The sequence below is a fragment of the Cannabis sativa genome, chromosome 3, assembly GCF_029168945.1.
Source record: "Cannabis sativa cultivar Pink pepper isolate KNU-18-1 chromosome 3, ASM2916894v1, whole genome shotgun sequence".
Classification (NCBI taxonomy): domain Eukaryota; kingdom Viridiplantae; phylum Streptophyta; class Magnoliopsida; order Rosales; family Cannabaceae; genus Cannabis; species Cannabis sativa.
The window spans coordinates 55,723,131-55,794,177 of record NC_083603.1 but is presented as its reverse complement, the minus strand read 5'-3'; the positions used below and the strand labels follow the sequence as shown (position 1 = coordinate 55,794,177).

General features: G+C 34.9%; 3 protein-coding genes across 3 annotated transcripts; 2 read left to right on the top strand and 1 right to left on the bottom strand.

Moving 5' to 3' along the window:
• The first annotated feature begins 47,950 nt into the window (after positions 1–47,950).
• On the top strand, positions 47,951–49,109 carry LOC133036184 (uncharacterized). The gene is made up of 2 exons (XM_061112693.1): positions 47,951–48,263; positions 49,045–49,109. Exons 1-2 carry the CDS (start codon positions 47,951–47,953, stop codon positions 49,107–49,109), a joined length of 378 nt encoding a protein of 125 aa, XP_060968676.1.
• Positions 49,110–57,507: 8,398 nt separating this feature from the next.
• Positions 57,508–59,452, bottom strand: LOC115710717 (uncharacterized). The gene is made up of 5 exons (XM_061112692.1): positions 59,448–59,452; positions 58,263–58,893; positions 58,054–58,128; positions 57,780–57,996; positions 57,508–57,521 (listed from the first exon to the last, which is right to left on the bottom strand). Exons 1-5 carry the CDS (start codon positions 59,450–59,452, stop codon positions 57,508–57,510), a joined length of 942 nt encoding a protein of 313 aa, XP_060968675.1.
• Positions 59,453–61,191: 1,739 nt separating this feature from the next.
• Positions 61,192–64,752, top strand: LOC115710716 (uncharacterized). The gene is made up of 3 exons (XM_030639071.2): positions 61,192–61,681; positions 63,794–64,573; positions 64,655–64,752. Exons 1-3 carry the CDS (start codon positions 61,192–61,194, stop codon positions 64,750–64,752), a joined length of 1,368 nt encoding a protein of 455 aa, XP_030494931.2.
• Positions 64,753–71,047: the final 6,295 nt, after the last annotated feature.

The following is a 71,047-nucleotide window of genomic DNA, read 5'->3' as shown; positions in this document are numbered from 1 at the left end:
GCAAGAGCGAAACATGCGGTCTCAAGTGAGCATTAGCGAGGGTGTGTGTGTTATCACCGGTTTGTATTAAAGGAATAATGGTTCAATGCTACGGCAACCAAAATTTCATCAAACTTTGTGATAACTACACTAAGGTAAAATTCAAGTCGAAAGACATTTTACCTAATGCACCTAAGCAAGATTTCTTTAGAAGTGTGAATTTAGTCAATCAAAGTGGGGGAATGTTATATTTTGATATAATATTTTTGATTGATTAAATAAATGTTACAAAAGTTACAAGTTTGTTACTAAAGAGATAATATTTAATATAGTGGGGGATTGTTATATTATTTATAATAATATAATATATAGATTAAATATGTGTAATAAATTAATAATATGTAACATATGACTATATTAGTTGTCATCTTTTTGTAACATTTGGGGAGTTGTTACTATGAGTAACCTCCACCATTATCACCAACATTAAGAGTGTAAAAGATGTTACACACCTTTATTTGAAATTTTTAATGCTATAGGAGTTATGGTGTGTGTAAGAGTTACATTTGAGTCCAGAACATCTATAGGGGTTATGAGTTTGAATTTCAAATGGTGATATCCTAAACACTATATAAAGAGGTCTAAGGTGCTCATTTTAGAGGAAGTTTTCTATCAAGAAAGCACTTTGCTAGAAAACCCTAAAAGGCTTGATAATTCCCAAAGCTATTTCCTAGAGAGTTCCCTTAGTGCTTAGAGATAGGGGAAATAAGCTTTTGGACAAAGGTGTAATACCTTGTTCAAGTCATGGTGATCCCCACTAATCTACACTCAAGGTTGTGAGTGAGTGTTTATATATATTATTCTCTTGTTATATATATACATATATTATATTACATGTGTTGTAATCTTCTCTTTTACCTTTCATATATATATATAATATATATAGTGTATATATATGTATTGTAACATATATTTAATCAATCTGTTACTTTAGTCCTTGTATTATTTTACAGTAGAGTTGTAATAAATCTTAATTTTCTTCCATTGTTATAAAATCTCTAACAGAGTATGCATTGGAAGGGACCGATATTGAACTTGGATTAGATATGATAAACTTACCGTAATATTTATTCAATTCAATATCACCTAGTTGATCTTAGATAAAATGATCTCAATCCTGAGATGGTTAGGTTCTAGTTCAATTGTATTATTTGTGTTCTTCAATCTGTTCGTTAAAGTCGACCAATGGATCTTCTCGTGACATATAGATTAAGGACATGGTAGTTTAATTGAGTGGGAGCGCTAATCATAGATACAGAATCTATAGCTGCTATATGGACATAGAATTGAAACGATGACTTCCTTCGAGCTTGGCTTAATAGAGATAAATGATAGAGCGCTCAATTTAGTGATTATAATAGTTCACTGAAATATCATTTATAAGTTGCTAAGTATTTTAAGGATAAAATACATTGAAGGGTATAATGGTAAATTTGTCCCTACTCAATGTAAATCATCTATAGAGGATCATTGATTATTAGGATTATAACAATGGATAACTCATAGCGTATCTATATCGTGGAACATATAGAGCATTTTATATAATTGAGAGTGCAATTCCAAATCTATAGTGGTGCAAGGAGGAACTAATAAGTTAGGAATTTACTTGGTAAATTCTAGATCTTTTTATTGAAAGCTCGGTTATATAGGCCCATGGTCCCCATACTAGTTGAGACAAACTACTTGTAAGACTCAGTTAATTGATTTTAATTAATAACTTATAATTCTAAAATTAGACTATGTCTAGTTTATGAATGTTCACTAAGTTATGGCTTGATTGTGAAGAAATAGGATTTAGAGTTTATTTGTTTACTAAGAAACTTTGTGGAGTCTAATTAATAAATATTATAAAGGGAAAAAAACAGGAAAATTCTAAAAAGGGAAAAATATTACAATATTACTATGGGCCGGCCCATTCAATATTTATATAGCCCACATTGGAAAAATTACAAAAATACCACCTGGTGTATACCTAAAGCCCCACGTCACGAACGGAGATGATGAAGAAACCTCAATCGATTCAATCTGCAACGCAACCAGAATGAAACCAGAACGAGGGTAGAACAATCATAAATTCCGGCGAAAATTGATTGGAAAAGAAGAACTCCAATGATCTAAACAGAAAATTACGAAAAAAAAACCAAAATTTTTTTGAAGAAACAGAAATTAAACATTTGATTTCGGTTTTAATCGTTCAAAATAACTCAATCCAGAATCAAAATCCAGATTCAAGCAATGTAGATCTGTATTAAACAGATATGGAGCTCCCCCTCGAATCCAAAACAAGGTATGATATGAAAATTTATTCAAAAATGAATCTACGTCATATACAGTTGCATTCTGGTTGATTCCATGGTTTACAACAGGCAATTCAGATTCTTAAAAACAAAAAACAAGATTTGATTCTAATTAAGGAACGACATTTTACGAACAAGGCTGTTTTTAATTTTTTGCGTTGCCTTACAGTTGCAATATCGTTTTAAAATGGTTTACAAATTATGAAGGAGTGTCACTTGACGTGTACCAAAAACTAGCAGATATACAAGGTACGATTTATGTAAATGGTGGCAAATTAGTTTTATAATAGTTGAAAATTGATCTCATTCAAATAAAACTGATGAAAAGGCACAATGACAACAACTATGTTATATTGAGTAAAGAGTTATGGTTTTTCAAGTTGATTTACAGTTGCATAATCATTTTATAGTAGTTTCATTCCACTTTTTGTAGGAATTTATTTTGGAAAAAAGAAAAGGAGAAACCACTTTAAGAAATGGTTAGTTTCTGAAATAATTTTTAACGTTTCTTAATAATTTTATTTTAGTTTTCTAATAGTTTATTAACAGCAAAAAAATAAAATAAAAATGGCAAAAGCAGGAATCAAGACAGGAAATACAAGACTTGAACAAAGGGAAGGAAATAGAAGTAAGTTTGTACTCTATTTCATAACAGAATCAAACCAGTTTTAATATCGTTGCCTTGTACTAATAACCATTTCAAAATCACAGGAAAAGAAAGACATTACATTCCTAGTCTTCTGCAATGGACAATTTGATGATCGAATGAATTATAAAAATTATGATGTCAGTGGACATTACATTTCAGCCAATTGTAACTATGAAGAATTACAACGGAAGCTGAAAGATGTCCTGGAATGCAACCAAGAAAACACTGTTTTGCAACTGAAATATCAAGTCAAAGAAGGATACCAACTATTAAGGATAAAGGATGATCAAAGCCTGCATTTCTACATACAACTAAAACTGAAGGACCCCGACTTCACAACATACCCATTGTGTGTGAATGTCATCAACAACCAAACAACAACCATCAATCCATCATTCTTGGAAAATGTTAATTCATTAATTACACATACAAGCGCCTTCGAACCGATCGAATACAATGCAACAACAACAGAAGACTCAACAAATCAACAACATACAATTGAAACTACAGAACCAGAAGATGGGGGAGAAAATTTTGACTTCATGGACTATGCAAAACTTGTGGCAGAGGAGATGGTTGAGCAACTGGAAAACAACAAAAATAGGGAACCCGAAATCACTGATTATGACGAACTACTAATCACAGATCCGCAACATTCTGAAACAGAAGAAGCACAAATATACAAAGACAAAGAAACACTCCAGAGTGTGCTTGGTTTCTATGCAATTAGGAACAACTTCCAATTCAGAGTGAAAAAATCATGTGCAAGAACATACAAAATTGGTTGCTTGGATCCAAAATGCAAGTGGGCACTAACGACATCTAGAAACGGGCCAACAAAGTCATTCATCATTCGAAAGTATGACAGGAAGGTGATACACACTTGTGATCTAAACACAAGATTTGCCGACAAAAGACAAGCTACAACGAAATTGATTGGAAACTACATCAAGCCACGGTTTACCAACATAAAAACAACTCAAACGCCACAAGACATCATAGGAGAAATGAAACACAAGTATGGGGTGAGAATGAACTACATGAAAGCATGGAGAAGCAAAGAGCACGCGCAAGAAGAATTACGAGGAAAAGCCAACGAATCATACAAGCTGCTGCCAAGTTTTTTGCACATGCTGCAAAAAACTAATCCAGGAACAATAGTGCACATGCAAACAGAGGAAGACAACAGCTTCAAGTACTTGTTTGTCGCACTGGATGCTTCAACAAAAGGATGGAAGAAGTGCAAACCTATAATAGTTGTTGACAGAACTTTCCTTAAATCAACGTATGGAGGTACATTGCTCTCTGCTTGTACACAAGATGGAAATAGGCACATTTTTCCACTAGCTTTTTCTGTTGTGGATTCAAAAAACAACAACTCATGGGAATGGTTTTTCACAAAAGTAAGAGAAAATATGGGATTAGAGAGGAACAGTGCTTGATCTCAGATAGACATGAGAGCATAATTAAGGCAGCTTCTCAAGTATTTCCAAAAATCACGAATGGCTATTGTGTATACCACCTGTTAAGCAACCTAAAAGCAACCTTCAAGAAGAATGCAAGCAAGCTGGATAAACCATTCTTCGCTGCAGCCAGAGCATACACAGAGAGGAAATTTGAATACCATATGAGCGAGTTGGACAGCTTGGACATCCATGGCAGACCATATTTACAACAAGTTGGATACCATAAATGGTCAAGATACCACTGCAAAAACAATAGTTATTCAACTATGACTTCAAACATTGCTGAATCTCTAAATGCAGCAAACTTAGCAGCTAGAGAGCTACCAATCACAACACTGATGGAGTCATTAAGAGCTTTGATACAACAATAGACATACACAAACAGGAAAAAGGCACAGAAAACAACAACAGTTTAACACCTACAGCAGAGAAAAGATTAGTCAACAACTTTGTGGACTCATTGACAGAAAATGTAAAATCTCTTAAAACTTTAAGTTGCATTACAGTTTCTTAATAGTTTATTTTTAGTTTCTGGAACATAATGACGATTTTATAAATTGACTTAATTCGCAGGTAAAGCCAATAAACGAGACCATGTTCGAAGTGGTAGAACTAACAAGATCATGGGTCATCAATCTCAAGGAGAAAACATGCAGTTGCAACGGATTCCAACTTGACGAATTAACGTGTGCTCATGCGCTTGCTGTTATAAAAGAGATGAATTTGAATTTTTACAACTACTGTTCAGGCTATTACACAACAAAAACATGGCTTGAAACATACAGCGGCTCAACATATCCGGTACACAATCACACAACATGGGATGTACCACAAAACGTAAAAGATATCATTGTTCTGCCACCAAACCAGAAAATAAGATCTGGAAGACCAAGGAAACGAAGATTTTTATCTGAATGGGATACAAAAAACATAACAGGTGCAGCAAATATGGTCAAAATGGCCACAACCGAAAGACATGCAACAATCAAGCAATAAAATAGATACAGATGAATTATTTGAATTGTTTAATTCTGTGTGAGAATTCACACAGGTTGATATGTTATATTCGATACACATGGGATTTTATTTTTGAAAAATTTAAAATAGTTTGGTAATAGTTGCAAAATCGTTTTATGACAGTTTTGACACTTGTTAAATATTTACTACGAAAATAACTTCTTTATTAAAGTTTTAAAAAAAGTCAGATAGGAATTTATAAAACATAATTAATAAAGGATAATGAAAAAAAAAGGAAAAATAGTGAATAAATACATTAGGCAATTAAAATTACAAGTACGCTGAACAGTGGACATTGTTTGTATATAGTTGTATAATAGTTTCTATATAGTTGTGCGACTGGATATAAAAACTAGAAAAATTAGAAAAACATAAAACTTCTACTGATACAAACATACAGAAGAAACATATTATAAGGATTAAAGTCAAATATCCTAAAAGTTTAAAACCAGATCCACAGTATAAAACCAAATATAATACTGCTGGAATTATTTTACCAGAATCTTAGATCTACTCAAAGTATGTTGATTTAACAACCTAAATATGAACTTCTAAAACGATAATAAAGTAAACACATAAAAGTATGAGAAAACTTACATTGGGTGCAGCGGAATAATATGTCTCCTCCCACTCAGATCTCTAACCCTTGATTCCTTTCTGTTGCAGAGTATAATCAAGATCTGAGCCCGAATGTCCTTCTTTGTTGACTCTGAATTCTACACAACCTTCCTCACTATTATTGAAGTATTACTTGATGTGTGTGGGCACTACTCTATCACTTAGAGGGTTTCGAAAAACAGAGAAGGAAGGGAGAGGGAGAGTGGCGGCTTCAATAGGGATTTTGAGTGAAAGAAAATAATGTAAAAGTGTGTGTAAAACCTGAAGCCTTTACCTTCTATTTATAGAAGACAACATAGGGTTATGGTTGAATTACTTGGCATTAAAAAATGAAAAATAAATGGGAAAAGGGAAGCAAAGGTGGCCGACCATAGCATTGTGGTAACAAGCCTTCCACTTTTCCAACTTTCCGTTTCCATCATTTCTAGTTTCCCATTTTCTCAAAAATTGCCAATTCTCTTATTCAACCACATAAATGTCAAATCTAATTATTTAATAATTATAATTAATTATCAAATAATATATTTTCATTTATTTTATTAATAAAACTAATCAAAGTTTCCCAATTAATAAATATGCCCTTTAAACTCTCTATTTACTGTTTTACCCTTAATAAGTGATAAATTATCAAATAGACATAGTCTAACTTTGAGAATTATAATTGATTAATTAAAATCAATTAAATGAGTCTTACAAGTAATATTGTCTCAACTAGTGTGGGGACCATGGGTCTATATATCCGAGCTTCCAATAAGCCGATCAAGAATATACAACTTATATTCACTTACTTATTAATTCTTCGTTGAATCCACGCATAGAACTTAGAATTGCACTCTCAGTTATATAGAACGCTCTATATGTTCCACTATATAGACACGTCATTAATTATTCATTGTTATAATCCTAATTTGATCAATGATCCTCTATATGGATGATTTACACTGTAAAGGGATTTAATTACCGTAACACCCTACAATGTATTTTATCCTTAAAACACTTAACCCCGTATAAATGATATTTCAGCTAAGTGAAATGAGTACTCCACCATTTATTTTCATTTGGTTAAGCTCGAAGGAAATCATCCTTTACTTTCTATTTGCCAGATAGAAGCTATAGATTCCATATTTATGTTAGCGCTCCCACTCAATTGCACTACCGTGTTCCCAAAATGTACGTATCACCCTAACCCAAAAGTAGGCTTAACTAACAAATCAAAGAACACGAATAATACTTTTGAGATTGAACCTAATCATATCAGGATTTAGATCATTTGATCTAGGATCAACTAAGTGATATTAAATTGAATAGATATTACGGTAAGTTTAATAAATCTATTTCAAAGTTCAATATCGGTCCATTCCAATGCATACTCCATGCAACCAACCCAAGCTTTACTTTAACCAATGTTCTGGAAAGAACATAGCATTTCTCCAAATGCAAGTAAACTCTGTTGTAGATTGTCATATCAGTAAAACCCAGTGTTCTGATAAATGTAGGAATCTTTATTCACATAGTCATGTTTACTTTCCACTGTGTTGACAAGACAATAAACATGATCAAGTATGTGAAAAGGGTTTGAATGAATTTATAAATCAAATAGACAAACAATTGAGAAGGTGAACCAAATCATACACAAATGAATGAAAAATACTTCTGTTATTTTATTGATATTGAATAATCTGGATTACATTGAAATAGAGTTTTATTTAGGGCATAAAACCCAACAAATACCTAGAAACATAAAATCACTAACAATTGTCTGATAATAGATTCAACCAATAACACAAAATTGTCACTAAATTAAAAGACCCTACTTTTTCAATTTAGAAGCCTTAGAAGACTTGCTTTGCTTCTCATCCTCGCTATCAATGCTTTCATCAATTTTCCTTTGGCCATATGAGAAGAAAAGGGCAGCAAGTCGAGTACGATAAACTTTGATGTCAAAATCCCCAGGAACGTCTTTTCCATGGATGAAGAACTCGGCAAATGCAGCCACAATTCTTAGAGGAGCTTTAGGGTCAGAACCTAAATCAGGAGCATGTGACCTATGTTGGAAATGATTTTACCAGGATCTTAGATCTACTCACAAGTATGTTGATTAACATCCTAAATAAGAACTTTCTAAAACGATGAAATAAACACATATAAAGTTTAGGAAACCTTACATTGGGTGCAGCGAAATAATATGACTCCTTCCGTTGAGATATCTAGCCCTTGATTCCTTTCTGTAGCAGAGCGTTATCAATATCTGAACCTGGATCTCTTTCTCTGAATCTTTGATGCTGAATCTCCTTTGCTGATGATCTTTCTTCACGATCTTCCTCACTATGATTGATGTATTGCTTGATGTGTGTGGGCACTACTCTAATCACTAAGGATTTTGAAATATTGAAGAAGAAGAGAGGGAGTGGTCAGCCAGATAGGGAGAGAGAAGGCTCAGTTTTTTCTGAATCAGAAGTGTCAGAAGAAAAGTGTAATTTTCCTGAAGCCTTCACTATCTATTTATAGCATTCCACTAGGGTTAGGTTTGAATTATTTGGCATTAAAATAATGAAAATATCAGAGGTAAATTCCTATAAAAGTGGCTGGCCCTATACTAGTGGATTTGGGCCTCACTTTTTGCAATTTTGCAGTTTTATCTTTTATGCATCTGATTTTCTCAAAAACGCCAATTTTCTAATTCAACCATTTAAATGCCAATTCTAACTATTTAATAACTATAAATAATTATTAAATAATATTGTCATTTATCATATTTATTAATTGAACCATACAAAGTATCATAATTAACAAATATGCCCCTAAAACTCTTTCTTTACAATTTCGCCCTTACTTAGTGAAAAATTCACAAATAGACATAGTCTAATTTGAGAATTATAATTGATTAATCAAAACCAATTACATGAGTCTTACAAGCAATATTATCTCAACTAGTGGGGGGACCATGGGTCTATATAACCGAGCTTCCAATAAGTAGATCAAGAATTTAGGACTAAAATTCACTGACTTATTAATTCTTCGTTGAATCCACGCATAGAACTTAGAATTGCACTCTCAGTATATAGAATGCTCTATATGTTCCACCATATAGACACATCATTAGTTATCCATTGTTATAATCCTAATGTGATCAATGATCCTCTATATGAATGATCTACACAGTAAAGGGATTAGATTACGGTAACACCCTACTATGTATTTTATCCTTAAAACACTTGACCCCGTATAAATGATATTTCAGCTTATGTGAAATGAGATCTCCACCATTTATTTTCGTTTGGTCAAGCTCCAAGGAGATCATCCTTTGCTTACTATTCGCCAGATAGAAGCTATAGATTCCATGTTTATGCTAGCGCTCCCACTCAATTTCACTACCGTGTTCCCAAAAAGTACGTATCACCCTGACCTAAAAGTAGGCTTAACTAACAATTCAAGGAACACGAATAGCCTTTCAAGATTGAGCCTAATCATAACAGGATTAAGAACATTTGATCTAGGATCAACTAGGCGATATTGACTTGAATAGATTTTACGGTAAGTTTAATTAAATCTAAGTCAAAGTTCAATATCGGTCCCTTCCGATGCATACTCCATGCATCCAACCTGGGCTTTACTTTAACCAATGTTCTGGAAAGAACATAGCATTTCTCCAAATGCAAGTAAACTCTCTTGTAGATTATCATATCAGTAAAACCCTATGTCTGATAAATCTAGGAAACTTTATTCACATAGTCATGTTTACTTTCCAATGTGTTGACGACACAATAAACAGGATCAAGTATGTGAAAAGGGTTTCAGATGAATTTATACATTATATAATCATGAAATAAATCATGTGAACCATGCAACATTAAATGTTATTTCTGATCTATATTAATAAGTAAATCTGATTATATTGAAATGAGTTTTATTTAGGGCATAAAACCCAACAACCTATTCTTCCAAAATCGAAGGAGATCAAAAAACAAAGGGAGCAACACAGAATAAGCCTTCATTACATTCCTAGCTGCAATATTCATTTTTCCAGTCCTCAAAGAATTATAAAGAAACAAAATCCCCTCATTCAAGTGAAGACGACCAAACACCCAATGACTTTCCTTCCTTAGATTTATGATGAATAACACATGATCGGCTTCATACAAAGGCTTCGAGCACGGAATTCACAAACCTCGGATGTAATGCGATATTGGGTAGGCAGCATGAATGTGCGACATCTTAGTTTTCATTGCCTTGGCTTTGTTGAACTTGTGGTACAACACTTGAATGGAATCATCAAAGAGACAATCAGTTATCGCAAAATTCAATGTAACAATAGAAGAATATTTACATTTTTTCCTAAGGTAATAGAATATAGTGTTCATATGCTAAAACAAAAACATGACAGAAACACAAATCAAAAGGTTGAACAACTTTTTAAAAACTTTAATACAGTAGCTAACTTAAAAATACTTAAAAAGCAACTGAAAATCAACTATCATAAACTATAATGGAAAATAGAAACTTTACCGAGTCATTGATAAACATGTCACAGGTAGCCAAATGATAAAACCATGTTTTATCCTCAACATAATCAACAGTACCTAATCTAAAACCCGGGGAAAATTTCTTCGCACCATCAACATAACAATTGTAATGCCTAAAAGAACAAACAAACAACAAAAAAACAATATTAAAATGAAATTTGTAATAAAAAACCAAAATAAAATTGAAAAATAGAAATACAGAAATAATAAAAATAGTCACTGTAATGCCCTGGCCAACAGGGACACCACGTGTATGCAATTTAATAAAAGTCTTATATAGATACTATATAATTATACCAAAAGTGTGGTTAATTAAATTTTGCTAATTAAAAATTTGAAATATAAACTATATGATAAAAGATAAGTGGTATTAATCATGGGGTCCCCCTGTTTTCAAAATATTCACAAACTGGTTTAATAGTGTTTTTACAACATAAACTTAGTATTTCCAAAATACTTTCAAAATAGAGCATCCTGAATACTGGGCCGATACACAGCGGCTGATATGTACAATGCTGCTACGACATCGAACTCATGGCTGCTCAACCTTTGCTTTCTCCTTACCTGCACCATAAAGCACCTGTGAGTCACAGAGACTCAGCAAGAAAAGTGAAATAGACAATAACTGAAAATGATCATCAATTTAATCTCATGTCATCGTGCTTACACATTACATAATATCATAAACATACAATCTTGGTACTTTATAAAGTACCCCTTTACCACTCGTTAACCACGAGTTGTATATGTCACTATCGTTGGCCGATGAAGCAAACCATAAGTAAGAAACCTAACCTCAGTTTCAAGACTAATTACTCGTAACGGTATTAGCCGTTTCCAACCCTAGGTCATAACCTAGGCTCAACAAATAACTAATCAAAGTCTTGATTATAATCAAGGCCATAACCATTTAACCATTAATATTTAACCACATACGGTGCTTACCACTTTTCTTACATTAGTTCAAAACTCAAGCGTACGGGCCGACTTGAGTGGAAAACAAGCTAGACGATCCTGGTCCTATATCACAACAACAAAAACTCAATAAAAACCTTAATCAAATTTCTGATAATCAACTTTAATTCTCACAATCGAACACACCGTACTTTCCCCCAGATCAAACAAGCTTAACCATCTCAAAAACACCCTGAATTCCACTCCGAAAGACACCCCAAATCAGATCGGACTTGAGGAGAAAAACCTGAATTCCCCCTTTCCTAGGAAAAACGGTCGGCCGTTTTTCTAGCTGCCTGAAAAATGGCCTGCCCTTTTTTTTCTGGCAGCCATGGTGATTTCTGGTTTTTCACCCCAAAAACCAATCAAACCTCCACCAAACCTGCTCAAACCTTCCAAAACAGTATAATATAGTAAATATGACACAACCCCACAACCAATTCATTGCAATATATGAATTTGCTCAAAATCACACTTCAAAGTGAAGAAAAACACAACTTTATCCCTATGAAGCTTAATCAATTCAACCAGCCCCTAACTCCAATCAAATTAAACTTAAACAAGTTTCAATTCAACCCTAAGAACCAACCTTAACTTCAGTTTATACTCCAGCTCAGAATTCATTAGAACTTTTACCAAAACCTAAACTAAACTCAAGAAGAAATCAAAGGAAGAGTAGGAAGATCATACCTCCACTTAGCTAGCTTCTAGGGTTAAGATTAACTCAAAAATTTGATGAAATGGAGTGAATTTTCCTTGCTTCCTAGCTGCTTATAAGGTTCAGCAAAAGGAGAAGAAAAGAAAAGCTTGAGAAAAGCTATTTTCTTATTTTCCTTGCCTTGGAAACTTTCTTTTATAATAGGATTTTCTTTCTTTTTTTCTTAAAAAAAAATAATAATAGACAACCCTAGAAAGGTAAAAAAAAAAAAAACAAAATACTAGTTTACCCCCAATGAAAAAAATAAACTTTAAAATAACCTAGGGCATTTTTGTAATTTTGCTAATTCCATTAAACCGACATTCTAAAATTCCTACCCTAGTCCAGAATATTCTCAGAATAATTCTTCCATAAATGTTGTGACATTTCTAACCAAAATTGTCGGGCCCAATATTTATTAAATAAATTCTCAATAATTATCCCAATATAATCTCCGTAATTAATAAATTACGCTATTTATTTCATTGAGTAAATTCTCAATAATTACGCTAAGTAAGATCATAATCTTACTTCATTACCAACATAATTACATATTTAATAAAATATGCCTATTTAAATATACTTTATTTTTTGGGATATTACAACTATCCCCCCTTATAGGAATTTTGTCCTTAAAATTTACCTGAAAAGCTCGGAATACAACTCCCGCATCTGTGACTCTAACTCCCAAGTCGCTTCTTCAACCTTGTTGTTCCGCCACAACACTTTAACTAGCGGAATAATCTTGTTCCGCAGCACCTTTTCTTTCCTGTTTAAAATATGCACTGGTTGTTCTTCATATGAGAAGTCGGTTTGAAGCTCAATTTCTTCATAACTTAAGACATGAGTTGTATCTGATACATATTTCCGAAGCATCGAGACATGGAATACGTTATAAACCCCATGTTGGAAATTATTTTACCAGGATCTATTTACTATCATGTATGTTGGATTAACAACCTAATATGAATTCTAAAACAATGAAAATAAACACATATAAAGTTAGAAAACCTTACAGTGGGTGCAGCGGAATAATATGACTCCTTCTGTTCAGATCTCTAGCCCTTGATTCCTTTCTATAGTAGAGCATCACCAAGATCTGAACTTGGATCTTCTTTTCTCCTTCTTTGATGCAGAATTTCCATAGTCTTACATACTATGATTGAGATACCACTTGATGTGTGTGGGCACTACTCATCACTCAAGGATTTTCGAAAATACAAAGAAGAAAAGAGAGAGAGAAGGTGGCGTGGGAGGCATTTTCTGAGGGAAACAAAGTGATCAAAGATGTGTGTCTTTTCCTCAAGCCAACACTTTCTATTTATAGAAAAACCCTCTAGGTTTAGGTTAGAATTGTATGGCATTAAAATAATGGAAAGTACAAATGTAATTTCCTATGCATAGGGCCGGCCATACAAAGGGATTGGGCCTCACTTTGCAACTTTCCCATTTTGTTATTTTCCATTCCCATTTTCTCAAAATGCAAATTTTCCAATTTAACCTTTTAAATGCCAATTCTAATTATTTAATAACTTGGAAATAATTATTAAATAATATTGTCATTTAATATATTTATTAATTTAGACATATAAAGTCTCTTAATCAATAAATAAACCTAAAATCTCTTTTCTTTACAATTTCGCCCTTGCTTAGTGAAAATTCATAAAGTAGACATAGTCTAACTTTTAGAATTATAATTGATTAATAAAAATCAATTAACTGAGTCTTACAAGCAGTATGGTCTCAACTAGTATGGGGACCATGGGTCTATATAACCGAGCTTCCAATAAGTCGAACCGAATTTACCAAGTAAATTCCCTAACTTATTAATTCCTCATTGAATCCACACTTAGAACTTAAAATTGCACTCTCAGTCATATAGAATGCTTTATATGTTCCATGATATAGACACGTCATTAGTTATCCATTGTTATAACCCTAATGTGATCAATGATCCTCTATATAGATGATCTACATTGAAAAGGCACTACTGTTACTGCTACACCTTCAATGTATTTTATCCTTAAAACACTTAACCCTGTATAAATGATATTTCAGCTAAGTGAAATGAGATCTCCACCATTTATCTTCGTTTGGTTAAGCTCGAAGGAAATCATCCTTTACTTTCTATTTGCCAAATAGAAGCTATAGATTCCATATTTATGTTAGCGCTCCCACTCAATTGCACTACCGTGTTCCCAAAATGTACGTATCACCCTGACCCAAAAGTAGGCTTAACTAACAAATCAAAGAACACGGATAACACTCTTGAGATTGAACCTAACCATATCAGGATTAAGATCATTTGATCTAGGATCAACAGGTGATATGGAATTGAATAGATATTACGGTAAGTTTTAATATATCTAATCAAAGTTCAATATCGGTCCCTTCCGATGTATACTCCATACATCCGATACTGGTAAACTTTGCCAATGTCCTGGAAAGGACATAACACTTTTCCAAGGTGTAAGAATACCTATCGCTGATTATACCATGTCAGTCTAAATCCAGTGTTCTGAAAAATCAGGGAATAAACTTTTGAACATATAATTAAGATTATATTCCACTGTGTTGACAACACTATAATCTTTAACCAACTCATATGTTCTGGACTTAAAAAGAATTCATACGTTATATACATATAATCATGAAATAAATCATGTGAATCATGCAACATAAAATATTATTTCTGGTCTTTATTAATAAGTAAATCTGATTATATTGAAATGAGTTTTATTTAGGGCATAAAACCCAACACCCCAGATAAAGCAGGAGGTAGAGCCAATCGATAAGCTACCTGACCTACTTTCTCAAGAATCTCAAACGGACCAATAAATCTGGGACTCAATTTTCCTTGCTTCCCAAACCTTCGAATTCCTTTCATTGGGGATACCCGAAGGAAAACAAAATCCCCAATCTGGAATTCGACATCTCTACGCTTTGGATCTGCGTAGCTTTTCTGTCTACTTTGTGAAGTAAGCATACTAGCTCAAATATTTTCTATAGCCTCACTCGTTCTCTGGACAACCTCAGGTCCAAGATACCTACGTTCACTAGCTTCATCCCAGTGAATAGGTGATCGACATTTCCTTCCATAAAGCATCTCATACGGAGCATGCCAATGGTACTTTGATAACTATTGCTATAAGAAAACTCAATCAGAGGTAGGTACTTGTTCCAAGAACCTTCAAAATCCATTACACGTGCCCTCAGCATATCCTCAAGTATCTGAATAGTCCTTTCAGATTGACCATCGGTTTGAGGATGAAAAGTTGTACTAAATTTTAATTTAGTACCCATTGCTTGTTGTAAGCTGTCCCAGAATTTAGATGTAAATTTTGGATCTCGATCCGAAACTATCAACTTTGGGGCACCGTGAAGCCGAACTATCTCCTTGATATATAAATCAGCATATTGATCCACTTTATACGCTGTCCTCACCGGGAGAAAGTTAGCAGACTTCGTATATAGATCCACTATCACCCAAATAGAATCATAATACCCTACTGTGCTGGGCAATCCCACTACAAAATCCATGGTGATGTCTTCCCATTTCCATTCAGGAATCTTTAGAGGTTGAAGCAAACCTACCGGCCTCTGGTGTTCTGCTTTAATTTGTTGACAGGTTAAGCATCTTGACACATATTCAACAATATCCCTCTTCATACCCAGCCACCAGTATAAAGCTTTCACATCATGATACATCTTGGTTGTTCCCGGGTGTAAGGAGTACGGTGTAGTATGAGATTCTTCAAGAGTCTCCTGTCTGATTCTATGTCAATCGGTACACAAATTCTGTTCTTGTATCGCAACAACCCATCAGATAAACACGAAAGGTCTTTTGCCAATCCGGCCTCTAACTTCTCCTTATGCCCTTGTAGCTCAAGATCACTTTGTTGAGCTACTCTAATTCTTCCCAATAAACCAGATTTTAGGGTAATATTGGCAAGTTTTCCAATTACAAATTCAATTCCCGCTCTAGTAATATCCTTAGCTAATTCTGCTGAAATTTTCTTTAGTTCACAAACTTGCCCTGGTCCTTTTTGACTTAGAGCATCCGCTACCACATTTGCTTTACCAGGGTGGTAGAGAATCTCGCAGTCATAATCTTCGACCAGTTCTAACCATCGTCGTTGCCTCATATTTAAATCCTTCTGAGTGAAAAATTACTTGAGGCTTTTGTGATCAGTATAAATCTCGCACTTCTCACCATACAGATAGTGACGCCAAACTTTCAATGCAAAAACAACTGTTGCCAATTCAATATCATGGGTAGGATACCGCTGTTCATACTCTTTCAATTGTCTGGATGCATAAGCAATCACTTTCCCTGAATGCATAAGAACACAACCTAACCCTTGCTTGGATGCATCACAGTATATCACAAACTTTTCATCACTTACCGGTAAGGTTAATACAGGAGCGATAATCAACCTTTGTTTCAGTTCCTGAAAACTACTTTCACACTTATCAGACTAAACGAACTTGCAGTTCTTTCGAGTCAACTCTGTTAAGGGCGTAGAAATCTTTGTAAAGCCCTCAACAAACCTTCTATAATACACTGCCAATCCCAGGAAACTTCTAACTTCATTTGCTGACTTAGGTCGAGGCCAATCTCGTAGCGCTTCAATCTTCACTGGATCCACTAAAATACCATCTTTACTTACCATGTTCCCCAAGAAACTCACCTGAGATAACCAAAATTCACATTTCTTAAACTTGGCATACAATTTATGCTCCCTGAGACGTTGTAACACCATCCGAAGATGTCTTTCGTGAGTCTCTTCTGAGTCTGAATAAATTAGAATATCATCAATAAAAACAATAACAAAGTCATCCTGGAAGTCCTTGAACACTCGGTTCATCAAGTCCATAAATGCTGCCAGGGCATTTATTAATCTGAAGGACATTACCAAAAATTCATATTGTCCATACTGGGTTCGAAAAGCTATTTTGTGAATATGCTCTTCTCAAATCCTCAACTGGTGATAACCAGATCGAAGATCAATCTTAGAGAAGACGGTCTTCCCCTGAAGCTGATCAAATAAGTCATCTATCCTTGGAAAAGGATACTGATTCTTCAATGACAACTTGTTTAACTCCAGGTAATCAATGCTCATTCGTAAAGTTCCATCTTTCTTTTTCACGAACAAAACTTGTGCACCCCAAGGTGAAGTACTCGGTCTAGTGAATTTTAAATCCATCATCCCCTGTAATTGCACTTTTAATTCTTTCAACTCTGCAGGCGCCATCTTATAGGGAGCTATTGATATAGGCTCTGCTCCTGGTATTAGATCAATCTCAAAATCAATTTCACGTTTTGGTGGTAACCCCTTAACTCCTCTTGAAACACATCCAAAAATTCTCGAACCACTGGGATATGCTCCGGTCCCGCTAGTGGTTCCCTGGTAATATCCACAACATTTGATAAGAAACCAAAGCACCCCTCACACAACAAATCTCTTGCCTTAAGTGTTAAAATTAAGGGAATCCGAGATCCATGCATCTTTCCAACAAAGACAAAGGGGTCCTCGCCCTAAGGCTGAAAAGTTACAATTTTTCTCTTGCAATCAATAGTGGCGTTGTATTTTGCAAGACAATCCATACCCAAAATAACATCAAAGTCCTCCAATTTTAATTCTATCAGATCAACTGATAACTCCCTTCTTTCCACAAATACTCGAAGGGATCTCACCCACCTGCTGGAGATAAGCAACTCCCCAGTAGGCAGCAAAGTCCCAAAACCTCTAGAAAGTAAATCACTAGGTCTATTCAATTTCTCAATTATTCTACTTGAAATATAAGTATGTGTCGCACCAAAATCATTTAGAACAGTCAATAAAGTACCAGCAACAAAAAGCTGACCTGTCACAGTGGAAGGACCAGCATCAGCCTCAGCTTGAGTCAGGGCAAACACACGAGTAGGAGCAGGTGTATCATTCATCTTTTGCTCTAGTCGTAGCAGTTGTGGACAATTTCTCTTCATATGGCCCACCACCCCACAGTGGAAACAGGCCCTGGCCTGACACTCACCCTGGTGGCGCCTTTTACATCTCGGACATTCAGGAAAAGTCTGCCAGTTTTCGTTCCCACCAGAACGGAAACCTTGGTTACCCTGGAACCTTTTATTTGGGCCTGTAGCTGATAATTCACTAGGTCTTTTCTTGCGGTCACCGGGATCAGTACCCCTACCAGAACCAGAACCTGATGTTTCCTTCCATGAATCCCTTCTGACAATATTTTTCTTTCGTATCTAAGCTTCTGCACCCTCAGATACTAGGGCCAATTTAACTATCTGAGCATAAGTTCGAGCAACCCCCGGTTGTTTAGAAGCAACAATCACATCTCGTGCGATATGTTCATCCAACCCTCGAATGAACTTTACTTTCCTAGCAGCTTCAGTAGCCACCTCATCTGAAGCAAACTTTGCCAGTCGGTCAAACTTAGTGGCATACTCTGTCACAATCATGTTGCCCTGAGTCAAACGTATAAACTCTTCTGCCTTTGCCGCCTGAATAGACTCCTTATAATACTTCTCATAAAATAAGGCCTGGAAGGCTTCCCAGGTCATGTGATTCAGGTTATGACCCTAAGACACAATCTCCCACCAAATACGGGCATCATCTCGCAGCATATAAGTAGCACACCTGACCCGGTCATTATCTTCAACCCGCATAAAATCAAAAATGGATGTTATCATACTCATCCATTGCTCTGCCTTGAGTGGATCAGCACCACCCTCAAACACTGGCAAGTTCTGCTTCCGGAACCGCTCATAGAATGGTTCCAAACTGTTCCCTGCATCTGGTGGCACTACCAGAGGTGCCGGAGGATCAGGATTAGGGTTTAGAGCAGGCTGAGCTCGCTGCTCTCTCAATTCTCTGATTTGCTAACCCTGCTACCGAATAGTCTCCTGCATTGCAAAATATAACTCTTCCCAGTTTTGTGGTGGTGGAGGGTTCTCGCCCTCACCAAGAGCCCCGAGCCCAGCTAGCTTACCGGTACCATTACCAGTCTGCCTCAGGTGCATATCTATACACTTGCAGTCACATTCCAGGTAATAACAATACTAATAAGTATTTTCATATATTATAGTCCTACCCACACCATTCCGATATCAACACACTTCAGATAATCAAGCAATCAAAGAATTAACAAACTATCTTTTAACTAAAAGTTTACTGAACCATGAGTCGATCAAGTACTTGCAGCCAATGTACATATCAAGCCAGTCTTCAGGATCTAAAAACCTTGGCGCTCTGATACCATGTTGTAACGCCCTGTCCAAAAGGGACGCCACGTGTGTGCAATTTAATAGAATTCTTATATAGATACTATATAAATATACCAAAAGTGTGTTTAATTAAATTTTGATAATTAAAAATTTGACATAACTATATGATAAAAGATAAGTGGTATTAATCATGGGGTCCCCCTGTTTTCAAAATATTCACAAACTGGTTTAATAGTGTTTTTACAACATAAACTTAGTATTTCCAAAATACTTTCAAAATAGAGCATCCTGATTACTGGGCGGATACACAGCGGCTGATATGTACAATGCTGCTATGACATCGAACTCATGGCTGCTCAACCTTTGCTTTCTCCTTACCTGCACCATAAAGCACCTGTGAGTCACAGAGACTCAGCAAGAAAAGTTAAATAGACAATAACTGAAAATGATCATCAATTTAATCTCATGTCATCGTGCTTGCACATTACATAATATCACAAACATACAATCTTGGTACTTTATAAAGTACCCCTTTACCACTCGTTAACCACGAGCTGTATATGTCACTATCGTTGGCCGATGAAGCAAACGATAAGTAAGAAACCTAACCTCAGTTTCAAGAGTAATTACTCATAACGGTATTAGTCGTTTCCAACCCTAGGTCATAACCTAGGCTCAACAAATAACTAATCAAAGTCTTGATTATAATCAAGGCCATAACCATTTAACCATTAATATTTAACCACATACGGTGCTTACCACTTTTCTTACCTTAGTTCAAAACTCAAGCATACGGGTCGACTTGAGTGGAAAACAAGCTAGACGATCCTGAACCTATGTCACAACAACCAAAACTCAGTAAAAACCTTAATCAAATTTCTGATAATCAACTTTAATTCTCACAATCGAACACACCCTACTTTCCCCCAGATCAAACTAGCTAAACCATATCAAAAACACCCTGAATTCCACTCTGAAAGACACCCCAAATCAGATCGGACTTGAGGAGAAAAACCTGAATTCCCTCTTTCCTGGGAAAAACGGTCGGCCATTTTTCTAGCTGCCTGAAAAATGGCCTGCCGTTTTTTCCTGGCACCCATGGTGATTTCTGGTTTTTCACCCCAAAAACCAATCAAAACTCCACCAAACCTGCTCAAACCTTCCAAAACAGTATAATATAGTAAACATGACAGAACCCCACAACCAATTCATTGCAATATATGAATTTGCTCAAAATCACACTTCAAAGTGAAGAAAAACACAATTCTATCCCTATGAAGCTTAATCAATTCAACCAGCCCCTAACTCCAATCAAATTAAACTTAAACAAGTTTCAATTCAACCCTAAGAACCAACCTTAACTTCAGTTTATACTCCAGCTCAGAATTCATTAGAACTTTTACCAAAACCTAAACTAAACTAAAGAAGAAATCAAAGGAAGAGTAGGAAGATCATACCTCCACTTAGCTAGCTTCTAGGGTTAAGATTAACTCAAAAATTTGATGAAATGGAATGAATTTTCCTTGGTTCCTAGCTGCATCTAAGGTTCGGCAAAAGGAGAAGAAAAGAAAAGTTTGAGAAAAGCTATTTTCTTATTTTCCTTGCCTTGGAAGCTTTCTTTTATAATAGACAACCCTAGAAAGGTAAAAAAAGCAAAAGACTAGTTTACCCCCAATGAAAAAAATAAACTTTAAAATAACCTAGGGCATTTTTGTAATTTTGCTAATTCCATTAAACCGACATTCTAAAATTCCTACCCTAGTTCGGAATATTCTTAAAAGAATTCTTCCATAAATGTTGTGACATTTCTAACCAAAATCGCCGGGCCTAATATTTATTAAATAAATTCTCAATAATTATCCCAATATAATCTCCATATTAATAAATTACGCTATTTATTTCATTGAGTAAATTCTCAATAATTACCCTAAGTAAGATCATAATCTTACTTCATTACCAACATAATTACATATTTAGTAAAATATGCCTATTTAAATATTATTTATTTTCGGGATATTACAGTCACCTAGGATGTTTAAGCAAGCATTGACCAATCCAAGCGTCAAACTTTGCCTCAATTTTAGGAGAGACGGGATCAGCAAATGAATCATTAAGAGCATAAAGGCTCTTCACATAAGTAACCATCTTAAAATCCCTCTCATCCCTTACTGATTGAGAACCTGAGGACATTACCTCCATTGGAGTGCTCCTCACATCAGCCGACCCGAAATCAACAAAAGGAGATTTCAATGCTGGTGCACGCTTTCTCTTATCCAACAGAGGAGTACCGGAAACAGTGTCCTTAGCTTCTTCATCAGTATGAATGGCAGCTGACTTTTCGCCAACAACATCTGCATTGGGTTGTGGGACCTAAAAAAAACAAAGTCTGAAATTAAACAGTTGCAAAACAAACATTAAACTGTTAAGCAACTAAAATAAAACATAATTTTCTTGCAAACAAATTAAGATATACTTACATGGATTTTACGAACATCCTCTAAGCCAGCCAACACAACTTGATCATCATCAATTTCAAGCTTGCTTAACCCATCGAAATAATCGTACCCCTTTAATTTGGACTCATTGGCCTTAAGCTTTGCAACATCCTTAGCCCTCTCATCACTGCCTCCAACAGCCTCAGATGGATTCACATCAGAAGCAGGAACATCATTAACAACCTTATCAGCATCATCAGCATCACCACCATCTTTAACCAACTCATCACCATCATCGGAGTCAGAATCAATATTTTCAGGATCAGGCAGTTCCTTCTCATCATCCTCGGCATCATCATCATCATCATCAGAATCTTGAGTTACTAACTCATCAGATGACTTTCCCTGTTCAAACAACACAAATGCAACTTAAATAAAACAGTAAAGAAACTAAAAACAAAGCATGTAAAAACAGAAACAATAAACTATGATTAAATACCTCATCAGAAGGACGACGATGAATGGCAATTAACCTTCTGCTGAATATCCTTAATTACAGTCATTACAGACTTGAAATTAAGATCAACAAAACACCTCAAGGATATGAAGTCTTCAGCCAATGATGCTTGATTCGAAATGACCATCTCCAACTTAGATTTCATCAAATCAATATCCTCTGAATCAGATTTCTTTGAAGATGAACCACTCTCAAATGTTTGCTTCGATATACCACGGTCGTCAATAGATTCATCAAGAAATAAACCTTCAAGTTGAAGCTTCTGCCTCTCTTCATTAGTAGGACATATGTTCTTGATCTTTAACTGAACATCATCATCAAACACAATATAAAAATGAAAAAAAAACAATTAAATAACCAAAATATTAACAAAAGCACAAAACAGGAAAAAAACAGTAAAGAAACTAAATTTTACCTTGTTCAACGGCAAATCAAAAATCTTGCCCTTCAAGTCTCTAAGAGTTGGATTTTCGGTCACAATGGTGTTGCTCCAATTCAGAATCCTTGGAATCCTAGATGAAACTCTTTTACAGAAAGTGTTTACCATGGCAGGACAACATTCATAAAACCAAACAGTAAACACCCACGGACATCCCAAAGCCCTATACCAACCATCATACTGGCCTCCCTTCTCTGCCTTCCTATTTTTTATTATAATCCCATGCTGAATTCTACCTTTGAATGAATCAATAGTCAATTCAAAGGATTCCCTACCCCAACAATACTCATCCCAACGACCGCTATCAACAACATCTAGATCAAACCTAGATACTTCTTTATCAGGAGTATTACTAAGAAGAAAACATTGAATAAAATACAACACAACCAATTTCAATCCAAGAGACTCATCCAAACCCCACCTACTACCCAAAAAAGCATCCTCAATAGTTTTGTGGTCAATGGTTTTCACACCACGGAAACAAATTTCAACCAACTGATTTGATTCTTGTGAAAACAACAACTTGTTGCAATCACCAATACAATCAATTCTAGTGATCAAATAAAACTCCTCAGCACTAAACCGTATGCAACGGCCAGCAACTTTAGCCCAAAATTCTTTAGGATTGGGCTGGTAAACTTCCCTCAACAATAGACTATGAACAACTTGGGGATGGAAAACATACTCAGGCATATCAAGAAAATGACCAAATTGAGTCTCACGGAACATAGACAGTAAATTGACAGATAAAGTTTTCTTAATATTATAAATAACAGAAAAAAGGCTAGTGCAACTACATTTAGATCTGTAATAATTAGAGGGACTAAATTTGTAATCCCAGACCTGCAAGATAACAAACATGGCAACAATAAATATAAATTGCAAATAAACAAGTACACAAACTATAATAAAACTATAAAAAAACTAAAAACAAACTCACAAACAGTTACAACTATACGAATATAAACTGGAAACATCTGAAATCGTATTGATACCTAAAAACTAACAACAAACAACTATACCTAATAAAAATCCCAAAACACATCAAACATAAACAGATTAAACTATGAACAAACTAAGAGGAAACTACAATCCACTGATTAGACACACTAAACCAAAAACAGAAGTTTCAAAATATCTAACAATAAATTACAAACACATATAGAACCTAAAACACAAACAAAAACTGTAACGAAAGTAATAACAATCAAATTAAAATGCCAAACCCACAAAAGAACAAAATAAAATTGATCAAACAAAATTAAAGACCTAAAAAATTAAAGAATATTAAATGAAATTTTAAAATCGAAACCCTAAACTTTAACAAACTAGAAGAAACAAAAACGCTAAAACTGGAAATACAATAAAATGTTCAAAAAAGGGGGAAACGAAAATGAAACCATGAACAAACCTCAGTTCGAACATCGGCAGCAACACTAGCTTTTTTCCCAGAAACTTCATCAACCATTTTCTCTTCCACACTGAGCTTTGATTTCTTCTTAGGATGTGGCCTCCCACGCTTGGTTAAAGGAGGAGCAAAATTAGAATCCTCCTCTTCAATAATTGGACGTTTACCCTTAGCTTTATTAGCTAGAGATTTCAATCCCATTTTGGAATTTTTTTTCTGAACAGGGGAAGGAGATGAGGATGAACGAGCCACAACCATTTTAAATAGAGATTGGAAACAAAAGGAAAGAGGGAAACGGTTATGGGATTGCTTTAGTGGGAGTTGAAAAATTTTGGAAGAACAAAAATGAGAGGGAAAAAAATGTTGAGGAACCGTGGGAAGTTATGCTTCAACAATGGAGGTTACTTGATCTTTCAAAAAAAAACTGAAAAAGAAATAAAAAATCAAATGAAAACAGAAGGAAAAAAGAGAGGGAAGTGATTGAAAGTTGATTGATGGTCGATAGGGAAGCCACACGTGTCTGTGTATCGAATTGATGTGCAAGTGGTATATGTGTAATAAAAGAAAGAGGAAAGGTAAAAATGATGATGTAACCGTGTGTAGGTTTTTTTGTAATAAAGTATGTAAATTGTATTTTTTTGTGTAAAAATTTCTTTTTAATGACAATTTTATTTGATAATTATTTTAATTATTGAATAAATAGTTTTGGCAATTATAGTATTAAAATTGCAAAAAGTGGTATTTGTGAAAAATAGATAAATGGTGATGGACCCACTAAGGGTCGACCACTTAGTCCATTTTTTGCCATTATTTTATCATTTTTTATTCCAAATAAATCAATCATAATCCTAAGTGAATTAGTATAAAAAGAAAAGAAAGGTCTCATTATCCAACTAATGCTACGAATGACTCTTGACCTAGTTTTATTCTTGTCAAACTACTAGAGATTTTGAGACTTCTTCTTCTTCTTCTTTTCTCTAATTCGAAATCCTTATTGTTCTTCATAAAATAATTTCAAGCCTTTAGTGATTGAGTGCATGCCCACCCATAGCAAGTTAGTGATAAATCATAGTGTGTAAGACTGTGAGGAATCCAAACAACTGAAGGAGTTTCGGGCTCAGATCTTAGTGATACTCGTGACAGAAAGGATACAAGGGTTAGAGATCTGAGCAAAGGGAGTCATTTAATTATGCTGCAACCAATGTAAGGTTTCTCATACTTTTTATTTGTTTATTTTCGTCGTTTTAGAAGCTCATATTTAGGATGTTAAAAACATACTTGTTAGTAAATCTAGGTCCTAGTAAAATATATTCCAATAACTGGCCTCAAAGTCATGGTAATTGATTTGCTTTCAAGAAGTATGGATTTTAGACGATGTATGTGTGATTTGGATGCGATTCATGTTGATCTATGTGTTTATTGATGATTGATTGATGTTTGCGAATTTTTTACATAAAATAATTATAATCGTTCTGAAATGATTTTTCTTGGATAGTATGGAAAAAATTAAGTAATTTACTTTTTTACAGAACTTAATTTCGATTTTATTTGAATTAGTTATGATTTTTTTTTAAAATTGGAAAAAATTAGGAGGTGTGACACCTCCATGCGCGCACAGATGCCCGTGAAACACGGGCGCACACGGATTTGGACAAGCCTTATGTCTGAGTTTTCTCGGTCAGGTGGGCAAGTTTTGTCTGAAGGCTCCCAATCCGCGCGCGGGGATGCTACTTGCAGCCTCCCCTGTGCGGCAAAATTTGGTCAACTTTTAAATTTTTGTTATTTTATTTAAATTAAAGTATAAAATCAAATAAATGATATTTATCGATCATTTTATTTTATTAGATATTTAATTTTATTTTCTTTTAAAAATAGCATAAATTTTGAAAAGTTTGTTGGCAGTTTTGAATAGATATTTAGGTGTGTTAAAAACCTAATTTTTCAATATATAGTTTTAATTTTAAAATTAATTATTTAATTTCATTTTATTATTTTTGAAAATAATAATTGATTATTTAGATTTTTCGATAATCATTTAATTATTAAATTAATTTTAAATTAAATAAATCTTTTTTCCAACTATCTAGTTTGTTGCATGTGTGTGTTTTATATATATTGTTTATTATTAAAACTTATTTTTTTTTTTATAAAACCTATTAATGTTTGATCTAAATTGTCATGGTTAACTTGTTGACAAATTCAAGGATCTGATTTTAACCAATGGTTCAATTGTCAATATGTCAAATAAATAATTTGTTAAAGGTAAATTGTGTAATCTTCTTTTATCTGTGTATGAACCTAGTAACATGATAGGATCCATCCAAATCAGTGTGTGCATGTGTTGAGAATATCTTACCAGGATCTAGATTTACTAACAAGTATGTTGAATTAACATCCTAAATATGAATTCTTTAAAACAATAAAAATAAACACATATGGGTTTAAGAAAACCTATTGCAGCAGAATATAATGACTCCTTCCGTTCAAGATCTCTAGCCCTTGATTCCTTTCTGTAGTAGAGTATTATCAAGATCTGAACTTGGATCTCTTTCTCAACTTCAGATTTTGTTACCACCGTCTTACTCACTATGATTGAGTACTTCGCTTGCTATGTGTGGGCACGACACTCATTTACTCAAGGTTTGAATATGGTGAAAAACAATGAAGGAGGCTGAAATCACTAAGGAACTCTCTCATCTAGGTTGAAGGCAATAGTTAAATTGACAAGAGGATGAAATGAGAGTATCATGTTCCTTTTATAATATTTCAACTAGGGCTTAGGGCTGAATTATATGGATTAAAAAAGAATAAAATATTGGGCAAAAAATACTTCTAGGCCGTACATATTAAAGAACCAATTTCTAGATAGATTTTTACCACTTTATTTCAACCACTTATTCTTCTTTCAATAATATCATATTTTGTAATTAAATTCTATAAATGTCAAAACTATTTATTTAATAATTATAATTAATTACTAAATAAAATTGTCATTCATGTAATTTATTAATTAGACCATACAAAGTCTCTTACTAACAAATTGAGCCCAAAACCTCTTTTCTTCACAATTAAGCCATTTCTTAGTGAAAAATTATAAATAAGACATAGTCTAATTTTAGAATTATAATTGATTAATTAAAATCAATTAGCTGAGTCTACAAGCAGTATTATCTCACCTAGTGAGGGGACCATGGGCCTATATAACCGAGCTTTCAATAAGTAGATCTAGAAATCACCAAGTAAATTCTCTAACTTATTAATTCCGCCTTGCGCCACTATAGATTTGAAATTGAATAGCACTCTCAGTTATATAGAACGCTCCATATGTACCATGATATAGATACGTTATGATTATCTATTGTTACAATCCTAATAGTCAAAGAACCTCTATATATTATCTACACTGAATGGGGACAAATTTACCGTTCTACCCTTCAATGTATTTTATCCTTAAAATACTTAACAACTTATAAATGATTTTTCAGTTTACTAATATAATTACTGAAATGAGATCTCAATCATTTATCACTATTCAGCGAAGCTCGAAGGAAATCATCGTTTCACTTCTAAATACTTATAGAAGCTATGTATTCCATATCTATGATTGATAACTCTATGAAAATAGAGTTATTTATATCTTTTTGGGCATTAAATTAGCTTTGTTCTCAAGTATTTTTAGTTTATTTTAGTGACTTTTATTTGGTTTTATTTAGTTTTGCATAAATATTAATTTTAGTATCTTTAAATTAAATTGTAATTAATTTTGTTATATTTTATCAATTTGATTTAGTTTTCCATTTTATAAGTGTAATCTCAATGTTGTGTATTTTTGTAAAAAGATTAAATGTACATTTTGGACTTATTATTCAAATTGAGAGAAATGATGTTAAAGTCCATAAACTCACTAAAGCCCAAGTATTCTACACTTAATTCACTAATGGATGTTATGTTTATTGGGCCTTACTTTAATAGTTGAAAAGTCAAAAAAAAAAAAAAAAAAGAGGAATAGACAAATGAAAATAATGGGCTGATCATTATTTTTCTTTTGCAAGGGTTTGGCATTGGATATAGATATGTATATATGTGAAAGGAAGGAGGAAGCTAAAAAGAATTAAGAAGCAGGAGGCGGCTGACACTGAAGAAAAGAAGAAAAAGAAGAAAAAGAAGAAAAAAAAAAAAGAAAAGAGAGAGAGAGTTTTAATTAGGGTTTTAATTTAGCATTTTTAATTTTGAGATTGGCAAAAATCAAAAGGAAGAAGAAGAGCAATTTGGAGAAGAAACTTAGAGTCTTGTGACAAGCTCTAAATGGGTTTTTATTTCTATCTTTCTTTTCTTTTAAATTTTGTAATTTTTGCACAATCTATTATGAGTTAATTTTTATTTTGCTAGAATTATTTTTTTGACTTAAATTATGATTTGATATTTTATTGCTATGTTTAGTAAATTGGTTTTGTTCATTCAAGAGTGTTTATTGTGCAATTGCTTACTTTTGCTTGATCACCATTAGTAAGTAGTAGCTAATCTTGATTTTGGAAAAAATAGGGTTAGTGGAATTGCTTGAATGATGCATGAATATCAACTTGAAAAAGTGTGATTTGTAAATAGCATAAGAATGTGTTATTTACCTTGTATGACTTGAAGGAATTGTGCTTAAATTGGTATTCTTAAAATCAATTGGGCATAGGAATATGTTAATTAATTAGAGAATCAAACCATAAACACTTTGGAAAAAGGATTATGACATTTTAAATTCCTAGTTGACATTATCAATTTACAACTATACTCATTAGCACCATTATATCAACTTTGCATTTTTAGGCCAATTTAATAATTCTAGCTTGTTTTTTTTTCATAGTTTGTGTTTGTTAATTTTTTACATATTCTCATCACTTTATGTTATTTTTGTTGAAACCAATTTGTGAGTAATTAGTTTTATAAATTAATTTCTAATTTTCAATCCCTGTGGAGACGATACTCGATTTATCACTTTATTACTTGTTACGATTGCGTATACTTGCGTACACAATTTTCACAACAAGTTTTTGGTGCCATCGCCGGGGATTGATTTAGTGAAATTTTGTTTGTGGACCTTAATTACTATCAATTTAGTTTTTTTTAGTTTTTCATTTTTTTCGTTTTATTTTCCTTGTTCTATTTTACGCTATGTTTGTTTGTCTTGGTTCCTTTTTCAAGGTACTTGGGATGTCTCATCGACAAGTCCTTATGAATTTTGTTCAACATGACTTGGAGTTCTTGTATGAAGCATGGTGGAGATACAAGACACTTCTAATGAGGTTTCCATATCATGGGTTGTCCAAAGAGTGTCAACTAGAAATCTTCCTAAATGGGTTGAATCCAAGCACACGAAAATGGGTAGAAAGAGGAAATGGTACCGCCAATTTCTACCAACTATCAATCGATGAAGCCTATTGGATGTTGGAAGACATGGCGGAGTACAATGAGTGGTGTTGTAATTGTCCAAACAATGACCATGTTTGGGAGGACAATTATAACAATTTGGATCCAAATTTTGACACTTACACTCAAGGACCAAATGATGAGATTTTAGAAGATTTACAAGAGTTCAACATAGAAGAAAATCTTCATCAAATGGCTCAACCAAGCTCACTTGAGGTGTTGATGATGGAGTTCATCGCTAAAAATGATGCCTTAATTCAAGGCCAAGCTTCATCCTTGAGGAAATTGGAGAACCAATTTGAGCTTTTGGTCAATGAGTTGTGTGATAAACACCATGAAACTTTGGGCATTGATATGGAAAATTCAAGGGAGAAAGAAGAAAATGAAAATGTCATTTTGAGGAGTGGTGATGAGTTGGAGATACTTGGGGAAAATTTTGAGCAATTACAAGAGTTCACTTCAATCCAAAGTAGTGAAATAAAAGATAAGGAAGCAAGCATTCCAAGTTGGTCAACATTTATTGCTGCTCATAATGTTGTAGCATTATCACAGCAAAACTGCCCAGTTTTTGAAAAAATTCAGCAAGAGCATTTTTGCATTCCTCAAGTCAAAGAGCCCATGGTAATGGAATACTATGTTTACGAGGATCCTTTTTGGCCATTACCTCCTCCTCCACCATTGGCATGGTACCTTGGCATCCATCATGTGTATTCATCGAATTCAAGAAAAGTTGAACATTTGCGCTCATCAATTCAATATCTCGCCAAGCTTGAGGGCGTTCATGACAAAGACCCATTTGTGAGGGCATATGCCACTCTCTATGGGCGGAAGCCGCTCTTTGATGAGTGCTTCTCAAAAAGTCAAGCCGACGACTTTAAATCAAGCGCTTCTTGGGAGGCAACCCGAGCTTTCTAAACTTTGTCTTTATTTTGTTTTAAATTCAATAAACATGCAATATTAAATGGCTTTGACAATTGCATTGTAGTTTTTTTTTTCTCTCTTTCTTTTCTTTTTCTCTCTTTTAGGTGCGAGCATAAAGTCAAGTGGAATTGGGCGCACTTATGGAGGTTGACACTAGAGAGTTTGCACATCATTGAAAGGGAGTTCCTCTTTAACTCTTCTTTATTAATTTTAAACTTGCTCACACATATTTGAGAATTTTGTGCATACAATGGTTTGAAAAACTAAATATTTTTTTTTTCTTCTTTTCTTTTATTTTGCTTGTTTGAAAAAAAAAATTGAGGCATATGTGCTTTGGTTTGGTGATTTTTTCACATTCTAATACATGATTGATAGTGTGCATAGCTTGTTGAAAAATGTAAATATTGTTTGAGCTTGTGACTAATTCTTGTGCTAGTTTCATTTTGATTGAGATATGGCTAATTTTGAGCACGAATGCCTTGATCATTTTATTGTGTGTGATTTGGTGAAAGTTTGTGTAAATATATGATTTTGTGATCTCACAAGTCTTAGAATTTTGTTTGATTCTCTCTTGAGGCGAAATCCTAGACAATGCTTAACCAAAGACATGATTTAGGCCATTTTTGGACCGTTTGAGCCTTTCGAGCCAACGATAGTATTATTTCATCCCTAGTCACCCCCTTTGAGCATAATTGATCCCTTTATTTTTTTTTTACCATATGTAAGCCTAGCTAAATACAAATCTTCTCACCATATACCCTTTGAGCACCTTATTATTCCAAGATTTTGTTTGTTGTGTCATGAAGGGGATGGGAGTGGTGCAATTTTTGTAGCGTGGTAATTGGGTGAGTGTTTTCATTGTGGTACTTTATTATTCTCACCATTGGGGACAATGTTGAATTTTAAGTTGGGGGAGAATTACCATATTTTGTGTATATTTCCATTATTATATTTGTATTGTTAGTTATTAAAAAAAATGTTTAAAATTAAGTTTGGGGTGTGCCACCCCTTGAAAAAAAGAAAAGTGTGTTTAAAATTAAGTTTGGGGTGTGCCACCCCTTGCAAAAAAAAAAAAAAAAAAAAAAAAAAAAAAAAGAGCAAGATTTTTTTATTTAGAAGCTTGAAGTCCCAGGTGTTATAGCATTGCTTCAGCATTCTGGAGCAGAGACACAGAAAAAAAATGCTATGCTAAAGCATTGCTATAACTCCTGGGAGCACATTATTTTGGAAAATTTTGGGGCAATAAATAATGGCAATATTAATACTCAAATTTTTTGTGGGATATTCTTTGAGGAAGTACGTGTGAGGTCTCATTTTGGTCTTAGGAAAATTAAGGTGCTTTTAGGTGATTTGAGCCAAAAATGACTTCTCTTAACCACCTTCACCTAAGCCTTACATTACAAGCTTAAAAAAAAAGTCCTTTTGATCTTTGATTTTGTGTTTGTCTACATTAGTGGAGAGAGAGATGAAAAACAAACCTATGAGAATTTGTTACTTTAGAGATTTTGTGCTTATTTCATATTTGCATAAATTGATTTAAATTGCAAGTAATATTTTGATAAAAGGCATTTCACACACACACTTGGAGTAATCAAAATTGGAATGAAACTTGTGCTTGAATTTTTCACAATCATTGGACAATCTTTTTATTTTTCTCTAAGTTATGTTCATTAATCAACCTTAAGCTTTAAGGAAATGTGGAGATCACCAATTTTAGTGTCATATTGCCTCGTGTTTTATTTTCTTTATTTTTCTTTTTTTGCTTGAGGACAAGCAAAGTTTTAAGTTTGGGGTGTGATAACTCTATGAAAATAGAGTTATTTATATCTTTTTGGGCATTAAATTAGCTTTGTTCTCAAGTATTTTTAGTTTATTTTAGTGACTTTTATTTGGTTTTATTTAGTTTTGCATAAATATTAATTTTAGTATCTTTAAATTAAATTGTAATTAATTTTGTTATATTTTATCAATTTGATTTAGTTTTCCATTTTATAAGTGTAATCTCAATGTTGTGTATTTTTGTAAAAAGATTAAATGTAAAGATTAAAGATTAAGTGTAATCATCGTTTCACTTCTAAATACTTATAGAAGCTATGTATTCTATATCTATGATCAACTCTCCAACTCAATTGAACTACCATGTCCTTAATCTGTATGTCACGAGAAGATCCAATTGGTCAACTTTAACGATCAAATTGAAGAACATAAATAATACAACTGAGTTGAACCTAACCATATCAGGATTAAGATCCATAGACCTAAGATCAACTATTGATATTTACATAGAAAGATATAACAGTAAGTTTATGATATCTTATCTAAGATCGATATCGGCCCCTTCCAATATATACTCTATACATCAGATACTGGTAAACTTTGTCAATGCCCTGGAAAGGACATAAAACTTATCCAAGGTGTAAGTATACCTTATCGCTCATTATCATGCCAGTCTAAATCTAGTGAACTGACAAATCATGGGAATTAAACCTTTTGAACATATAATCATGATTATATTCCACTGTGCTGACGACACTATAATCATGAACAAATATATACATCTTTACATATGTTCTGGACTTAATAGAATTTATACATTAAACATAACCATGAAATAAATCAAGTGAACCATGTAACATAAAATGATTTCTAATCTTTATTAATTAGTAAATTTGAGTATATATTGAAATAGGTTTTATTTAGGGCACAAAACCCATCAAACTCCCACTTGCACTAATATAAAACAAAAAGTGCATTTCAACTAATCTCAACACCTTTATATCCAGATCAAGTGTAGTATGTAGTATTCTCTCCGTAATAGGATCTGATAGGTTGTATTCAATACAACCATTTGTCCACCATTACATTTCCTCAATCACAAAATCCTTAATATTGTGAAATTCCTCTCTATATGTCTACTCCTATAGGGAAACTGGATTCTTTACTTTTTGGTAACTACTTTTGTGTTAGTGAGGAAGTAACACTAGTAGTTAATAAATTGATGATACTATGCCAAAAATGTAAAGAACTTTCGATAGACTGAATAAGTATCTTTCCTACAACTTTAACATTCAGTCTCACTGGTAGAGTTAGAGATTTTAAATAGGTTTGTACACTTCTCCAAAATCACTACTCCACGCCCAGAGTAATCACCATCTCATCAGTAGACTTTCTTGTTGGGCTTTGTGCCCTAAATAAAACTCTATTTCAACGAAATCTTTTCTATTCAATTATCAATAAAGAAACAAATTTAATTTTATTACTTGTTTAATGTGTTATTTGGTTCATGTGATCATTTATTTATTTATTTAATTTATAAATTCATCCAAATCCTTATCACACTGATATTCTTATTTATTGTGTTGTCAACATAGTGAAAAATAATCAAGATTGTGTGATTAAATGTACTCCTATGATTTATCAGTATACAAGGTTTAACTGATAAGATAATCAACAACGTAGTTTACTTGCATCTTGGATAAGTGCTATGTCCTTTCTAGGGCATTGGTTAAAGTAAGCTTGGGTTGGATGCATGGATTATGCATCGGAAGAGACTGATATTGAACTTGAATTAGATATGATAAATTTATCGTAATATCTATTCAATTAAATATCACCTAGTTGAACTTAGATTAAATGATCTCAATCCTGAGATGTTAGGTTCTAGTTCAATTGTATTATTTGTGTTCTTCAATATATTCGTTAAAGTCGACCAATGGATCTTCTCTTGACATATAGATAAAGGATATGGTAGTTCAATTGAGTGTGAGCGCTAATCATAGATACGGAATCTATAGATGAAAATTAGAAAAATGGCAAAATTGCAAAGTGGGGGCCACTATCCATGGCCGACCACTAGGGAAGCAATTTTCCACTTTATTTTTTCATTATTTTAATGCTAATTAAATCTAACCTAACCCTAAGTTGTTTTTAATAAATAGGTAGTGATGGCTTCAAAGGAAAAAGATGATGCAACTCATTCCTTCAGTAAAATTTTGAGCCACCTTCACCCTCCTATTCGAAACCTTCTCTCTCTCTTTCTCTCTTCAAAACTGAAACCATATAGTGAAAAGAGTGAGTGCCCACACACATCAAGTGGTACTCAATCATAGTGTGTAAGGCTGTGAAGAACCCAGTTTCAAGAGAAGGAGATTTGGGCTCAGATCTTGGTGATACCCTGCTACAGAAAAGATACAAGGGTTAGAGATTTGAGTGGAAGGAGACATTATATTCCGTTGCCACCACTGTAAGGTTTCTGAAACTTTATATGTGTTTATTTCATATCGTTTTAGAAGTTCATGTTTAAGATGTTAATAACATACTTGTTAGTAAATCTAGATCCTGGTAAAATAATTCCAATAACTGGCCTCAGAGGCAAGGTAATTGATTTACTTTCAAGAAATTTGGACTTAAAACGATACATGTGTGATTTGGATGTGATTCATGTGGATCTATGTGTTTTTTATGATTGTTTGATGAAAAAAAATTGGAATTTTTTTTTTGGAATTATTTTTTTGGATAGTTTGGAAAAAATTAAGCAATTCACTTTTTTACAGAACTCAATTTCGATTTTATTTGAATTCGTTATGATCTTTTGAAGTTTTGAAAAAAGATAGGGGTGGTGTCACCCCATACGCGAGCGGATCCGAGTGATTACTCGGTCATGTGCACCTTGGACATGGGCTTGTTCGAGTTTTCTCGGTCTGAAGCCCCGTTTTTTTCTAAAGGGTGGGCCTCCAAGCTTGGACGAGGCTGCTTGCAGCCCCGAGGTTTCTCGGCTGCTGGCAGCCTCTTCATTTTTTCATGTTTTTTCATGGAATTAATTTCAAATTTTTTGTGTAATTTTGTATTTAGATTTTTATTTTTCATATTTCAAATCTAATTATCAGAATTAAATTAATTAGTATTTTTTAAATTAATTTAAGATATTAGTGAAATTTGAAGCTTGAAAATAGGTAAAAATCTATTATTTTTTGCTTAATTAATTATCTTATTTTTAAAATTTGATTTTTTAATCTTATTTTTAAATTTAAGGTCAGATATTTAATAATTTAAATTATATAATTTTTTTTTTAGTAAAATGACCATATTTGAAATTTAAAATAAGATTATTTTAATCATAAAATTTTAAGTTGAAGTAAACTATTTTGTTAACTTTTAAATTTTGTTATTTTATTTAAAAATGATATTTATTTATCATTTTATTTTATTGAATATTTAATTTTAATTTAATAACATGAAATTTGAAAAGTTGTTAGCATTTTTTTTAAATAGATATTAGGTTAGTTGAAACCTAATTTTTCAAATTTATAGGTTTAATTTTAAATTAGCTTCTTTTTTAATTCATTTATTTTAATTTTATTACTGAAAAAAAAAATATTTTTTTTTCGAAATTGATAAATTAATTAATTTATTTAAATTTAAATAAATCCTATATCCAACTATCCAACTAGTTACATGTTTGTGTGTTTTATATATTGTTTAATTATTAAACTTTTTATAAAACCTGTTATTGTTTGATCTAAATTGCCATGATTAACTTGTTGACAGAAACAATAATCTGATTTTAACCCATAGTTCAATTGTCAATAGGTCAAACAAATAATTTGTAACATGTAAGTTTTGCATTCTTCTTTCTTCTGTGTGTAAACCTAGTAACATGATAGGATCCATCCAAATCAGTGTGTCTGTGTGAGCCTATATGTTTGTTTTTGGCTTAGATGCATATAGGTATCCCATTTAATTTTGTAATTAAAATGGACTAGGTTGCTAAATAAAATGCCATATCTTCATAGATTTTATTTAGGCCAAATTAGTATTTGAGCCTATTCAATTAATAATAGTTGTTCATTATTTTAAGGTTAAATTCCTCTCTTTTAGGTCTTGTGTGAGAGTTAGGGGGCCATAACAGTGGGTACGACATACTGAACCCAGCCCTCCCTCACATGAACAACCCCAACTATGAAGGCCCATTTGCATGATTTGAATAGTTGTACTACGTTAATTAAATTAGTTTAACCTAATAAAATTTATTAGAACCATATTTAATTTCGAAATATATGAAATTAATTTTTCATTTGAATATTTTGAAATTAATTTAAGAAAAACACACTTAGTTTAATGAAACATATTCAAGATAAACTATATGTATTTTTCTTGTATTTAATTAAATATAGAATTATAACTAATTAGATTCTTCTGATGCTTAATTATTTAATATTTCAATAAATATTTTTATTTAAGTTGTAAATTAGTTATTTATAACTAATTTTTGAATCAACTTGAATTTGAATATTTTTTAAATTCAAAATTAAGTTGAGGAATTCTACGAATTAGTTATTGAAAGATTCTTAGAATATTGCTTTAAGTTGAAAGTTTGTTAATTTTGGATCAACTTAAAATGAAATATTTTCTCAAATTACGTGGTTAGTAACTTAATTTATTATTTAATTAAATTTTGTTTGAAAATAATTCAACTTGAAAACTTAGTTATTTTAGAACAACTTCAATTAGATAATTTTCAAATTTTATTTTATTATATTTTAATTTATTTATTTATTTTTTGAATTTTATATATAATTTTTGAAAATTAAATTAAAGTTGGAAAATAATTTTCAATTAATTTTGGACCAACTTTAAATTTATAATTTTCATTATTATAATATAATTAAAATAAATGATTAAATAAAAATACATTTTTTTAAATAATGAGCTTTAATCAAGACACATTTGATCTCCATTGTTGGTCTTACAAAAGTTCAATGTTTTCAATATAACCTCGAGACGCTAGACTTCGTCCCCCTTATGGATGGTTATTCGTCAAAAGCATTTAACATCGTAAGATCTCATATCATAAGTATTTTGTAAGTTTTCGTCTCTATTAGACTCTCCCCTACGGTGACTACTTAGAGATAAACTTACTAAATATGAAACAATGGTGGAAGCTCATACAATGAGGATAACCTTGACTCTCGCCTACCTGGACAACGTTGGATTCTCATTTTGATCGAATAAAAGGTTACTAAAATAGTGTCCATTTTAGATGAGTTGACTACTCTATTCAACTAATGTTATCTTTGACTCTCGCCTACCGAGACACTGTATTTCATTATGTTGAAAATCTTGGAAAATAATAAATATGTTTAGTTTTTGGTATTTTTGCAAGCATATTTGCTATACTTGTTATTTTCTGAATTAGTGTATGAATTTATTGAACCAAATGATTTATTTCTGTTTATTGATTTTTGTAGTGTCAAAAATATCCAACCCACACCCCAATCCTCATCTAGAATATGCCTTTAGGAATGAACTTCAAAGTGTTAAGATGACTCCTGGTCAGAGTATTACTTCACACTTGCTCATGATGAACATGAAATTCCAGAAAGCAGCTAAGTTGGGAATTGTTTTATCTGAAGAGCATAAAATTCATTGCTCCGACAATCCTACTGCTTCAAGCTCAGTTGAGAAGAATTGGGAAAGTGATTCCACTTCCTCAGATTATCCTTCACAACAGATTGAACCAGCAATAAGAACAATCCAAAAACGGTAAAGCAATGATGCTTTAGTTTTTGAATCATGTGTTTTAAAGAATGATAAATCCATCTAGATTCTTGATTCTGGATCTACAAACCATGTCAGTTGTTCATTGCAACTGCTTGAAAACTAGAATTATTTGAAATCCGGAGAGTTGAAACTTAAAGTTGGTAATGGCGAAATGGTATCGGTTAGAGCTAGAGGAAAAGCCAAAATCAAGATTCAGAACAGAATTTTGAAATTAGACAATGTCTTATTCATTACAAATTTCAGTAGAAACTTTATTTCTGTTTCATGCTTACAGTTGCAACAATACATATTAGATTTTTCGAGTTCTGGTTCAACCATTTCTCGAAATGATATTCAAATTTTTGTTGTATCTATATTGGAACAAGGGCTTTATGTTCTAAGACCAGAATAACCATTTGCGCTTAATAACGAACTGTTTAAAGTAGCTAATCCTAGAAACCACAAAAAGAAAAAGATCAATAATGAAGATGAAACATATCTATGGCACTTACGTCTTAGTCATCTAGGCTATGATAGACTTCACTGGTTAACCAAAGATGGTCCATTGAAAAATGTCACCTTAGGTGAATTATCAGTTTGTGAATCTTGCCTAGAAGGCAAAATGACAAAACGTTCTTTCTCTGCTAAGGGAGAGCGTGCCAAGGAACCACTAGGTATAGTACATTCAGATTTTGTGGACCACTGAATGTCAAAGCTAGAGGTGGTTATGAGTACTTTGTCACTTTCATTGACGATTACTCTAGATATGGTCATACTTACCTTATGCATAAGAAATCTGAAATGTTTGAAAAGTTTCAGGAATTTCTAGCACTGGCTCGAAACAAATTGGGTAAAACTTTAAAGATCTTGCAAACTGATAGGGGTGGAGAATATATGGATATGCAGTTCAAAGATGATTTAATTGAACTTGGCATTGAATCCCAATTGACTGCCCCTAGCACTCCACAGCAAAATGGAGTTCCAGAAAGAAGAAATTGCACGCTTTTGGAAATGGTTAGGTCCATGCTTAGCTACTCAACTCTACCTACGTCCTTCTAGGGATATGCAATTCAGATGGAAACTAACATTTTAAATGTTGTTCCATCTAAATCAGTCCCTAAGACACCTTTAGAATTGTGGAATGGTTGTATACCTAGTTTACGCCATTACAGAATCTGGGGGTGCCCTGCTCATGTCTTAAGAAAGAAAGATGGCAAACTAGAAAAGCGAACTGAGGTTTGCATGTTTGTTGGAAATTCTAAGGAGAGTAGGGGTGGATTATTTTATAGTCGCAAGGATGATAAAGTGTTCGTTTCCACAAATGCCACTTTCCTTGAAGATGACTATATTAAGGATTTCAAGCCACAAAGCAAAGTAGTATTGGAGGAAATGCTTTCAAATATAATTCCTTCTAATGTTCCATCATCTTCTACTCAAGTAGAGGATAATCCCACTTCCTCGGTTGAACCTTTGCAAGTTGATACAACCGAGGAATCTACCACTAAAGTTCATGTTCAGAAGATCACGGCTCCTCGTCGTAGTGGGAGGGTTTCTACCAAACCATCTCGTTATGGCTTGGATGGTGAAATCAATATGGTCATTGGTGACGGTATTGATGACGACCCGTTAACCTACAAACACGCAATGGCGAGTATTGAACAGAAATAAAGGTCAGCCGACATGGATTCAGAAATGGATTCCATGAAATAGAACAAAGTCTCGGAATATGTAGACGCACCCGATGACTATCGTCCAATTGGATGTAAGTGGGTCTACAAGAAGAAAAGAGGCGCTGGAGGCAAAGTCGAAACTTTTAAAGCTAAACTGGTCCCCAAGGGTTACACCCAAGAGAAGGCGTGGACTATGAGGAAACTTTTACTCCGGTCGCCATGCTCAAATCCATCCGTATTCTTCTCTCTATAGCAGCCGCTTTCGATTATGAAATCTGGCAAATCAATGTCAAGACAGCCTTCCTTAACAGAATTCTTGAAGAAACCATCTATATGGAGCAACCAGAAGGCTATGTTCTTCCAGGGCAGGAAAAGAAAGTTTGCAAACTCAATAGGTCCATTTATGGACTTAAGCAAGCTTCTCGCTCCTGGAACAAAAGGTTTGATGAAATCATCAAGACCAACGACTTTCTTAAGAATGAAGATGAACCTTGTGTTTACCAACTCAAGGAAAACCAAGTGGTAGTCTTCTTGGTCCTTTATGTTGATGACATTTTGATTATTGACAACGATATCAAGAAAATGACTGACATAAAGGAATGGCTTGACACTCAATTCGAAATGAAGGATTTGGGTGAAGCTGCATATGTTCTCGGTATTCAGACTATTAGAAACCAAAAGAACAGATCCCTTGATCTCTCTCAAACAACTTACATATATAAAGTTTTAGAGAGATTCTCAATGACAAACACAAAAGGGGCAACAATGCCTTCTAGATTTGGTGTCCGTCTGTCTAAGGAATAGTGTCCCACTGATCCTCAAGAGATAGAGGACATGAGAAGGGTTCGTTATGCTTCAGTAGTTGGAAGTCTAATGTATGCAATGTTATGCACTAGACCTGACATCTATTATGCAGTAGAAATTGTGAGCAGGAACCAGACAAATCCAGGACAGGAACATTGGAAAGTTGTTAAGCATATCCTGAAGTACTTGAAAAGTACAAGGCAATTCGTGTTAGTCTACAGGGGTGGTGCCTTGAATCCCGTAGGCTATACCGATTCAGATTTTCAGGGATGTCTTGATGATAGGAAATCTACATCTGGGATGGTGTTTACTCTTGGGGGTGGAGCAGTGATTTGGAGAAGTGCTAAACAAACTGCAATTTCAGACTCTACCATGGAGGCAGAATACATAGCTACCGCGGAGGCTGCTAAGGAACTTGTCTGGCTTACAAAGCTCTTCACAAGACTCGGTGTTGTTCCTGGAATGGAAAAACAACTGGTTTTGCTTTGTCATAACACTGGAGCCATAGCCAACAGTAAAGAGACTCGAAGCCACAAGAGAAGCAAACACATAGAAATGAAATATCACATCATCAGAGAGTATGTGGCAAGAGGGGATGTGCTGGTGGAGAAAGTGGACACTGAGGACAACCTAGCTGATCCATTCACCAAAGTTTTGGCAGGAACTGCATTCGAAAAGTTTTAGGATTAATTGAATTGTACTGATTGTTTTACATTAGTGCAAGTGGGAGTTTGTTGGGCTTTGTGCCCTAAATAAAACTTCATTTCAATATAATCTTTATCATTTAATTATCAATAAAGAGACAGAAGTACTTTCATCACTTATTAAGTGTGTCATTTGGTTCATGTTATCATTTATATGTTTATTTGATTTATAAATTCATCCAAACCCTTATCAAATTGATATTCTTCTTTATTGTGTCCTCAGCACAGTGGAAAGTAATCAAGATTCTCTGATTAAATATATATTCATAAATTTATCAGTACACAGGGTTTCACTGATATGATAACCTACAACATAGTTTACTTGCACCTTGGATAAGTGCTATGTCCTTTTCAGGGCATAGGTTAAAGTAAAGCTTGGGTTGGATGCATGGAGTATGCATTGGAAGGAACCGATATTGAACTTGGATTAGATATGATAAATTTACCGTAATATCTATTCAATTCAATACCACCTAGTTGATCCTAGATCAAATGATCTTAATCCTGACATGGTTAGGTTCGATCTCAAGAGTGTTAATCCTGACATAGGTTAAGCCTACTTTTTGGTCAGGGTGATACGTACATTTCGGGAACATCGTAGTGCAATTAAGTGGGAGTGCTAATCATAGATATGGATTCTATAGCTTGTATCTGGACATAGAAATGAAATGATGATTTCCTTTGACCTTGGCTAAATAGAGATAAATGGTTGAGTACTCATTTTAGTGATTATGTTAGTTCACTGAAATATCATTTATAGGTGGCAATATTATTTAATAATTAATTTTAATTATTAAATAATTATATTTGGCCTTTAAGTGGTTAATTTGGAAAAATGGCATCATGGAGAAAATAAGATGAAAAATTAGAAAAATGGCAAAATTGCAAAATGGGAGCCCACTATCCATGACCGTCCACTAGGGAAGCAATTTTCCACTTTATTTTTTTTTTTTATTTTAATACTAATTAAATCTAACCTAACCCTTAGTGGTTTTCTATAAATAGGTAGTGATGGCTTCAAAGGAAAAAGATGATGCAACTCATTCCTTTAGTAAAATTTTGAGCCACCTTCACCCTCCTATTCGAAACCTTCTCTCTCTCTTCCTCTCTGCAAAACCGAACCCATATAGTGAAAAGAGTGAGTGCCCACACACATCAAGTGGTACTCAATCATGGTGTGTAAGGCTGTGAAGAATCCAGTTTCAAGAGAAGGAGATTCGGGCTCAGATCTAGGTGATACCCTGCTACAAAAAAGATACAAGGGTTAGAGATCTGAGTGGAAGGAGACATTATATTCTGCTGCAACCACTGCAAGGTTTCTGAAACTTTATATGTGTTTATTTCATATTGTTTTAGAAGTTCATGTTTAGGATGTTAATAACATACTTGTTAGTAAATCTAGATCCTAGTAAAATAATTCCAGCAAGTTCACTACGAGCCAGCGAATTTAGCTGTTACCCACCTGTGCGTCTTACAAGCGAGATCTTTGAGGGGGCCATTGGCGAGACTAGTACAAGTGGCTCGACTGGTATAGGCGCTTGGAGCCTTGAGCATATTAGGGCAGGGGCAATAATCTCCCTTTGTGATTATTTCAAAGACTTTGTCAACCACCTCGGGCTTGCCCCATTTCAACTGAATCCCGTCTCCTATAGAATCTTCGCAATTTTGAGGGTTTTGTACAAAATTTTAAATTGGGAGTGCCCCACTCCCGTGGAAATAGAGTACCTTTACTCTGTCAAAGCCGTTCTAGCAAGGAAGAATTCCGTAGGAGGCTTTCATTAACTCCGGCGAGCCCAAAATCATTGTGGATTTTCCAAACAAAACATCCTTCAAGGATAACATCTTCTAGACAACTGGCCTCTCCCCAATTGGCACAACCACTTTCTGTATAATTCGTAAGTGATTGCTCGCATTAGACTTGGTAAAATTAATCTGTGTCTTTTTATTCTAATTTATCTGACTAAAATTTTGTTTTTTTTTTCCAGCTGCCTCAAAAAGACCTGTCCCCACTCCTGAGATGGACAAGCGACACAGGCTTTTGTTAACTCTTCCCTACGGTCTTAGGTCATGCGATTTTCTTCTAAGCGAAGTCAATCTAAGGCCTGTGGACCTCCTGCATGACAAGGAGTTTACTTGTGATTACAAGTGTCCCAAGTATTCTTCTTTGCAGTAGGTTCCTGTCCCTGACGAGGAGAAAGTTCAGGATCGCGTGGCTCGGGCACTGTATCTTCAGAACACCGCCCCTCAAGAAGCTAGTGAAGGAGCATCCCAAGGTAATCAATGTGGTTGGTCACCCACACTGCTTAGGGCTGAGTGTACCACTCTAGTTACATTGTGAGATAACCGCTTTAATTTTTATATTTGGAACCCTCTCCTCGTAGATTGCATAACCCATAGGTTTGAGAACTGGTACCCTAGATTCCATGTCCAGATTAAATGTAATGAGTCATACTACGGTATAGCCAAGCAATATGGTACCATGATGGATAGGGCAAGTCACCTAGACGCGAGCTTGGATTTAGAACTAGTTGATTCCTTTGATATATTCAAGATCAAATGTTGCAGGGATTTTAGTTGATATTATGGTCCTTCTACCCCATCTTCTAGTCATACCTCTTCTTTTAGTGACTATGGTAAATTCCTTAGGCGGAAAATTATACCCTAAACCCCCTTTTACTTATTTATAATTAATGCTAACAATTTTATCTTGTTTCGCAGACATGGACTTCGAGGATGTATGCAGAGGAAAGGGAAGAAGAGAACGACCAATTCAAGAGCTCCTTCAGATGTCGAGGTGGAGCCTCTTAAAAGTCAAAGGAAAACCACCGCTCATAAAAAGAAGAAAGCCTCTCAGCCTGTTAACCTCGAGGTCCCTGAGATTGAGACACAGAATCAAACTCCTCTTCCAGTCATCACAAGTACCGACGAGCCTCCCCCCAACACAACTCACATCCCCGCCTCCTCGAGCCAGGCCATTGAAACATTATATGCTGAGGTAGGAAAGACTGGCTCAGAGTTCGCTCAAGAGTTTGGAGCCGCTTGCTGGCGCCAACTCAAGGCTCTCCTCCCCATGATTGGGATTTAATCAATCATGGGGATTTGGAAGGAATGCTTACGAGAGGCTTGTCTCATACCCTCTTGGTAAGTTTCTTTGCCCTAATATGCTTACGTCATTATTAATTTTCTTCTTCCCCCTTGTTTTTTATACATCCTTGTTTGTGAATCTCTAGGCTTCTTTCATCTCTTTTGCCTCCCAGCAACGAGAAAGAGAAAAGATAAAATACTTAGAGAGTGATGTCCAAAACTCACTTAGCCAATGTGAGGTCGTAGTCAAGAAATGGAACGATGCTCAACAGGAAATTAATCGCCTCACCAAAGAAGCCGAGAGGATGAAGAAGAGTATTGAAGATGTTGAGAAAGCAACAAAGGCCAAAACTGATGAATGCGAGAAGCTCAAAGGGGTACTCGAGGGGAAAGAGGCTGAAACCAAATATCGATGCAACAAGGTTGGAATTTTTACCATTTATCGAGCCTTGATGGCGAATCCGGACATGGACACAAGCTTCTTGAAGGAAGATGAGGAGGAAATTCTCACTGCGAGAAGACTAGGAAGGAAGAGGAAGAGGTCGAGACGGTAGAAGAAAAATATCCATCCAAGTCTCCTACAATGTAGGATTGGTTTTTATTTATCTTTTATTTTATGTAAGAAAATGGCCCTAGGGCCGAGACAATGGTTTTTCCCTTGTGGCACTTTTACTTTTGTGTAAAGACAAATTTGCTAGGTTGGATGGCCAACTTGGTTTCAATCTTTATTTAATGCCTCGTACTTTTATGTTTGTACTACATAATTTTTTGATTGTATTTTATTCACAATTTAAACAATCATATTTTGATCACATACAAAGTACTTTAAGGAAATTTCCACTGCTTGTACATTCCTTTAATGTTAAGTAGTTAATAGTCTACCATACGCACGAGTAGTTTATTATCTGCCATGCTTTTAATTTACGAGCAGTTATCAATTCTTCCTCGCAATAACAGTTATAATCAATTTCAAGCAAACTTGAATATACTTTTAATGATCTTATCACTTTGTATATTTTTGATTGCTTACATGAATAGTTAGATTATCTATTCATACACTAAGTTTAAGTACTTTTATCAAGACACCTTGACGTCTCATTTAATACTTTCCTATACAGTGCGAGTCATTAATATTCAACTTCACATGCGAGTTATGAGTTATATCTCATTTATAACTTTTGATTTTCCTTTCTTGTCAAACAGGTTTTTGATCAAAAAGTTATAATAGTTTGATCCCTTTCTCGTCAGAAAGATTTGATCAAAAAACTTTAAAAAAAAAATTAAAAAATTTTTGAAGTTGTGGGTTTGCACTATATCATGTATTTCTAGATAAATTCCGGTTAATCATACACATATGCCCCTCAGGTAATTTTAAAGAGTAACACTTTGTAATTATTTGAAAATGAAATGATTAACTTTATTCATAACTGATGTTCAAAATATTACATTAGAAATGTGAGTTACAATCATTAATTTACTGGTAGTAGGGTCACAAATGTTCCACGTTCCAATAGTTCTTTATCAGCGAGCCGTTCAGCCGAGCCAATTTGTAAACCTCGGTTCCTACTATTGCTTCAATCACATAAGGACCCTCCTAGTTCGGGTCGAATACTCCTACAGATGCATCCCTCGTATTTGCAAATACTTGCCTTGGCACCAAGTCTCCAACATTGAATAGCCTCTTTTTGACACTTTTGTTGAAGTATCTTATTACTCGGTGTTGATACGCTGTATTAGTAACTTGCGACTCAGTACATTTTTCATCAAGTAGATCCAAGGACAGTTTTAAGCGTTCTTGGTTCTTAATTATTTTATTCCTCTCACAGAACTCAGTGAACAAGTCACCATCGAACTGAGTTCCGTTATCAGATACTATCTTCATTGGAATTCCAAACCTACAGACAATGTTTTTGACAACAAAGTCAAGGACTTTCTTGCAGATTATGAAGACAAGAGGTTCAGCCTCGGTCCATTTAGTGAAGAACTCAACTGCTACTACTGCGTACTTGGCTCCCCCTCGCCCTATGGGAAGTGCCCCAATCAGATTAATCCCCCATATAGCGAATGGGTAGGGCGACATCATCATCCTCAATTTCGTTGGTGGTACGCGAGGTATATGTGAAAATCTCTGACACTTATCACATTTTTTGACAAACTCATGGGTGTCCTTGTTGATTGTTGGCGAGTAATATCCTTGTCTAATGATCTTTTTTGATAGACTCTGTCAACCTGCATGATCCTTACAAAAGCCTTCATGAATTTCTCTGATGATCTCGTTTGCTTCTGTAGGAATAACACACCGAAGTAGAGGCATTGAATAACCACTTATGTATAGTTTGACTTCAACTATTGTGTAGCGAGGCACTGAATACAAAAGTTTTCGTGCCTCGTTTTTGTCAGCTGAAAGTTGTCCATCGAATAGATAGTTGATTATAGGAGTCATCCATGTAGGTGAGCTATCTATCATCTCGATATCTTCCTTTTCACATATACTTGGCTCGTTTATCATTTCCACTGGAACCAAGTTTAGTTCATCCAAATCATTCTACGAGGCCAGCTTTGCTAATGCATCAGCGTTAGAGTTTTGTTCTCTTGGGATTTGCTCGATTTTAAAATAAATGGAATCTTTCCAAGTTCTTCTGAACCTTCTCTAGATACTTAGCCATTTTTAGGCCCTTAGCTTGGTATTCCTTGAGAACCTGATCTACAATTAGTTGCGAATCACTATGAAATATGAGATTCTTGACCTTCAATGCCTCGGCTATCCTCAAATCAGCGATCAAGGCTTCACACTCAGCCTTATTGTTTGATGCGTCAAATTGAAATCTCAAAGCATAACGAAACTTGAAGCCTTCTTGTGAAATTAATATCACCCCTGCACCCGAGCCCTGCTCGTTGGATGCACCATCCACGAATAACTTTCGAGTATCCGCGTCTCGCTGCACAAGCAGATTTTCTTCTGAAGTTATTCCTTCTATTAAGAAATTTTCCAAAGCCTGGCCCTTGATGGATGTTCGAGGGTGATAGGTTATGTCGAACTGCCCCTGTAACGCCCTAATCTATAGGGACGCCACGGTCCTTGGTTATGCATGGGGGACTTTAATGAAATTCTACATCAAGATGATAAAGTTGGAGGATTGCTGAGAAGGGAATCTCAAATGGATCTTTTCAGGGAAGCTATTGAAGAGTGTGCTCTCTCCCCAATGACCTATATTAGTGAACGTTTCACATGGAAGTTTAGCTTTGGTGCGGATACTATTCAAGAACGTCTGGATTGGGATTTGATCAACTCTTAATGGGAAGAGTCTATTCCTTTAGCTAATCTAACACATTTAGACTTTTTTTGATCTGATCATAGACCACTTTTATTAACAGTTGGCGACCTTCCTAAAGTTGGCAACAGTTTTTATCTCATAAACGCAAATATTTTCAGTATGAAGCTATGTTGAGTATCGATCCTACGTGTCATCAAATTGTGTCATCCTCTTGGGAATCCACTCCAGCGTCATCTGTGATGGAGGCTGTGCTTAATAACATCTCCTCTTGTGCTCAAAGCTTAGGTAAGTGGCATGAAAAGAAATATGGTAAGCTGCCTAAGAATATTTGGAACACTAAGCGAAGGTTAGCTGAAGCTGAAAATAAGGATAGTTATGCATGTGATCAGTTTGAAGTTAATGAGTTAGAATCTCAACTTTCAGATTTACTAGAAAAAGAAGAAATATTTTGGCAGCAAAGATCTAGAATACAGTGGTTGAAAGCAGGAGATCAAAATACGAAATTTTTTCATCAATATGCTAATACAAGGAGACAAAATAATGCTATTCCAGGTTTGTTTTTTAGTGGTATTTAGTAACTTCTTTATCATCATATCTATGTAAGTCTACTTCGTTTGTTGTAAATTTGACAATACTAATTAATAGTCAGGATGGTAGGATAATATTTGAACGTCTAGTTGAAATTACTCAGTAGTTGTCCAACTTTATCTTTATTAATTCCTTTAATATGCATTAACAATTCATGAATAATATAGGGTTTTTTGTTAAAAACAGTAATTTATTAATTTCTTAAACGTTTTGTATTTAGATCACAAGAACACAATCGTATTTTTAACAATATTTCCTAAAGGAACAAGGAAGCTTCTTAGTGACCAAGATAATTACCTATGACGTTACCTTCTTTTTATCTCCTTTCTTGATTAATATATATGTATATATACGTAGTACATAGTAGATATATAATGTTCGTGTATGTCTTTTGCATTTATATTGGGCCTCTTACCGGCAAGTATTGTTGGGGAAATATTAGGATGCAAATAAATTAATTGATTAATATCCAAAAAATAATGTCAATAGTTTATTTAATAAATAGTACTAAAGTATACATATTTAATATTAATTTGTGTTACCTTAGTATTTTGCATTATGATATTTCTATTTTAAAAAAGTTGGAACAAATTAATTATTGTCCCACCTGTCTCCTTTTTCCACTACAATTTTAGTAGGTTGGTAGAACTTGAAAGGGTCTTAATCTTTATGTTTTTCATAAGGTGTTCATAGCATCTCTTTAATCCTCCACAATCTAAATTTTTTCTATCTTTTGGCTTTTTAGGACTGACTAATGAAGCTGGTGTTTTGTGCTCTGATGGGGATGACATTCTGAGTATTATTGAATGATACTACACCAATCTCTTCATGTCTTCTTTCCCTGCCGATGAGGATACTGAGGCTGTGGTCTCTGTTGTTCAGCAGTGAGTAACAGATGCTATGAACTCAAACCTCCTGCTCCCTTTTACTGTTGAAGAAGTCAAGTTAGTTGTTTTTTCAATGCCGGCAGATAAAAGCCTAGGAAACGATGGATTTAATGTTATGTTCTATTAGAAGCATTGGGACAGTGTAGGTGACTTGGTAGCAAAGGCAGTGTTGGAATTTCTGCAAGGTGAAGCAGAGTTATCACTTATTAATTCCACCATTGTCACTTTGATACCAAAAGTCAAATCTGCAAAGCAGATGCAGACTTTCACCCAATAAGCTTATGTAATGTATTATAAAAATTATTTCAACTGTTCTCGTACGACGCCTTCAACCATGGTTGAATGAATTGATCCATTTTTCTAAAAGTACTTTTATTGGAGGTCGACGAATTACGGATAATTCCATGGTATCGTATGCGCTATTGCATAATTTACGAGCTGCGACTTGGAGAAAGAGGTGCTTTTCTGTTATAAATCTTGATATGAGCCAATCATATGATAGAGTAGAATGCGGGTTTTTAGAAGTCATTATGCTAAAGTTTGGGTTTGCCTATCCTTGGGTGCATTTAATTATGCAATGTGTGTGATCGGTTAGTTATTCTTTTAATATTAATGGTTAAGTTAAAGAGAAGGTTGTACCAACACGAGGGTTATGTCAAGGAGATCCCCTTTCACCTTACCTCTTTCTTTTCTGTGAGGAAGGTTTCTCTACCCTTTAATGCCAAGCAAAAACTAATCGTGACATTATTGGGTATAAGTTTGCTCGATCAACCCCTTCAATTACAAACCTCTTCATTGCAGATGATAGTATTCTATTTACCCGTGTATCGCCCAGGTCTTGCATATCATTACTAAACATCTTTGATAAATATTCTAGAGCTTCGGGACAGGTTAGTTGTTTGATGCTACTTTTATTTATATGGATTTTATTACATTGACTCCTAAGCCTAGGAAAGTAAGTCTAGTGGAAAATATTCTAGTAGGGTGTCATTATATTTGGATGGTCTTATCTACTTTCAGTGGATGACTTGGGATAGTTATGATCAATTTTAATGTATAGTTTTGACGCTATTCCCTGGGTTTAGAAGTAATATTTATATGTGTATGTTTTATATTGGTTACAATACGAAATTGTTAGTTGGATGCTCTTTGAGACTATAAGGGATCAGTTCCTAACTCACTGGTTGTCAAAGAGATTACAAGGGTAATGTATAACTTTTTTGTTTTGACTTATGTGGGGTTCATGCTAGTTGGTTGTATTAGGTACACGACTAAGAGGCTATATGTTGGTGCTTGATAGTGTTAGGAGAGCTATGTGGTTTTGTTCATTGGGTCAATTGTTTGTTGAACTATTATTATGCTTTTGCAAAAAAAATGTTCCTTTTAGACTTTATTTCTTATTTTATTCGGATCCAAAATTGGGTTTCTTAGTAGATGTTTCAGTTTAGTAAGATGTGTGATTAAGCTAATTTTAATTATATTTTTCAGTTAATAAATTTCAACAAATTCAGCATGTATTATTTGCCAAATACGCCTGAGAATTTGTGAACTCAATATGAGGAAACATTGTATATGGAAATTATTGAACCCATTATCCAATATTTGGGTTTGCCTATGATAAGTGGTCGTAACAAATAGAGAATATTTAGCTATATTAAGGAAAGAGTTTGGTCACGTCTTAATTCTTGGAATTCAAAGTTGCTTTCATATGGTGGTAGAGAAATACTGCTAAAAGCGGTCATCCAAGCTATGCCCACGTATGCAATGTCTTGCTTCCAATTACTAGTGAATTTATGTGATCAATTGGAAGCTCTTATGGATAGATATTGGTGGAGCTCTTTTGTTGCTAAACAGAAAACACATTGGTTAGCTTGGAGGAAAATATGTTTGCCAAAGACTCAAGGTGGGCTAGGATTTAGAACATTTGAGCATCATAACCAGCCGCTACTGGCTACTTAGGCATGGAGAATACTTACATGTCTGGACTCTCTGCCTGCGAGAATATTTAGAGCAAAGTACTTCTCCCATACCACTTTTTTGACTGCTTCAGGTATGATGCTCTGACGAGTCTGGCTATTATGGGGTTGGAAGTATATATTTATTGTTATATTTTATCTTCTATTGCACCATAGGTGCCTTTAAGCACTCACATTGGATGTATATTTCTTGTATTATTATATGGTATTATATTTCTTTGTCTAAGTCTTATGGATACGATGCATAGAAGGATATTTATAGACTTGATTATGGTTGGCTTTGACTTAAATAAGAGTGGGGTTTTTATGATTGTTTTAGTAGGACTACAATCAGTTTTTTCTTAAAGTAAAGGATCTAAATCAATTGTTTTTTATTGTTTTTCTTGAATTCTTTTGATTTTTAGTGGGGAGGTTGGTTCCATTATTTAGGCTATTTTTGGTGTGTTGATCTGACGTTTAATAATATGTTATTATGGGCGGTATTGTGAGTATAATTATTTTAATTTACAAGTTTTCTTTGATTTTGGATATAGTTGGACAGGCACCTAGTTATGTTTGGCGGAACGAAATTTGGGGAAGGTCTCTTTTAACAAAAGGGTTGCGTAAGTGAGTTGGGACGGGTGACACGATTCTAGTTTGTAAGGACCCTTGGCTACCGCGGCCAGTCACTTTTTGGCCTTACTGTTCTAATCAAGTAAATCCTAATTTGTTGGTATGTGATTTGATTGATGAGTCAAGGAGTGGTTGGAATATGCAAATGGTGAAGGAGTTGTTTAATGTGGTTGATCAATAGAGCCTTTGTTCTTGGATATGGTGTTGGAAATATTTTACCAGGATCTAGATTTACTACCAAGTATGTTTGATTAACATCCTAATATGAATTCTAAAACAATGAAAATAAACACATAAGAGTTTAAGAAAACCTTACATTGGGTGCAGCAGAATATTATAACTCCTTCCATTCATATCTCTAGCCCTTGATTCCTTTCTGTAGCAGAGCATAATCAAGATCTCAACCTGGATCTCTTTCTCTCCTTCTTTGATGCTGATTTTCCATAGTCTTACATACTATGATTGAGGTACCACTTGATGTGTGTGGGCACTACTCTATCACTCAAGGGAATTTTGAAAATAGAGAAGAAAGAGAGAGAGGGAGTGGCGGCTTCAAAGTGTTTAAGTGAAAGAAAATAATACAGTAATGTGTGTATGAAACCTGAAGCCTTTACCTACTATTTATAGAATACCACATAGGGTTAAGGTTGAATTACTTGGCATTTAAAAATGAAAAATAAAATGAGAAAAAAGAAGCAAAGTGGCCGGCCATAGCAATATGGAAACAAGCCTCTCACTTTTGTAACTTTCCTATTTTATCATTCCTAGTTTTCCATTCTCCAAAATTGCCAATTTTCTCATTCAACCACATAAATGTCAAATCCAATTATTTAATAACTATAATTAATTATTAAATAATATATTGCCATTTATTTTATTTATTAATAAAAACTAATCAAAGTTTCCCAATTAATAAATATACCCTTTAAACTCTCTATTTACTGTTTTACCCTTAATAAGTGATAAATTCACAAATAGACATAGTCTAATCTTGAGAATTATAATTGATTAATTAAAATCAATTAACTGAGTCTTACAAGCAGTATGGTCTCAACTAGTATGGGGACCATGGGTCTATATAACCGAGCTTTCAATAAGTCGAACCGAATTTACCAAGTAAATTCCCTAACTTATTAATTCCTTATTGAATCCACTCTTAGAACTTGGAATTGCACTCTCAGTCATATAGAACGCTCTATATGTTCTGGACTTAAATCAATGATCCTCTATATAGATGATTTACGCTGTAAAGGGATTAAATTACCGTAACACCCTACAATGTATTTTATCCTTAAAACACTTAACCATGTATAAATAATATTTCAGCTAAGTGAAATGAGTACTCCACCATTTATTTTTGTTTGGTTAAGCTCGAAGGAAATCATCCTTTACTTTCTATTCGCCAGATAGAAGCTATAGATTCCATATTTATGTTAGCGCTCCCACTCAATTGCACTACCGTGTTCCCGAAATGTACGTATCACCCTAACCCAAAAGTAGGCTTAACTAACAAATCAGAGAACACGAATAACACTCTTGAGATTGAACCTAATCATATCAGGATTAAGATCATTTGATCTAGGATCAACAGGTGATATTGAATTGAATAGATATTACGGTAAATTCTAATATATCTAATCAAAGTTCAATATCGGTCCCTTCCGATGTATACTCCATACATCCGATACTGGTAGACTTTGCCAATGTCCTGGAAAGGATATAACACTTTTCCAAGGTGTAAGAATACCGATCGCTGATTATACCATGTCAGTCTAAATCCAGTGTTCTGACAAATCAGGGAATAAACTTTCGAACATATAATTAAGATTATATTCCACTGTGCTGACAATACTATAATCTTTAACAAATTCATATGTTCTGGACTTAAATAGAATTCATACATTATATATATAATCATGAAATAAATCATGTGAATCATGCAACATAAAATGTTATTTCTGATCTTTATTAATAAGTAAATCTGATTATATTGAAATGGGTTTTATTTAAGGCACAAAACCCAACATATGGCACTATACAGTTGAGGGTAATTATTTTGTGAAAAGTGGATACTTTGTGGCAACACAGTTGGCTCATTTTAATCCTTCCCCTTTTAAGAGTTGGTTCTCTATATGGTGGAAAGAGTTTTGGAAAACTTCTTTGCCAAAGAAAGTTTTAACCTTTGTTTGGCGTGGATTTCATGATGCACTCCATACGTATGTGGGGCTCCAAAAAAGGAAAATGGTCGATCATACTAATTGTCCTTTATGTGGTTATAGTGTGGATTAAAACAGTCATGCTATGTTCCTATGTCATGGTTTTAAGAAAGTTTGGAAGGAATTACGTGTTACTCTATTGTATAATCTCTCAATGGATATCTCATTCAAACAAATAGTTTTGAAGGCTTCGGAGGTACTATCAAGATGTGACTACGAATTGTTCCTTATTGTGGCTTGGTATATTTGGGGCGAAAGAAACCAAATTGTCCATTGTCGCAAAGCCAACCCTCCTGATGTTGTGGTCTCACAAATCTTTAAGTTATTTATTGAATATAGTCAATGTTCGAGACACAATATTATGACTAAGGGGTCGACATGCATGTCTCCAGAATGATGGATTAAGCTGCCTTTGGGAGTGTATAAACTAAATGTTGATGCGTCGCTGGATGTTAATTCTAATACTAAAGGAATTAGAGCAATAGTTCGAGATACTACCAGGAATGTTCTTGGGTACCTATGTAGATCCTTATTTGGTATGGTTTATGACAGGAGGTGTTTTTTTTTTCTTTATTGTTTATGATATTTTTTTGTTATGAGGGTGAGCAACAGTGTTTCCTTTATGGTGTATGTTTTGTCCAATCTTAAGAAGTTGATACTATCCTCACCTTTTAGATATTGTGATTCATGTTCTCTTATGGAAGGTAATCTTGTAACGTTATTGTTAGGAATTATAATTTTTTGATAAGTGTTGTAGTTTTCTCTGGATGGTAGGTTACGGTTTCTTGTAAGTATAGTTTTGGAGGTAGTTTATTTTTATGGAGTATTTGTGTTAGGCTTATCCTCTGCTTGTTGGTTATTGTAGGGAATTTTTCAGTCATACTAGCAGAAGTTGTTGCATTAATGGTTGCATTGGATTGATCTCTCACACTTGGTCACTACTACAAATTAAGCTTTTAATGACACTATATAGTGACACACATAAAAGTGTGGGTCACTAAAAAGTTAAGAGTGGTTTTTAGTGACACACACTAAATGACTCTAAATATTTAGTGTTTATCACCCAAAATGTGGGTCACTAAAACTATGGAGTGTCACTAAATACTAAAACCCAAAATTTATAATTTTATAAAAAAAAAAAAAACCATAACCTATAGAGACGTGCCACGCGTGTGAGCAAAACCCTTTGCCAACACATTATGTGTGTCACTAAAGCAACGTGAACATGTGGCTTTAGTGACACGCATAGCGTGTGGGTATATACTTTTACATACACACAATGTGTGTCCCCATATAGCCTCATATTAAAAAAAAATATATAAAATTATAATTATAATCTGTCAGCCCTATCGTCCCCATATTATTATAATTATATAATTTGAATTAATAAAAAAAAAACGTGTACCATCATTAAATAATAAAATAAAACCTAATATATTCTCTTACACAACCCTAAATATCAAATAACAAAACCCTACTATTTCTCCTTTAGAACAGCGCCTCCCCTCTCCTCCCTCTGGAAAAATAAACGCAGCACCTCCTCCCTTTGAAAAAAAAATGCAGCACCTCCCTCTTTAACACTTTGTTCATCTCGACCTCTGATGGTCTAATCTGACCACGAAATGGAGAGTCCCGCTCCATTAAAACCTTAAATCCATCGTTCTCTCTCTCTGAATCGTATTGCAAGGTTCCCTCTCTCTCTCTCTCTCTCTCTCTCTCTCTCTCTCTCTCTCTCTCTCTCTCTCTCTCTCTCTCTCTCTCTCTCTCTCTCTCTCTCTCTCTCTCTCTCTCTCTCTCTCTCTCTCTCTCTTGGAAAGACCGGCGTTGGTAGCTTTTGACACAAACTCAGGTATAGCTTCACTATCTCTCTCTCTTTGTGACGGTCTCTCTTTATCTATCTCCCTCGATGATGTTCTCTTTCTCCCTTTTCTCTGTAGATCTTCAACGGAGAGGCTTGCTTTGGGGTTCGCGGAGTTGGCCAGAGTTTGGGTTACAGAAGCGGTTGGAGGAGAGATTAGGCTTCACTGTCGATCTCAAAGGCTTCACTGTCGGCCACTATGAGCGGCTCCCGATTTAGGTGGTGCCAGATCTGAAGGATAACGAGGAAGACGACGTCGTTTGGCTGAGGCTGATTTTGCGCATCGAAGCTTTGGGGATGAATTGAAGGGAGAGGATATGTGTTGAGAGAGGACAGGGTAGGCCATGGCCGGACCATTCTCGATGACCTTCGCCTTTTTTTGGGTTTATCCGATTGACACTGAAAACGGGTTCGACATGTATTATTATATGTTTTTTTTGTTTTTCTGAAAATTAATAATGTAAATATATACACTGATATAGTATAGGATTTTTCTGTAAAATATTTTTACTTTTTTCTATAGTCACTTTTGACAATAATTTTTCTTTTCAATAATAATTGTAATTATCTTTTTTATCTGAATAATAATTGTAATTATCAATATATGTTTTTCAAGGAGAATGAGAAGTATTTATTATTATTTTTCATTAATTATTATCATTTTTCAATTGCATATACCAAATTGGCTTTTGTTTCCTTTCTAGTTATCAATTTCCAATTATAAAAATATAATTAATTAAATTATCATTATAATATAATTGGAATTTCCAAAAATATTAATAAAAATATCAAAAAAAAAAAAAAGATACAGTGACACTCCATGCGTGTTGCTGTTACCTTTTTAACCTGACTCTATACACTTATAGTGACGCGCAGAAAGTGAATGTAAAAGGGTTCAGTGACACGTGTGAAGTGTCACTAAAAAATATCTTTCCAGTCAGCCTCATTAGTGACGCGCGTTGAAGTGTCACTAAATAGATTTAGAGTTACTCAATGTGTGTCACTAAAACCCATTTTTCTAGTAGTGGGTCTTCGTCTTCATGTGGTGGAGTCAGATTGCTTAGCCTTGGTTTCAGCTCTCCCAAAGCGTTTTTCCCTTTGTAATGAACTAGGTTCCTTATTGGATGATATTGCTAGTTTGCTTTCCAGTTTTGATGAGGCATCCCTAATTCATGTTTGACGTCCAGCCAAAAAGGCTGCTCATGAATTACCTATGAATGCACTTAGGGTGGATGATGAATTGGCTTTGATTAAGGATTTTCCTTCTATTCTCATTGATGTATTAAACTCTGATTGTTGTTAACAAGATTTTAATTTAAAAAAAAAACGTTGGTTAGTTTTAAGCTCTTTCTCATGTATTTAAGTTTTATAATTAAAAAATATAAAAGATAAAATATCTTAACTAACTATTCTTAAATCTTGATTTATATGTTTTTAATTAGTTTTTGTCTAATTTAGTATATTTTGATTGATTTATGTTTTTTTACTCAATAATTTAATTTAGTGACTGAATTGTTTTAATTTCCATTTATAAATTTCCTTCTATAATGGTCAATGAGTTTTTTTTAAGAAATAGTGAATTACAGTGACTCACATCAATTTTGGATATAGAAATAACACATTTTTTTTTATAAATCATTGACTGTTATTACAAATTAACTATTTTGTACAACCTAAAAGCACCATGACAATCATGTCATAGCCTTTAATTTTCTATACAGTTCACAGAGAATAAAACCACTTTTCCTCTGTTTTACTAACCTTCTAAGGCCACACTAATACAACTCTTTGCTTTACATTTTCTTTTATACAATTCACTATACTATTCCAATTAGGCTCTTTACCTTGGCATAGGGCCTCGTTTCTGATCCTCCATAGATTGTACACTAAGCTAGCAAAACAAGCAGCCATGATCTTTTTCTTAAACTTACCTGCCTTTGATCTTTGTATCATTCTGATGACACGGGTAAGTGTAGTATCAATTGTTTTCCATCCCATCCAAGTAGCAATCTCAACAAAACACCCTCTAATTTTGCTGCAATTAAAGAACATGTGTTCATGTTTTTCATCCTGCATGTTGCAGAGAACACAACAAACATTTTCACTGATTCCAAACTTGTATAACCTGTCTTTTGTCCTCAATCTTCCCTGCACAGCAATCCACAAAATAAAGCAATGCTTGGGGGTATTAAACCTCCCCCAAACTTGCTCACTCCACCTTTGCTTTTGCAGAACAGGACACAACGATTTGTAGCCATCTGCTATTTTTCTGTTATAAAACTGTGTGCATCAATAAGAGGCCAAATCTAGTTTTTTAGAGCTATAAGCTGCCTCCAATACCAGCTACCTTGAGTAGTGATATTGTAGCTCCACCAGATCTCTTCCTTGATATAGACACTATGTATCCACTTTACCCACATGTTTTCCTCTTTGTTAGCCACTGCCCATATGTATTTGATCATTGCAGCTTGGTTCCATTCTCTAACTTTTTTGAATCTAATGCCCCCTGCTATCTTTGTTTCGCAAACATTGTCCCATGAAATAGCTCCTGCTCCTTGAAACATGGATTGTCCCTTCCACAAATAAGCCCTACAGATAGCTTCAATTTCTTTAATTACTTTCTTAGGCAATAGCATAACTTGGCTCCAATAGGCATGGATTGTTAGCAAAACAGAGTTTATTAGCACTGCTCTGCCAGCAAAAGAGATATGCCTAGAACTCCAAGTTCTTATGCGTGCAATCATCTTTTCAGCAAGTATGCAACACTCCTTGCTAGAAATCCTTTTAGCACAGATTGGAACACCTAGGTAAGTGAAAGGCAGTAGTTGTTGAGTGAATCCAGATGCATCAAGTACTCTAGTAACATCCTGTCTTGGCATGTTACTACAGTACATAGCAGACTTTGATGCATTAGGAAACAGTCCAGATGTTTGAGAGAAGACCTTCAGACCCTGAAGAAGATAAATTACACTTTTATAGTCACCGTTGCAGAACAATAAAACATCATCACCAAAGCTGAGATGGTTTAAATGCAGTTGTTCACATCTACATTACAAGAATGACACATTACAAGAATGACATCGATTTAAGAGAAGAATCACAACAAGATAAAAATAATGTCTACATGAATGAGAGAAACTATATTTTTTTTAATTTATGCATACTTTTGACTCTTCACTTATTAATTTGACATATTAATTAATACTTTGAGTTTTATTATTTTGTAAATAGGGGTTAAGTTGACGTTTGTACACCTTCTCATACTATTCAAAGAATAATTATAAGAAAAATTAGTAAGGTTAAAATTTAGTACAATTTTAGTATATATTTATTATTAAATAAATAGTATGATAATTTATTTTATATATATAATTAAAAAAATTTAAACATCCGTCGCGAAACCCAAGTTCTTTACTAAAGATAAAATTTTATTAAAGTATTTGGGTAATTACTTTTCACTGTTAACATAATTATTATAGGGAAATTTGATTTTTTATCCTTACAAATACCTAATATTTTTTCCCTAAACACAAAACATTTAATATTTGTGGGATATGACATATTTTACAATATCCCTAAAATACCCCTATTTACATTACCCCATTTCCCCTCTCTTCTTCTCTCTTTCTTAATCAATGCTGAGCTCCCCACTAAAAGGGCCAATTTTTTTTTATTCACTCATTCTCCACTCATTCTCTTCACTTCACCACTATAATCTACTACACTACAAGCTTTACTACCTATTTTCTTTCAATTTTGGACGGAGCAACATATGCAAGCAATGGGTAATTTTTTTTGTGTAATCTTGTTTATTGTTGTCATATTTAGTTTATAATATTGTTTTAATGCTTGATCTGTGGATTGTTGCTGTTATTTTGCTATTTTGTGTGTTAAAATGCTTGTTGCCTGTGAATACTGCAATTTTCTTGGCTTCTGCAATTTTTTCCGTCTAGCTCAATGGGGTCCGATGCAGGTTCGATGGTGGCCCGATGCCTTGTTGAAAATGGCTGATAGGGTTGAAGGCCCGATGGGGTCCAATGGGCCCAAAAAAATTTCTTTTTTTTAATTTTTGGGGTCCTGACCGATTAGTATCTAATGGATCCGATGGAGGTCCGATTATAGTTCAAAATATAGTTTTCAGGATTTTTCAGGCCTAATTGGATGGGTGTCCGATTTGTGTCTGATTGGGGTCCGATTGGGTCTCGAAAATTTGTTTTTTGTTTAATTTGTGGGATCAGATCCGATGTTGTCTGATGGGTCCGATTGGGGTCCCAAAAATTGGTTTTTTGTTTAATTTGTGGGATCAGGCCCGATGTTGTCTGATGGGTCCGATTGGTGTCCGATTATTTTCATATTTATTGCATTGAAAGATTTTGGATAACTTTTCGGTGAGATTTTTGTTCTAAATTGTAATTGTATTTTTTTAAAAAATATATGTGACAAGTTCAACTATTAATGTGTTTGTTATGTATAATGATGTTTGGGAGCTTGATGGTAGAGATTGGGTTTATAAACGGGGCAAAAATTTGACATTTGACATTAATCCGAACGTAAGCTACTCAGGTTTGGTTGATCTTTTGTTTGAAGAACTGGATATTGATAAAGTGGAGTATGACTTGACATTGGAAGTAAATTATAAGTACATGAAAGGCTACACGTATCGCCCTGAAGTTATTAGAAATGATAAGCGTGCAAGGTACTTTTTGTCTACACTTGCGAAGAAGCCAGATGAATTTACTCCCTTGTTTGTGACTTTGTTAAAGAAGAATGTTTGTGTCGATCCTAGTCCCACACCGAGTTCTATTAAGGACAATCGTAGCGAGGTTGGGAGTTTTGTTCCAGATTCAAATCCAGAGGTGTTGATTGTCGATGTATTACCTGAATTAAATATTATGATGCTGAGTGCCAATATTGTAGCACAAATTACCTTCATTGATGTTTTTTTGATGGTCCAGACCTTGAATCTTATGTTGAGGGCAATGATGACGTAAGAGACAACCAAGGTACAGAGGTCCCTGCTGCTGTACCTTTGAACTTGACTCCACTATCGCACCAAATACCACTGAGGCTACCGACACAGAAAAGAATGCCCCATAGAGAAAATAGCCAAACACCTGGTACTAGTAGTAGTCATCCAGGCGAAACCAGTAATGCTAGAGGAACCACTGACAGTATAGGTCCTAATAATGCTAGAGAGACCAATGATGCTAGTGGTCCTATGATGCTCGAGGGACCAATGTGACTGGATTTAGCAATCCATTTTCTTTTTCGACAAGTTACAATAAATTCAAGGAGAAAATGTATACAAGAGAAGACATCGAGGATCATAGTCATTATATATCTATGGCTGGCACACCAGGCAGGGAGTTACATGTATTAAAGTTTTTTAGAGACAAACAGCATTTAAAGATGGTTGTTGGCTTGTATGCAATGAAGAAAGGGTTTGATTACTCCGTTAGGAAGTGCGGTACTGATATTTGGTACGTCACATGTAAGGATACAGATTGTGGGTGGAGACTAAGAGCGAAGAAGAACGTACTTTCTAACATGTTTGAGATGAGTACATTTCATAATGTACATACATGTTCCCGTGATCTTCGAGGAAAAGATAACTGTCAAGCATCACCTTTGATAGTTGCCCATCTAATTAAGGAAAAGTTTGCAACTGATGGCTCGAATCATTTGGCCTCTGATATAAGGAAAAGTATACACAAGGATTACGGGATCCAAATGAGTTATGAAAAGGCATGGAGGTGTAGAGAGAAGGCACTACACCTAGCTCGGGGTACATCTGAAGATTCGTACCATCACATGCTAAAGTTGAGTAATCCAGGTACGATCACGGATTTTGTGGTAGAGGATGGTCGCTTCAAGTATTGTTTCTTCTCTCTGGGTCCTTGTATCTGGGGGTTTAGGTTTTGCCTACCTGTTGTATGCATTGATGGATCTATCTTGAAGACTAGGCACGGTGGGCAAATATTGTGTGTAGTGGCCCTAAATAAAACTTATTTCAATATAATCAGATCTACTTATTAATATAGATCAGAAATAACATTTAATGTTGCATGGTTCACATGATTTATTTCATGATTATATGTACTTAATGAATGAATTCATCTGAAACCCTTTTCACATAATTTATCCTGTTTATTGTGTTGTCAACACATTGGAAAGTAAACATGACTATGTGAATAAAGTTTCCTAGATTTATCAGACACAGGGTTTTACTGATATGATAATCTACAACAAGAGTTTACTTGCATTTGGAGAAATGCTATGTTCTTTCCAGAACATTGGTTAATGTAAAGCTGAGGTTGAATGCATGGAGTATGCATCGGAAGGGACCGATATTGAACTTTGACTTAGATTTATTAAACTTACCGTAATATCTATTCAAGTCAATATCGCCTAGTTGATCCTAGATCAAATGATGTTAATCCTGTTATGATTAGGCTCAATCTCAGGAGGCTATTCGTGTTCTTTGATTTGTTAGTTAAGCCTACTTTTGGGTCAGGGTGATACGTACATTTTGGGAACACGGTAGTGCAATTGAGTGGGAGCGCTAACATAAACATAGAATCTATAGCTTCTATCTGGCGAATAGTAAGTACAGGATGATCTCCTTCGAGCTTGACCAAACGAAAATAAATGGTGGAGTACTCATTTCACATAAGCTAAAATATCATTTATACGGGGTTAAGTGTTTTAAGGATTAAATACATTGTAGGGTGTAACGGTAATCTAATCCCTTTACAGTGTAGATCATTCATATAGAGGATCATTGATCAAATTAGGATTATAACAATGGATAACTAATGATGTGTCTATATGGTGGAACATATAGAGCATTCTATATACTGAGAGTACAATTCTAAGTTCTATGCGTGGATTCAACGAAGAATTAATAAGTTAGTGAATTTAGGTAATAAATTCTTGATCTGCTTATTGGAAGCTCAGTTATATAGACCCATGGTCCCCCCACTAGTTGAGATAATATTGCTTGTAAGACTCATGTAATTGGTTTTGATTAATCAATTATAATTCTCAAATTAGACTATGTCTATTTGTGAATTTTTCACTAAGTAAGGGCGGAATTGTAAAGAAAGAGTTTTAGGGGCATATTTGTTAATTATGGTACTTTGTATGGTTCAATTAATAAATATGATAAATGACAATATTATTTAATAATTATTTATAGTTATTAAATAGTTAGAATTGGCATTTAAATGGTTCAATTTGAAAATTGGCGTTTTTGAGAAAATCAGATGCAAAAGTGATAAAACTGCAAAATTGCAAAAAGTGAGGCCGAAATCCACACTGCCATGGCCGGCCACTTTTATAGGATTTATCTTCTGATATTTTCATTATAATGCCAAATAATTCAAACCTAACCCTAGTGGAATGCTATAAATAGATAGTGAAGGCTTTAGGAAATTTACACTTAACTTTCTGATTTCCTTCAGAGAAAAACCTGAGCCTTCTCTCTCTATACCTAGCCACCACCTTCTTCTCTTTCTTCTTCCTTGAAATTTCGAAATCTCTTAGTGATTAGAGTAGTGCCCACACACAGCAAGTGATACCTCAATCATAGTGAGGAAGATCGTGAAGAAAGACTTTCAGCAAGAAGGAGTTTCAGCACTAAAGAATCAGAGAAAGAGATCCAGGTTCAGATATTGATAATGCTCTGCTACAAAAAGGAATCAAAGGGCTAGATATCTGAACGGAATGAGTCATATTATCCCGCTGCACCCAATGTAAGGTTTCCTAAACTTTATATGTGTTTATTTCATCGTTTTAGAAAGTTCATATTTAGGGTGTTAATCAACATACTTGTGAGTAGATCTAAGATCCTAGTAAAATAATTTCCAACAGTTTTGCCTACCTGTTGTATGTATTGATGGATCTTTCTTGAAGACTAGGCACGGTGGGCAAATGTTGTGTGTAGTGGCCCTGGATGCTGGGAGCCATATGTTTCCGATAGCTTTCGCTATAGTTGATAGTGGAAACCTTAATTCTTGGACCTATTTTATGAGAAAATTGAAAGAAATGATTGGTGATGTTGAGAACTTAGCCTTTGTTTCAGATAGGCATCAAAGCATTGTTCGTGCTTTGGATATCGTGTTCCCTGATGCACAACATGGTGCATGCTACCACCACATTATTATGAACATCAATCACAAGTTCAAGACTGATGTCTTCACAAATCACATTTACACGTGTGCCTACACATATTCAAAATCAGAGTTTCACAGAGAATTTGAGAACATTCGGGCAATGAATGTTGCGGTTGCACAATATCTTGAGGAAATTGGATTTGAAAAATGGGTTCGGTCGTACTTTCTAAGGGTACGTTACAATGTAATGATGAGCAACTGGGCTGAGAGCTTCAACAACACAACTAAGGACGCAAGAGGCTTCCTGATCACTGCTGATGTAGCATTCCTAAGGCCCAAAGTCCAACAGTGGTTTGCTACACGAAATGAAAAAGCTGACAAGTGGACGAAGACCTTAGCACCAGAAATGGAGGAGGACTTGGCATTGCAATTTGAAAAATCTCGGTATTTGAACGTTGATACATGTGGACCTTACACGTTGCAGGTTCACCTTGGAGGAACAGTTGAGACCGGTGGCGTAGTGGACTTGCAGGAACAGACTTGCACTTGCGGCTTGTTCCAGTGCATGAAGTTTCCTTGTCCTCATGCATGTGCTATAGCTCAACAACGAAGTATTAGCATGTACGCACTATGCTCGCCATATTATATAATAGAATATTAAAGGAGCACATATGAAGGTACAATTATGCCAGTTGGTGACGAGGATGATTTGGAATTCCCTGATGACATAAAGAACATGACAGTTGGAGTGCCTGTTGAGAAGCAACCAGTGGAGCGACCCAAGAAGTAAAAGGTTGGAAGAATTAAGTCAAACGAACTGCTTGTAATGGTGAAAGGATTATCATACCACAAAATTGTGGCAAGTGCGGTGCCAAGGGGCACAATAGAAGCACTTGCACCTATCGAGTTTAAAAATCAATTTTTAATTTAGTCATAATGTTATGTGTTGTACTGTTATGTATTGTTATTGGATTCATGTTGGAATTTTTAAAACATTAGAATTTGTGATATTTTATGTTTAGATATTTATTATAATTTGTTGCATGAAAAAAAGGCCTAAAATTGTTATGAAGTAATAAAAGAACATAAACATACCAATAAAAAAACTAGTTACATTGTTATCTTAATAAATACCAATTAAAAAAAACATAATTGTTCATGCTAAATTCTGGTAAAACAAATCTATACACCACCGCTCTCTAAAAATTTTCATATTGTATCAAACGTAAGATCCAGCATACTATGCTCGATGTGTTCTATTACACACATCCCGCAATCACTGCTGTATGAGACAATAAAAAGTAAATAAATAAAAGTATGCAAATTAAATTCAAGTTAAATAATAAAAAGTCAATTGTAATTAAGTTACCTTGATTCGATCTATCTACAATGCTCCCGTCGATGACTTTGAAGTAAAAGTTCTAACCTAGCTCTCTGAGACGATTAGTTGAGGCATGACGATCATTTTATGACTCTCGAATAGGCCGAACTGCAACATCAAACTTGGGAATATATTTCCCACAATGCCAAGTGACTCTTCAATTCATCCAGGGAAATCGATCTGAGGCTCGAGTCAAATATGCTCAACAACCAATGATCAAAGTCTACCTCTAATGTCACCCAATGCCTTGCACAATCAAAGAAGAGGACCATATATATTCTTTCCTTATTCTTTCAACTGTCCAAGTATTGGCCATTATCCCCTCGAATCAAATCCAATATGTCGTCACCCCACTGAAAGTTAGTGTGGTCATCACCCGCAGCTTGCCAACACCAATAACTCTTGATGCGAAAATATACGGCATAATGACACATCTATTTGGGTACACCTCCGGATAAAAGTGTTGTCGCCTCCTCATCAAATGAAATGCTGCATCACAAAGCTAAAACATGAAAATTAAATATGTCAGAGATTAAATAAAAAAAAAAAAGGTTAGATAAAGTCTTTCAAAACCAAAGACGTAAAAAAGTCTTAAAAACTTACATTGTCTCCAAGCCATGTCTTTGGAGTATGTAGTTCAAGGAACCAAGCTAAATCGTGTCTATCAAAGAAACACTCTCTCGAGTACTTGTTCCCAATCTGGCTGAGAACCCAACTATGAAAAGTCGTGAGCAGCTTTTGATCAACGACTCTAAGTGGGTCCACATTCACAAGTGTATTCGATGCTCTGGACTTCTTCTTCATTTCATTGTACTCATCAAACCACCTAGGTCGCTTTCTCTTCCTCCAGTTCTCCACTAGTTCTAGAGCTGTCTCTAACACCTGTACCTCAGAATCCTAAGCATCCCCGATGCTGGTGATATTCATGTTCTCAGGTGTACACAACATATCATCATCATCCGGTCTATAATCATTTGGGAGAATAATTTATTTTTCGGTGAATGAGCCTCTTCTTTCGGTTGTGGTTGTGGCTGTGGTTGTGACTGTGTATTTGGTGTCGGCCTTCCAAGATCTTGCAAGAGTCTCATTATGGTCTTCAACTGATCCATAATCGCTGTTTGTGCTCTTAGCAAAGCGGTCTGCCCTTCCCTCAAAGCAATTTGCTCCCTCTCCACAGTCTCCAACCTTGCCAAAATGGCAAGGTATACTGGTTCGCGAGCCTCTAAGGTGCTAGGAATAGATGCTGATGGGCGAAGATGAGGATCTTGTGATGCCGCAGATGGGGCAACAGCAGACTCATCTGGTAGTGAAAACGGTCCACGTGGTGGAGACGGTGCACATGGTGTACAGTCTTTAAATATTCGGGCTGCATCCGCTCGTTCTTCCAATGTCGAGGCAAGCTTTTTGGCCTGGCTTCGCAAAGCATCCTGTGTTGGTTTCCTTTTGTCACCCAGCACAAGTTCCTCCAAGTCAACAAATAAAGGCGCCTGACTGCCAGTGATGTAACTCACAAACTCAATCTCATTCGCTCGGGGACATAACATATAGTAAACTGTCAACTAAAAAATAAAACAAACATATTAATTGATGGAAATTAATATGAATTAATCATAAAGCGTAAGAAACATACATTTCTAGCAAATAATCGTATCACTTCGTCCTTCCCGAGTGTCATTTTCGGCTTACTCTCCCAATTCACCATTCTCGAAAAGCGATGTGACTTCTTCACTGCATACTCGTTTCCCAGCTCCAGGATGGCCTCGTATGCCCAATACTGCAATGCTGCAGTATAGCCGTAAGATGAGTATTTAGCCTCCTTCTCATGAACTCCCTTTTCAATCTTGTTAAGCATCTTATTATTCACATCTAAGTAGTCTTTATTACAAGTTTCCATCAGCTTGTTGTACGAAATCTTTCCCCACGAGTAATCGCAGAAGAGTGGAAGGTTGTCAACTATTCTTATGACAAAAGGAGGAACAACAGTCTTCTCCTCCTTACCAGTGAGGACGCCCATAACAAACAAGGCCACCCCCAACTTGTAGACATCATCAACTTTTGTGCAGCTCTCAAAAACTCTACGCAGTTGGCCAAAGCCGATGGAAGGATTATCGTTGAAATATTCCATAATCAATCGGTCTGAACTTCCTTTCTCTTTAATTTCTTCCTCAGTAGGTTCGGGCAACAAGTTTAACCTGGTCACCAAACCAAAGTTCACCCTACCAAATCTACATCTTTTCTTCCCCACGTAAAAATGTACCTCGTCCGGCTTGTCAGATTTGATTTTACATCAACTGATGAATCAATGCTCCTAAAAATTGTAAAGGCTCTCTCTCGAAGAATTTTTTAAAAGGGGATTCTCTCACCCTATCCCATAGTCAGAATTCTTCAAATTTTGCCTTAATTTTTGAGTAGTAATAACTACCATCGCGCCAAGTGACACGACCTGTGTAATGCTCCGACACTAGAATTATTAGATGTGTAGGTCTTTGAAAAAAAAAAGAAAAATTAAAAAAATTTAAAAATTAAATTTTTACAAGGCCATCGGGCCCACAATCATGTCCATCGGACCCAACATAAAAAAATTAAAAACTGCACAAAGTAATCAGGTCCTATCGGGCCCAACAAAAAAAAAATTAAACCTGTATAAAAGGAATCGAGCGTCATCGGACCCAACACCCCAAAAAATGAGAACAACACATAGGAATCGGGCCCATCGGACCCAACACCATTTTGAAAAAAACACTCAACACCATTAGGCCCCCATCGGGCCCAGCATCGGGCCCATCGGACCCAAATGAAAATTTTACTTCAGCACAAGCATCGGACCCCCCATCGGGTCCCCTATCAGACCCATCGGGTCTTCTTCTTCCCCACCCCATTCGCGTGACCATCGGTCCTGCATCGGACTGCATTGCGATTTCCCCCATAGATCCGACATAATTATTTAACAAAATTTCCCTACATCGAACAAAATGTAGGTTTCACAAACAAAAACACAATCTTTAACACTTTCTCACAAAAAAAAAGAGAATAAAAGGGACACACCTTAAACATTGTGTCGAGAGCAAGGGGGCGCCGCCACGTCACGGTGGGTTTGAGATTGCGTCCACCGTCGATAGCAGGGGGCACCGTCACTGTGGGTTTAATTCTATGGATTTGGGATCGGTTCACCGTGGGTTTGGGCGAGATGAAGAGAGAGGAGGCGGTTTGGCAAGAGGAAGAGAGAGGAGGCGATTTGGGTTTGGGATTTCAAATGAGAGGGGTATTATGGGGAATATGGGGTATTATGGATTTAAGGGAAAGATATTAGGTATGTGTAAGTATAGAAAATTAAATTTCTCTTAATACAGTATATTATGTTTTCTATTAGTAGAAATTATACTATATGTGGGAAGATTATAAGAGTTTACTTTTTATGGCATAAATAAATAATGCTAAGGGGTTATGGGTTTTTTTTTTTTTTGTTTTTTTAAATTTATGAGTTTTTTTATGCCATATTTTTGTAAAATTCCATGTTTGTAAACAATAATAACTTTTGCGGGAAAAATTCGCCAGCGCAGGAAAAGTCACCAGTACCGAAAAGTCGTCAGAAAAGTCACCGAAAAACTCGTCGAAAAAGTCACCGTCGTTTGAATGAAAATAAATAACACAAAATAACTCAAACCGGTTATAATTGAAATATAACTAGTTCTGTAACATAAAGAATAAAAACAAATAAAAAAAATAACTCAAACTAATTATAATTAACTTACAACCGGTTCTATAACATAATGAATGAAAATAAATAACACAAAATAACTCAAACTAGTTAAAATTGAAATATAACCGGTTCTGTAACATAAAGAATAAAAACAAATAAAACAAAATAACTCAAACTAATTATAATTAAATTAGAACCGATTTTATAACAATGCTGTAATGAATAAAAATAAATAACACAAAATAACTCAAATCGTTTATGTTGACCTCGCTTTTAGCCAACTATAATTTTAGTAAGCGATAAGTAAATTATAGCGATAGATATATAGTAAAGCAATGTAAAGACACAAGAATTTTATAGAGGTTCAGCCCCAAACAGTTTGGTAATAGCCTAATCCTCGTTATTTGTATTGACTCAAGAACAAGGAGAAAGGTTCCTTTTCTTATAGCTCTTACAGCGGTATCTCTGAATATGAATTCTTAGATAATATCTCTCTACCAAAATGTTTTCTACCCTTTGCCGAGTGACTACGCATCACTATTTATAGGGCTATGAGCTTGGGGAAGAAGTATTTCCCTTCTCGTTACAATGGATATAAGTAGAAAGATTGCATAATAAATACAGAATACATTGATCGTGGGATTTGGACAGCTTTCCATATCTTTGCAATCTGATCCCCAAGTTATAGGTATTTCTTTGATGACTCACGATGCGAAAGCTGAATTCGCTAAGTGTTGGTCGCTCTGTGCGGGTTGCTGATCGCTTTGCTTTAGGCATGCATATGAGGCATCCTGTTCGGACTGTATTCTTCGAGCAGATACTCGAAGTCGATTCCACGTGTCACCATCATATGATGCCACGTCAGAGTGCAAAAATTGGGATAACATTTGCCCCCCAAGTTTGTACGGGACTTCCGAAGTTGCGTGTAGACTTCATCCGAGTTGCTTCTACATTTGGATGGGCGACACGTGTCAAGTTCGTTTGTTCGCGACTCGATGTGAGGCTGACTGGGCATCCCTTCGGTTTTCGGCTAATAAATGCTCTGGCAATTAATATTTCAAAATCTGATTTTCTCTTACCACGGTTGACGGTTGCACTTGATTATTTTTTATTTCCCATATTTGCTTTTAAGGGGGGAACCGAGGCGTCTGCGGTTCTTTTGAAATGATTATCCCTTTTCGCTGCTTGCCTATAAATACCAACCGGCATTTATACACAAACTCATTTTCACTGTTCTTCTTTGCTAAGTAAGTTCAGAGCGAAAAGAGAGGTTTTTGGCTTCAAGCTTGCTGCTCGTTTGGTTCGACGTTACTTGAATCCAGACATATGATTCTTGAGTAAGTTCACGATTTCCTTTATTTTTACTTTGCATGTTTACTTTTTGAATGCACCTTTGACTTTGTTGTAGAAGACATGTAGGAAACCCTAAGTTTAGAAACTCTGCGATTTTCCTTTGTCATGGTTCATGCAATTTCACAGTCCATAATGTTTGCTTTCTGAACTGCATAATGCCTATCTTTCATCATGCTTATTCTAAGCTTCATGAATTTTTTTTGCCAGTTTTGACTTTTCGCTGAACATTCTTATTCTTTAATCTGTTGAGTACTCCTGGTCGGCATATTTGCTTGTTTCAACGTTCGATATTCCGACCAAACACTCATCTTGTGTGTTGTCTTTTGTAGATGAACCCAGGTGATTTTTGGGAGAGCGAACATCGAATCGACCAAGACTTGCTTCAACTCTTACAGAAGGACCATCCTCGTCTCTGTTCTAGCCCACCTTCTTCCAGTGAAAGACATTCTCCCTCGAATCTTTTGCCCAGCCATAGGATGATGGCTCGCACTAAAAAGACAACGCGCATGGTGATGCATCTGACCCTCAAGTGGCTCGGCACGCCACTCTACCCAGCGCCGAACAAGATCCAACCGTCTAGGAGGAGGGGGATCATGAAGGGGACACTGAGGTCCAGGAAATTGAGGAGCAGGGCGACGTCCGTCCTAGCAG

What these genes read in the sequence shown, in the direction of transcription:
- LOC133036184 (XM_061112693.1), top strand. Translation starts at nt 47,951, where the DNA reads ATGGAGGCTGTGCTTAATAACATCTCCTCTTGTGCTCAAAGCTTAGGT. An exon ending in ACAAAATAATGCTATTCCAG is followed by an intron (nt 48,264 to 49,044) that starts GTTTGTTTTTTA and finishes TTGGCTTTTTAG; the next exon opens with GACTGACTAATGAAGCTGGT.
- LOC115710717 (XM_061112692.1), bottom strand. An exon ending in ACAAAGAGGAAAACATGTGG is followed by an intron (nt 58,129 to 58,262) that starts GTAAAGTGGATA and finishes TGATGCACACAG; the next exon opens with TTTTATAACAGAAAAATAGC. An exon ending in AGCAAAGGTGGAGTGAGCAA is followed by an intron (nt 57,997 to 58,053) that starts GTTTGGGGGAGG and finishes ATTGCTGTGCAG; the next exon opens with GGAAGATTGAGGACAAAAGA.
- LOC115710716 (XM_030639071.2), top strand. Translation starts at nt 61,192, where the DNA reads ATGGCTGGCACACCAGGCAGGGAGTTACATGTATTAAAGTTTTTTAGA. An exon ending in GCTAAAGTTGAGTAATCCAG is followed by an intron (nt 61,682 to 63,793) that starts GTACGATCACGG and finishes TGTTGTGTGTAG; the next exon opens with TGGCCCTGGATGCTGGGAGC. An exon ending in TGCTATAGCTCAACAACGAA is followed by an intron (nt 64,574 to 64,654) that starts GTATTAGCATGT and finishes CAATTATGCCAG; the next exon opens with TTGGTGACGAGGATGATTTG.